The sequence below is a fragment of the Tarenaya hassleriana genome, unplaced genomic scaffold (genome assembly GCF_000463585.1).
Source record: "Tarenaya hassleriana unplaced genomic scaffold, ASM46358v1 Cleome1, whole genome shotgun sequence".
In the NCBI taxonomy this organism is placed as follows: Eukaryota; Viridiplantae; Streptophyta; class Magnoliopsida; order Brassicales; family Cleomaceae; genus Tarenaya; species Tarenaya hassleriana.
In genome coordinates, this window is record NW_010960187.1 from 9,994,707 (window position 1) to 10,057,959 (window position 63,253).

Genomic DNA, 63,253 nt, shown 5'->3' on the forward strand with positions numbered 1-63,253 from the left:
CTTCCAATGCAAATGGGCTTTGTCCAACCTGGAGAAAAAAGAAAACTTATGATGAGATTGACTACAAGCAATAAAATTTTAATGCTACTAGCCTCATTGGCTATAACTACCTGGAACGAGTCGGGGAACATTTTTGCAGATGATTGGTTCTCTAAATACGGTCCCTGCAAACAAGGCAGGCTTGATGTAAGGTAACAGAGAAGGTTATCAGACAGGCTTTAAATTTTTAAATGCGTACTTCTTACCGTTAAGTATGTTCCTAATGGTCCCATTTGGACTTTTCCACATCTGCTTCAAGCCAAATTCCTTGACACGACCTTCATCTGTTGGCAAAAGAAAGTTTTTTTAGTACGGAAGAAATCAGAATAACAAACTCAAAGACATCGCAACAGGAATTGCCAAAAAATCAGTTGCTGGTGTATATATCCAGACAAACCTGGAGTGATAGTAGCACACTTAATTGCCACATTGTACCTGAACCGAATTGCAAAACTGAATGAATACAATACCCACACAAACAGTACAGCACAACTTCTGGACAAACACATCTAGAGAAGCTGATCTCCTCTTCCTCAGATAGATAATAAAAAAAATTTGCAATAAGATTTAGTTCAGTTACAACCAATGTATGCAGCTTCAAGTGCTTCCAACGCAGCAGTTAACAAAGCATGAAAAAAATAATGTAACAGAGAGAGCAAAGACAGAGCACTGATGCTAAAAGAAAGTAGAAACAGACAGTTGCGTGATTATATCAGAGGGAAAACCATAGAAGGATCAAACTTATACTTCAGGGTGGCTTCAGCACTTTCAACAGTGACTTTGTCATCTGTGGCGTCACGGTGAGGAAGACCCAGGTCAAAGTACTTGATGTCCAACTCCACGAAGGGCAAAATAAGCTGAAAACCCATTAAAGAATACACAAAAAATTACAGGCGAATCCATCTTGAACAGATGGGAGACTAATATACAAGGCACCAAAAACTGATTGATCGAATTGTATGCAGATCATTACCTTATCCTTGATGGACTTCCAGATAACACGAGTCATTTCATCACCTGCGCCATAGATCCAAGGAAGCACGGAAATGAGTAGAAAGAAACCAAGTTGGTATTACTATTAATCATATCTACAAGGAACAAAAACATGCATCCATAGCATTAACAACACTGATAAAGCAGCATCATTTCCAGATCCGCGATCCAGAAGAACTCAACATAGATTTGTCAAAACAGAGAAACCTTATCAGTCAACCCATAATCGAGCAATTATTTTACTGAATCCTCAACCATTTCTGATGATCAATAACAAAATCTCAGTCCAGAGCTAGATTACACGCAAAAACCCAAGTCCTACGCAAAAACCATCATGTTGCGCACCAAAAATGAACCAGAAATGGAAGAAAAACCAGATTACACATTCCCAAATGTAAGTCCCATCGAATCAGATTCAAAGGACGACGAGACTACGTTAAAAACTAGACAGAAAACGAAAAACCATCATCTCCAATGGATTGAAAAGCCCAAAAACGAAGAAATCCGAAGACAGAGAGAGGAAAGAGAAAGATCTCACCGTCCATCTCGACGATGGGATTGGCCACCTTGATCTTCTCAAACGCCATAGTGTTTCCCCTCCGGTTTCTGAGCGAGAACGGATTCAATCGATCGGATCGGATTCCTTCCCCAACCGCCAGCGATCGAAGCGCGAGAAGAATTTCCGGCGGAGAGAGAGAGATTCTCGTGAATGCAGAGAAGCTAAAAAAGAACAAATCGCTTAGCAGTAGGTGAAAAGCAGCAGCAGACGGGATTGACTTGTGATATTTGAAACTTTTTAAAATCTTCATTTTGACCCCTATATTCTTATTTATTTCCATTATTTGCTCTACATTATTCCCTGGTGGAATTTATTGGCGACTCTCTCTCTTTTTTTTTCATTGATAAAAAATCATTTTAGCATAATTATACATTAATAAAATCAACATAAAAAAATTCAGAATTTATTTAATTTAAATGTATTTATTTAAGCATTTTTTACCCTACATACTAACATAAAGCTCGCCACTTAAGTTTTATAATTTAAGATTGAGTAAATACATCAATATTGTAATATCTCGTGACATATAGAACTATATAGATTAATTTTAATTCTAATTTAATAAGATTTTGATAAGTTATTGCTAATTAAAATTACATAACTTCTTATAACTAATTTTACTGTAAAAATGAATAATGTAGTTTTGTTACTTTTGTATATAAAAAAAACAGAGCTTTGCTTCAAACAGAAAAAAAAACGTTTTTTGGGAGATTGGTAAAAGTCAACACGTCACGCTCACTTTGGAAACTCCGATGGTCCACGTAGATCGGTCTAATTCTCAAACCGAATTCCCCCCGCAAGAAATGGCGCACACCAACCAACTCAGCATATCTTTGTCTTTTATAGGGCTGGACATAATATCCAAAAAAATCGAATCGATCCGTATCCGAATCGAAAATTTGGATATCCGAAATTTGCAGATCGGATACAGATATTTATTTTGAAATATTTGTCAGATACGGATATCAAATTCGAATTATATGATATATTCGATTCGATCTGTACTAATTAATAATATTATTAAATATAAAAATAATTTGTTACAGAGATATAAAATGCTTTATATTTACATGTTTTGTAGGGATATTTAAAAAATATTTGACATATATTGAGATTTAAAATGTTTAATCTTTTGAATATTAATATTTATTATGTTTAATTTTTTGAATTTTGAACTTTCAATATATTTGTATATGATAGATTATGATTATATTTGTATTTGAATTGATTTAAAATATTTAAATTATGAATAATATTTAAATTAAATATTTTGTATAATTTATTTAAATTTGAATTAAATTTTTATAATTTTTTATGTCGGATACGGATATTTCAAATATCCACGATATTTACAGATATCTGAATTACAGATCGAATACGGATAATAAAATCGAGTATTTGTGCGGATCGGATACGGATACGGATATCTCAAAAATTACGGATATCCGATCCGTGCCCACCCTAGTCTTTTCCACTCAATTTCAAAAGTAATATTTTGTTTTTAGATTTTGTATTTCCATATATAAAACCACGATTTGAAAACTAATTGATCATATATTCTTAAAAAAACCAAAATTGTATTAAAATTTTAAGAAAAATTAAACCAAACCAAAACCAATAAAATTCAGAACGAACTAAGATGGAATAAATATGTTTCTAAATTAATCAAATGCATAACCTAAAAAATGAAGGCCTAATACCAAAGATATAGAAAGAAATATTTATGGGAGCAGCGGAGAGAGAACTATTGGATGATGGGAGCATAGGATTAGGAACTGGACTTTGCTTCTTTTTGTTAAAACCTGTCTTCCAACTTCTTTGGAACTGAGCATTTGGATATCAAATCCTCGAGAATCTTTGGCTTCTGTACGTAAGTGAATCATACATGTACGTATGTGTGTATATATATGTACCGTTTTGTGTTATTGTTGGGTTTTACATTATGGATCGTTAATAAGGGCATTATCTGAATCTTGGCTCTGTGTCGGCCTATGATCACAAAGGCCCATATGGTTTTTGTCTTTGGGTTCGATTTCGAAATTAAAGACATTGTTTTCTTTTTATTTTAATATATAAAATAATCCATTATTCGTGAAAGGTTCTTATAACGTGATACCTAATAAAGCATCATTTTATTTAGAAAAAAAAAACTTCATCCAGATCTTTATTTCAAGTTATATAGTTAGCAGTTTGCATGTGAGTCCACTTAACTATCTGCTGAAATTAATGTTTTGATTGGATAATAATTTATTTTACATAAATTTTAGGATTCAGATGCAATTTTTGTAACGAATTCTCTCTCCAAGGGCGACCGCGATTGCGAAATCGCCAAACCCTAGCACAACTCCGCCCCTGACCGGTCGCCATCGGCCGGACTCCCGAAAACCCCCGCCGGCCACTACCGGCTGGGCAAAAACTCTCTCTCTTCATTCTCTCACCATGGCTCCTAAGCCGAGAGCTCTCGTACGTCGGCCCATGTCCGACCGGACTCCCGAAAACCCCCCCCGGCCACTACCGGCTGGGCAAAAACTCTCTCTCTTCATTCTCTCACCATGGCTCCTAAGCCGAGAGCTCTCGTACGTCGGCCCATGTCCGATGTTTGTATTAAGTTGGAACCCATACCACTGCCCCAAAAAGCCACATGGGTCTCTACGAGGAATCTTCCACACTCTCTACAATTACGACTGCTTAAACCGAATAGCCACCTCTATTGGCAGGCCGATGTATCTTGATCGAACCACTGCGGCTAAAGAAAACCTGTCTCTGGCAAGAATCTATGTTGAGGTCAATCTTCTCCTCCTTCCACCATTGCAATCAAGCAGCTAGATGGTGAGGAACAATATGTGAAGGTCCATTATGAATTGGTTTCCCCCACGATGCGATACCTGCAGCGAGGTTGGGCATTATTCTCACCATTGCCCTAAGAATCCCGGAATAAAGAGGCCTGAAAAACCCTCTCGGAGAAGAGGTCGATCTCCGCTGGCTGAGGATACACACGATCACTTCCCTCGCAAGGGCAACCCAGCTCTAACACCACTTCACCCCCACCCCTAACACCTCAGCCTGATATAAATCCCCCCTTCTCTATTGTCGCCCCCTAACCCCAATCCTAGCGTACCTGACCAAACTCAACAACCCAATGAACCACCGCAATCATCGGTTGTCCCCTCGAAAGCTGCTACCTCAGGCCAGCTTTCACTTGGATGATGATGGTTTTTCCCTTGTCAAAACTAGAGGCAAGGGTCGGGGCAGTAATCACCGAGTTCCCATGGGCCGTTCAGTTGGAATGTTAGAGGATTGAATATGATACAACTATAGTTTAAATGAATTCGATTAAAAAAAATTAAATATAATTTTTAAATTAAATTAATTGGTTTCCAATCAGTCTATAAAAAGTGATCTAATTTTTTTCAAAATAATGGATTTTAAAAAATAAAAATATTTTTTAATAAAATCGAAAATGAACATATATAATTTTTGTAAAATAAAAATTAAATAAACCAACTTTATAAATATATATATATATATATATATATATATATATATATAAACCCTGAACTTTGAACTTGAGTGCTATGGTCACAAGATAGGAGACTGCTCATGGAAACTTTATTGCTTTTTGGCAGTTTCACGAGATCGTTTACTCATTAGTCACGTGTCTGTCTCCATATCATTTCACGGTTTAATAAACAATTGGTTAGTTTTCGTTACTAAAATAAAATCCATTATAATTATAATATAATACTAATTCTAAATAATACAACTTAGTATAATAGAAAGACATTATTCCTAAAATATTATCATTAATATTGTTATGATTTATCATATATATTATCTCTAGAATATTCTATTGTATTTTATTATATATTAAGATATATTCTTGCGATCATTATAATAGTAAAATATTTTGTCTATTAAGTGGTGTGGGTGCGTTTTTATTTTACTTTCAAAATATTAAAATAAAAAAATTAAGTAAATATATGCATTTTTTTTAAAACTGGTGGCATTTAGCAGATTTACTTAGTTGGTGCTTTTACAAACTGCACAATGTTAACCAATTAACTAATCAAATAGGTTATGTTTATAATTGGCTAATTATTCGAAACGCAAATGTTTTACTTTGATTTGATCTTTTAACCACGGCTATGTTACAGAATGTTATTCTTAAGTTAGTAAAAATTTTAATTGAATCATTTCAAATAAGGTACCATTTTGTTGGAATATTTACACATGAATTCTGATAGTAATTATATAAATATTTTATAGATTTATTTAAAAAAAAATGATAATTTTTCATGTATTTTTGTTAAGTGGTATAATCATTTTCTCAAAGTTGTAATTTGAGAAAAAGATGGCGCACATGTATTTCCGCAATTGTGGTCCTTTATATTTTTGCTGCATTTTATGGGAAAATTTCCTTTAAAATGAATAACCAAATGGCTATTTTTATGAGGAAATTGCGCTGAAAGCGAAAGTGGAGAACCAAATGGCTATTTATGGGATCACGTTCGTAGATCACACTATAATGGCATTATATATATATATTATTTAAAGATGTCGTTGAGATAGACAAAATATCCAAAATACCCTTTTTATACTAAAACTGCTTTTACACATACTTTTTTCCAGTTGTGATCTTGTGACCACAATAATTGTATGGTCACATAATGGTCACATTAGTCACGTTAAATTTTTGATAATTTTACCAAATATGTAAGGTGTGACCATGGTGATTTGATGTAATCACCATAAATTTAACGTTATGACTAATGTGACTATCATGTGACCATATCTGAATTCTAGTTACAAGGTCACGACTGGAAAAAGATATGTGGAGAAGTAGTTTTAGCAAAAGGAGAGTATTTTGGATAATAACTCGTTTAGATATCATGCAATATGTATAATTTCAAATTGTTCTTAGAATTCGATTGCAATAATAGTATAATACCTTGCACCCAATTTTCAGAACAAATTCTAGATTTTGTGAAATTAATGGTCTTCCTTTCAAAAATAATGTATATAATGTGAATACTAAATAAATATGGAATACTAACATATATGTAATATATATATATATATATATATATATATATGTATATATAAATGGGGTGCACGTGGACGTGGGTGTAGGGGAATGATGGGTTACGACATAAATTCACAAGACACCAAACCACTAACTGTTGATTCACAAAATGACGACACCACACTCGTAATAGTAATAACGTGCTTCCTTCACGGGTCCTCTCCCATCTTCTTTTCTTTATTATTATTGTTTATCAATATTATATTATATTCCGAATTTACTTGCACATTCACACTTGAGAGATTGGTCTTACCATTAAATAGTTTTTTTTATATAAAAATAGGTTGAAACTCGGATTTATTGACAAAAAAATTATAATTGATGAAATTGTTCATTCACGAGTAATTTTGTGGATTAATATGGGTAATTAACGGTGCTAAGAACAATTACATAAAAACGGCACTAGGAATGAATTAGTGCAAATACAGTGATGGTTCGATTATAATAATGTATAAATTTATTAGCTAATAATAATGAAAAAAAATCCATCTGATTCCAAAATTTTTAAAAGTCAGAATAAAAACAAAAGGTACATTCCAATGGAATTTTAGTGCATTAAAAATAATTCGCATGGCAATCCCACATCTCTCTCTCTCTCTGCTCAAGTTATCTTGAAATCCAAAATATAACTTGAGGGTGAAAACAAAGAAAACCCCATCTAAATTCAAAGGGTTTTAGATTGGATTTGTCTTTTTATCCATAGCCAAATAACCACATACACACACACACATATATGTGATGGCGATGATGATGATGATGATGATGATGTGTTCATATTCATCATCATGGAGAGTGGTGATATGGGCTATGATGCTGTGGGGTGGGAGCATGGTGACAAGGGAAGCAAGTGGAGCTTCGAGCAATGTAAAGGTTGGAAGCATATCAAAGGTGGAAGAGGCGGATAATTTCCACATATATTACGGTCAAACCTTCAAAGTCATCAAGAACGCCATTGATGGCAAAAGCTACCTTCTCATCCAGGTTCTCTCTCTCTCTCTCTCTCTCTCTCTCTCTCTCTCTCTCTCTCTCTCTCTCTCTCTCCTTTCATCTCCGTTTCAGATTTTTTTTTTTTTTTTTTGATAAAAAGTCATAGAATATGTTGTTTGACATTTGTGTAGAACACTTCAAGAATGGCGGTCCGGACAAAGTATTGCACTGCGAGGATCAAATCTTTTGTCATTCCATTGATCGATTACTCTGTCGACACTCTGTCTTCTCAAGGTACCTTCTTCTGATGATGATGGTGATGGTGATGGTGATGATGATGATGGTGATATCTGTTTCTATGTTTTGCAGGAGCCTTCCCTGTGTCCTTTTTTGAGGTAATAATACTTTGCTCTGTGTTTTTTTTTCTGTCCGATGAGATGTATCATGTAATCACTTGATATTTAGGACCGGAGTTAGATTTGCTTTTTAAAAAAAAAAATTAATCAAATTTACATAATTTCGAAATTTGATTAAAGTATTTACTCAAAAAACTGAATTTGTAGTTGCAGGAGTGGATGGTTATAGACAAAATTTCTCATACGTATGATAATTTACGCATTTTCTATTTCACATGTAAAAAAATAAAAATAAAATTTATATCACGTAATTATCTAAGGCGTGTGACATTATTGAATAGCTGCTGGGAATACTGGGGAGCATGAGAGGGATAACATCGAAGGAAGTGGCCTCTGAATGCGTGGTGAGGATGTGGGAGGAAGGACACGTGTCGGTCGTGGAGCGGGATCAGATCTCTCAGTTCGCAGCCCACTTCGTAAGCGACACTGAGCAGCCTCAGTCCTGCAACTTCGCTAACTTCGTTCCTCTCAGCGAGGCTTCCCCCCTTCAGGTCCTCCCTTTTTTTCCCCATTTTTTGTTGGTAACAACTGAATCCTCGGCCTCAGAAAGAGGGTTTCGGTCTTCGTTTCTGGCAGCGGGCGGAGTGGATCAAGTTTCTTGGAGCTTTTTCCAATCTCGAAACCCGGGCTAACCAAGTCTACGACGCGGTGAGCGTTTTGAGTTTAGGGTTTAGGGTTTGGCATTTGGGGTTCTGAGGGTTAGCTCTTAATGCAGGTTAAGGCAAGCTACACTTGCTTGTCTCAAATGGCATCGAACAAGACGAAAACTTTCAAACCCATCGTTGCGTGGATGCAATACGATGACAACGTGCGTAAAAACGCCTCGGACCATAGCCATCGTTTTCGGAAATGTTTCTTGGGTTTTAGACACGTTTTAACATTATCTTTCTTTCTCGATCAAAGACAGTTTTGTTTAAATGTTTTCTCTCCTTGTAGGGAGTCTGGTCTTTTACGAAGGAACCGTATAAGTTGAAGGTACATCATTTCTCTAGTTCTTCATTTGGACATTCTGAAAACGTGTCCCGAACTCAATCGAACGTAAAAAATGTGCAATTTGGACAGTACGTGGAAGACGCGGGTGGAGAAAACATCGATAACTCGATCAATAAAATGTCTTACAATGTCTCGGACAGTGATGATTTGGAGTCGTTACACGCGATCTTATGCGTAAGATCATCTTTTTCATTCACATTCATTAAGCTATTTTTGATTCAATTCTTGTGACATTTGTCTGATGAGAGCTTTCTTCGAACTTTATATGACAGACTGTGGATGTAGTGATTGATGAAACGATAACGTCTGATCCTCAGAATTACACAGAGACGGCGTTTCTTCGGAACATTAACATCGAGGACTGTTCTTGTTTCTCGTTTCTTTCAAATCAAAGCATCTGGAGATACGATAAACGTGTCGGAAATGGAACCGTTCTTGGTAACTCATAAGTCTGAAAAACCTTACATCTTTTCATCGATCATTCAATAAGTTTTATGAATGTGAAACTAACGTTTCGAGGATGCGTAGATTGGTACGATGGGGCGATCTCACAGCCAAATCGGGTACTGGGCGACATCGTGGAAGCTCTTTTTCCAACAGGAAACTACACAACCTCCTACTTTAGAAACATTGCCAAGGTGAACATAAATCTACATCCAAAGAATGTGGTTGTGGAGTAAAATCTTTCCATTAGGACTATGATATATGGGTTTTGGCACGGGTATTGTATTCGATATTCCGAGTACCTGACTCTGAATCCATCTTTCTCGTGATCCGTCGTTGGACACGAACCATTCAGATACCTGAACACTGGATACCTGTGGGATGTCCCAAAAATTCGGGTATCCGCAGATTATCCAGTAGTCGAGGACGTGAAACCGAAGGCGAGATTGAGATAGATACCGATGGGGAGAGAGAGAGAAACTAGGGGTTGAGGCTAGGAAGGGATAGAGGTGAGGGGGTAAGCGGACGATGAGTACCCGCGGGTATAGGCAGTCGGATACCCGGATCCGAAAATCGGGTTTCCATCCCGAATTCGTCCTGTCACTAGATGAGTGTCCGATTTTCGAGTCCTCGCTCGCACAGATCTAATTGGGTACCCGATTTTCGAGTCCTAGTAATATATATCGGCTTTGATCGTAAAAACGCTAATGTATTGATCGGATTCTGACGTCACGAACTCGGTGGCAGGGAGAAGGAGTCGTAAGAAATGGTTCATCGATCATGGAATATTTCCTTGGAAAGTAATGCAGGTCAAGGTTCTCAGTTGTTCAAAAGGGCAAGATACTGAAAAAAAAATATGTGACAATAAGATTATTGAACGTGCACTCAGGTCGTTCACTAAAGCCAGCTCGTAAATGGAAAGTATATATATATATATATGTATATCCTCCTACTTTTGAATTGAGAAGAGATTTATTGGAGCACCTATGGTTCAGGCGTATATCAACGTCTTTTGCTAGTGTTTGTGGATGAACCAACTCTCCATACATTGAATTACCATTATTGTTTGTTATTGTTATTACGGATTCGAGTTTTCGCAACATTTAAGTGCTGAATTCATTGGTAAAACATTTTACTGTTCGGCCGTAACTTATATTATCAAATAGATGGGGCAGTGTAATAAACTAACATTGTCATTATTTTGTTTCGGTGCGAGAAATATAGTAACGATCCTTTTATGCTGGATATTGAATTCGAGTTCAATATTAATACTTTAATAATAAATTATAACAGATAATGTCAAAACAATATCAAGAATATTTATAGAAATTGAATCTAAATAGACAATTGAAGATTGTCTTTGACACTTAAGCAAACGGTCTCGGCGTTTGCGTTTGCGTTTGCGTTTGCGGTTCGAAGTTAAAATATTTATGATTTAGCGTATACATATATTATTTTTTATAATAAAAGGATAGCTTAAATGGTTATTGATTTATAATTTATCCTCACGTGAAAATAAATATATATGATCCAATGGTTGAAAGTAATCTTTAACGTCTTGAATTCGATTTCACGGGAGAGATGTAATTTTTGGATCAAAATGGTCTATATATAAAGGCTGGTCCTACACTTAGGGTGAATGTAATCGGGGCGAAAGCTCGGAGAAGGTCTGTGGAAAAAAAAAATATATGTATTCCTACGTTAACCAAAAAAAAATATGTATTCATATTTAATAATTGAAAGCAGTGTTTGGGCTTTAAAATTGTTATTGGGCCTACAAATGTAATCTAAACCATATAATATTGTAATGCCTCTTTACCTCTTTGGTTCTCTTGTTCCAGTTTTAGGGTTTTTGCTGTTTTTGTCTCGCTTTCTCTACCTCTGCAGAAGAACGTCAAACCCTAACCATGGCGGCGCAACCAGCGGTGGAATCCGTCCAATGCTTCGGACGGAAGAAGACGGCGGTGGCAGTGACATACTGCAAGCGTGGCTCCGGCCTTATCAAGATCAATGGTTGTCCGATCGAGCTTATCCAACCGGAGATTCTCCGTTTCAAGGTCTTCGAGCCGATCCTCCTCCTTGGACGACACCGTTTCGCCGGAGTCGACATGAGGATCCGCGTCAAAGGTGGTGGTCACACCTCGCAGATCTACGCGATCAGACAGAGCATCGCCAAGGCTTTGGTGGCGTTTTACCAGAAATATGTGGATGAGCAGTCGAAGAAGGAGATTAAGGACATCCTCGTGAGGTACGACAGGACATTGCTTGTTGCTGATCCTAGGCGGTGTGAGCCCAAGAAGTTCGGTGGTCGTGGTGCTCGTGCCAGATTCCAGAAGAGTTACCGTTGAAAACAAAAAAGGTTCTGTGTTTTATTTTGGATATTTGGTACTTATTTTCTATGCTTACCAGTATGTTTTAAGATCTTGTCTACTTAAAGTTCGAGACTTGGATGGTTGCTTTTGGGTTATCTAAGACTTTTTTTTTCTTTGGATGCTATAATCTTAGCTTGAGTTTCGAATTTGTGGTTCCAGTGATAATTATGGTTCTTGGCTGTTCTAGTTTCTGAGTTTCTTTAGGACTATGTTCGATTTCCTTCACACTGTTCCAAAAGTCGAATTGGGGTTCGAGGATTTTGAACGTTGGATGCCATGGCTTTGGGTTCAGATGTTAGATGCTGACATATTGTGTTGGGTTTGGCTATTTTCTGATCCATAAATTAGCTAAGGAGTGAAAAAGGTTGGAACTTTTGTGTGAGATTAGATTTGGGAAGTTTGTATGTTTTCTGTTCCAAATTGGAAAAGCTTTATAGGTTTTTGTCTGTCTATGTAAACCTGCTGGGTGAAATCTATTAGGTTACTATGTTTCAGCCCTTCTTCAATTAGGGAGAGGTGGTGGGATGGTTGTTGGCATTATAGTTCCGGGGAAGCCTAGTTTTCTCCTGTACGAGGTTAGACTTTTCCTTTCGTGTCGATCCCTTGTGTTATGTCGGCGATATCGGATCTTATGTTTAGTGTGTCTCCATAAATTAGCAAGGAGTAGAGAAAAAACACGAGAGAAATCGGATTGTAGAAATTGTGTTTGTTCATTGTTGCAATGAGTTTGTCATTTGCTTGTCTTCGTTTTATTGTTCTTGTCGATAGTTGAGGCTGCTTGATGCCAACCAGGGGTTGATATGGGTTAGGTACCCGAGTTTTCCAGTGTATCCGACTTGGGCCTTGCTCCCAGTGGATTTTATTGGTCGGACTATCTGACTTCGATTTTGTAAGGGTCGGGTATCTGAGCTTTAGATATGTGAGATGTGTGGAAAGCTTGGGTGCCCACATGATACCTGCTGCCGAGGCTAAATGCGAGAGGAGATGGTGAGGCGAGAGAAGAGAGAGTCAAGGTAGAGGAGGCTCGCTTTCGCCCGACTTCGCTTCTCTCTCGTGTCTTGTCCTCTTGTTCCCTCGTGTCCCCGTGCCTTGTCGTAGGCTCACGTTCTGTTCTCTTTTCTCTTCGGGTTTGTGTTATTCGATACAGTTAATTACCGGTTGAAACCCGTATCCGAATTTGGAGGTCGGATTCTTGCTGTCAATGAATTTATATTCGTCTTTTTTTTTGTTAGTATCCAAAGTTTTAGATGTCTGGCTCGTGGGTTATGGACCGGTACTCGCAATCTCGGGTTCATCACGGCACGCGACCCCTGCTGCCAGCCAATGTTTATAATCTTGGGTTCATCACGTGACCCCTACTGCCAATGTTTGGTCATTTGCTTATTGATACAAATTGTTTGATTTGGGCATAATATCGAAAAAAACCGAATCATTCGTATTCAAACCAAAAATTTGGATATCCGGAGTTTACGGATCGGATATGGATATTAGTTTTAAAATATTTGTCGGATACAGATCGGATATGAATATTAAAATAGAATTATCCGACATATTCGATCGGATCCGTACTTTTTAATAATATTAATAATATGAGTAATTTGGTAATTATTTTATATTTAGGGATAACTTTGTAAAAACCAAAAGATATCATAGGATTTTTTGTTTCTCTCTTTTGTCCGTGAGCATTCTTTCTCATCCTCCTCTTCTCTCTCCCTCACACACCCAGTCCGTCATTGATTCTTCAAGTCTCTACGCAAAGCTATTTCTCCTCCTCTCTCTCTCTCTCTTCTCTCTCATAGTTTGCCATTTTTGTTGATTCTTCAAGTCTATCAAAAGCTCGTTCTCCTCCTCCTCTCTCTCTCTCTCCCCCCTCTTTCTATCATAGTCTGTCATTCTTTTTTATTCCTTAGACCTCTACCAAAAATCCCTCTCCTTTTGGTTTATATTATATTTTGATTTTTTTTCCATAGTAACTCAATATATAGGGAGATTTATGATCTTAATCTTTTGAATTTACATTTTGAATATGTTTGTAAATTTTAAATATGGTCGTGTGTGATCAATTGTATTTGAATATTTTAAACTTTGAATATTATTTGTATCTGATAAATTATATATTGTATTTATATTTACGTAGTTTTTATAATTTTATTTATCATATTTGTTATTTTTTGTATCGGATACGAATATTTGTAAATATCCGTGATTTTTACGGATATTCGAAATTACGGATATCCGAAAATTATGGATCGGATACGGATAATAAAATTTAATATTTGTACGGATCGAATACGGATATCGGAAAAATTCCGGATATCCAATCCGTGTCCACCCCTAACTTTAGTTCGCCTAATATAGGTACCAAAAAAAAGTCTAAAAGAGTACACATATTATTACATAAACTCAGAGTCTGCTTCGTTTGCTTTGCAATGCGAAGCAGAACAGCATCGTCTTAAATTTTAAAAACCAAAAAGGGGCAAAACATGAAACTTGTTCACATTCTTGAGATCTGAAGAGGGAAAGAAGTGGTTTCGAGGATGTCGTTTGGAATAAGAGAGAGCAGTCGGCGTTTTTCGCAAGAACCGAGTTTTTCGAGCAGATACCTTTGGCAGGTTCGAGCAGCGTCGACGCCTGCCAAGAAAGCTCCGTGCACCGATCCCTGGTGTTCCAAATTGACGGCCTCTCCCCCAAAGAATAGGTTCCCCACTGGCTCTCCGAGCCTCTCGTACAGATCCTCTGCCATTCCTACTACGTCGTATGCGTAGCAACCTAACGTATTCGGGTCTGTTCCCCACCTCGTCACTACGTACTGCACCTGTTTTTGCGTCCGAACCAAGAGCAGAAATGTGTTATTTTCGGAAAATCTCGAGGTAAATGATTGGGGCAAAAAAAAATCGAAATTTGGGTTCCAAACGACATGAAATCGGGGTATAAGGTGGGGAAAACCCAAAAAAAGGGCATTATCCATTGATACCCAAATAAACAGTAAAATGACATTTTTATCTCTAGATTTTATAGAAATTTAAATTCGAATATAGCCGAAAATTATCTAAGATATTCAACTTTCGAATATCCAATCCAAACGGATCCGATATTCGGTAAGATCTTATGAGACCTGAAAAGTTCAGGTTCGGATTTGGATAACTCGAAAATTTCGAATATTTGACTCATATTCACCCCAGAATGATGGAAATGCATGCTTACCGGGACAGGTGCATTGGGGAACATTTTCTTGAGTTGTAACATTACAAAATTTGCGGTAGACTCGTCTGACAGCTTCTCCAGATCCTTAGCCAAGCTTCCTGCAGCCATATATACGAGAACCTGATGGCCAGTTGCCTTGTGAAGGTTCAGGAAGTAGCCGCACGCCTTGGAAGTTGGGGCGACCATTCCCAAGAACTCGACGTTGGGCCAAAACACAGTGTCGAATCGCAAGGCGATCTTGTTTTCGCATCCAACACCGAGATCCGATATCGCAGAAGCTTTCCGATGCGGGAGCTCGGGTTCGAACTGAATCAAATTCGCCTTGAGAACACCGATAGGAACCGTGATAATAGCAGAATCGACGACGAATTCGGTTCCACCTTCCACTGTGACTGTCACCTTGTTAGATGTTCTTGATACTTTAGTAACCCTGTGAAAAACAACCGACAAATATTACTGAACTTAGTTGAAATGATCAGAGCGGGTCAAAACAAAATCCAATATAAACTGAACGAAAAGAGCATTTTGTAAGCAAACGATCCAGAAATGGTTCATCGATCATGGAATATTTCCTTGGAAAGTAATGCAGGTCAAGGTTCTCAGTTGTTCAAAAGGGCAAGATACTGAAAAAAAAATATGTGACAATAAGATTATTGAACGTGCACTCAGGTCGTTCACTAAAGCCAGCTCGTAAATGGAAAGTATATATATATATATATGTATATCCTCCTACTTTTGAATTGAGAAGAGATTTATTGGAGCACCTATGGTTCAGGCGTATATCAACGTCTTTTGCTAGTGTTCTGATCACCGGTTCATAACCCTGCACCATTAGGCCATGACCACCTGAAAGGCATTCGTCCTGCATTTCAAAGAATCATTTGAGCTTTTCTCGCTCTCTAACGCATGAAACAATACGGTACACTCCATTTTCTTTGCATAATTGTTTTCTAAAAACCAAGAATCATTCCAATAATAAGGAATATCAAACTAATTTCTCACACAGGGTTCTCTCAACGGTTGACAGTTAGAATACGAGGATTCAAGAATCTAGCAACATAAAATATAACTGAAACGAGCAGAACCCGTGAAGATTATGTAAGAGGAGATTTACTTGCCTGATCCCAGCATCTTAATGATATCAAATCTGAATCAACAGCAAACCATGCTTCCATCCTACATATGTACCACTGCAAGACTTCGTATGCGATCCCTTCTTGCCTTCAAAGATTAGGAGAAGGTACATATAAGATATTAACAGGTAATGAAACTACCGATGTTAATTCATTCATCAGCTCCTGCAGTTAAATATACCTTAGCTCTGGATGTCTATCCAACGCGATTGTTATTGCTTGACGAACTGACATGTCATCGGCACTTTCATCCCTTATTTCTTCCGTCTGGAGGAACAGACAAGAGATAAGCAGATGCCATAACGCCAGCCAATGTAATTAGTTATTTTCGATCAAGACACACACTGCAAAAGACCACCTTTTTGAGAATTCTCTTGAACAAGTCTCCAACTTCTGTGACCAATTGCGGCGAGACTTTATGCCCATGTGTGTCGTAAAGCGCATAACTGAAAAACCAGCACCATGATGTCGGTAATAAAAAACAGGCATTCTGTGAACTACAATTCTTGAAATTGGCAAATAAGAAATAACAGAGAAGTTTAGTCAGGAAAGCCTTACCTTTCTAAATCGTGATCATACAAGACAGAGTCATCACCACTAGTGCGATATAATGTAAGCCCTAAACGGCGAATTATTGGAGCCAGAGGATTCTCGTTACAGACTCCATGTAACCTGGACAACATCAGCACATATCAACTTTACTCCTGTGAGTAGAATTCGCTATTTTCAAGGACAAAACAATTTTAAAAAATAAAGTATTTTGCAATTCACACGCAACACATATATTGAATATCTTGTTCTTTCTTTCCTTGGAATATAGGAGACGGGTACATCCAACCTAACAGTATATATTGAATACTCAAGATCTCTCTAACAAAAGAATCATTTACAAGAAGAAGAGAAAAAACCAAGAACTAAACAACCAAACAAACTCACCATGAAGCTCCCAAATCGACTGGACAGCCAAATGAATAATCCGTATGGATGCGACCACCAATCCTATCCCGTGATTCAAGAACAGTCACCTACACAGACAACCATTCTTTTAGAAATTGTCAAATATGGAATGTAACTCTACAGTTCACATGCTTTGATCCCAAAAGCTAACATATCATCACCTTAAAAGATGCATCCGAGAGAGTCCGAGCAGCAGCAAGACCTGATATCCCACTGCCGATCACGATAACTGAAGGCTGAATATTGTTCTGCCTCTGAACGAGAGGGGTAATTGTACCTGGTAGATGATCACAATTACAAGTAGTTTTTTTTTTTCCTTCAAAACAATGAAACACAACTGAAAACATGATAAATTCTACAATTTTCTCCTTTCAAACTTCATTCAACAACATTTTACATATAAACCAGAGCATTCCTTTCTACAAATTTTGACCAAATCCTTTTGAATCCCATTCAAATGGAACTGTCTTAAGCAGCAGTTGTATCCTTAATTCATTGAAACTTACCCCACAGCTATAGCAAATATGTAGGAACCGACACATCATAATACATTATCAAGATACATAGAGAGAGGTACATGTATAATATCTAGCATTACGTTGGAACATTGTACCAGCAGGAAAACCCCCATATTATCCAAGATGGATTTGTTCAAATCTTCGAAGCACAATTCAAACGTTGTCAGAACAGGAATCGATGACATCAAAAGATTGATTAGGTCGCAATTACCGTCACGAAGATCATCAGAAAGAGGAACCTTCGTATCCATTCAAGCAATTCAACGACAGAACACGCCGGCGAAGAATCTATCTGAGAAGAGGAGCGGAGAAAAAACAAAAAATACGCCCGCACACGAAACTGGGAATGAATCTGAGCGAATCGACCGAAGGAATGATGAAGAATGAAGAAGAATAGACCGGCGGCGAATCAACGGAGATTGGAGGAGCAGCGAAGCTTAACGAACCAACTCATCGTTGAAACTCACGACGGAATTCATCAATGGCAACGATTCGAGGAAGAATCTGGCACGGAGACGACGATTTGTACGATAAGCAGAGCAATTCGACTCGATCCCGGAGATCTCACAGCTGCGTGATCGGAGCATTTTTTTTTTCTTTTTGTTGTCTTCTTCTTCTTCTACATGTAACGTAGAGGAAGGCTTTTTGGCAACCAACCCGCGTCAATCTGCGTGGGCGATACCCCTTTTATATTGCGAGTTATCGCCGACTAAGATCTTTTGCAGGATATATAAAATGACAGTTTTACCCCTCCGCGATAATTTCTGTGTTCTAACGGGAAGACTTCAAAAAAGGACTTTCGTCTTGTAAATTTGACCTTTTTTGCTTTTTACTCTTTTTTTGATAATCCAATTTAATAAATTATGGGATATTTTTTCCAAAAGAAAATAGTTTGAATTGATTTCTTCCAAATAAAAATAGAAAACATGAATATGATTAAGCAAGAGGTAAGTGTGTTTCTTTTGAAATATTATATTGAGCAATCTACAGATATTTAGGGGGGAGAGAATACAAAATGCCAAATAAAAATATAAAATTGGGGTGAATGATTGGAATGAAATATTAAAATATATAATGAGGGAAGTGGATACACATCAGCCTAATCTAATTTCACATGCAATTGGCTAATAAATATGCCTGAGAGATGTTGTTACAAATTTGAATGGCCACCTCACACTCTCTGTATTTTCCCACTTTGATGGCTATTTTTTTTAATTAATGAATCTCGTTTTCTGTAATTTAAATTTATACTGTTAGCCGTGAGGTATCTTTATTCAAATTAAAATTCATTGAAAAACTTATTAAGTGATTATAGAATTATATTTCTCTTAATATCAGGAGACTTAAATTATAATTTGGTGATTGTTTCTTCATAGTGTAGAGATGAAGAATGTGAATTGGGAGAATTCTCATCCCATTTGGTAAGATGATAACCCCTTCCTACACAAAAGTGAGGGATTCGATTTCTTCTGGTTTTAAGTTTTTTCTGAGTCGGTCAATTTCGACTGATTTACCTGTTCGGTGTGGTTTGTCGGTTGTTGCGTTGAGCCGTTAGATTTACCGTCCACGATACCGTGTCGTTCGCCCGATCTTCTAGGTTGTGAGGCGTTGCGAAGTCTGATCTAAAGGGTCGAGGGCGGTTCCCATTATTATAAAAAAATGTGAACCGGGAATTTGCTCAATGCACAATTTTGTATCGTTTGGAAATCATGATCGTTTTTAAAATAGTATATAATTATGGATGCAATAAAAAATGGCGATTTTTTTTTTGGGTATTTCTTTGTACGACCCCGTTTTGCTTGTAAAGATTAATTTATTTTTTTCTTCTTTTACAATGAAATAAAAAAGTCTCGAAATTCACGATTGCAGAAAGCAAATTCAAACAAATACATAAAAGAGAAATGGGTGTTTGTGGGATCAAATTGTACAAAGAGAAGCTGTGTTTTGGTCTCTAAATTATATATATATATATATATATATATATATATATTATTGTATGGTGGGTGTGGAGAGGAAGAGAGAGTGGCAAGTGGGTGGGGTATTTTGTAATGAACCCATTGTCAGACCAATTGAATCACATCGACACTGCTTGGAATTGTCACTTTGCTGACAATGGGAATACCCAAAAGGGGGAGAATATTCCCAAACGGCATTATTTTTAGTATTGGGATATTTTTCCACTAACAAAATTAATAGAAAAATATGTTAGATTTGTTATTTATGATGTGAATTTATATATAAAGTACTAAATATAATTGATTAACCAAGTATACAATGTATTATTATATATGTATGTCTCATCATAATATGTAATCACACATTATTTAATGTGTATTCAATGTAGATATATAAGTATTAAGTTAATAAAATATAGTTAAAATTCGAAACGAATCAATTTTACAAAAAGGATGAGGAACGGCTCTAAAATTTAATGATATTGTTTGTTTGTATATTAAAAGAGATTGAAAAGAGGCATAGGGGCTATGCCGAGCTGGGGATGACAGATGGATGAATGAGACAACCAATTAAATTAAATAAAAAGAGCTTCATGTGTCCACAAGTAAAAGATTTAGTATTTCTACAAGAACAGTGGACGTGCCGGAGTGGTTATCGGGCATGACTAGAAATCATGTGGGCTTTGCCCGCGCAGGTTCGAATCCTGCCGTTCACGCAGGTTTTATTTTAAAGAACCCAAATCTTGTTTTTCTTTTTTTGGGGAAATGGGTATTAACGTACTCAAATCTCAGCATTTTAAAAAGCTATCAAACATTTTGAAAATAATGAAACAGCATAATTACAAAGATTTTTGTTTCCTTCATATACCATAGGACTACCTAAAAAATCGTGATGGGTTGTGAGCTTTTGTTGGGAACTTTTGGTTGGGCTTATTATGGAAATTGTGACGGGACCCAAGAATCATAATATTCGTATCTTCAATGACTTTGACTACTCATCCGACATGATGATCGCTACCTCCCCCACAATAGTGGGTTTGAATTGAACCTTGGTAAATGTTATGACATTGACATCTGTTAACGTGTGAGATTTTTAGGGTCGATGAATCCAAATCATTCTCATAACCAAAACTCCGGATACATTCGTAATATTCTAAATATTTAGATATCCGCACTCACTCGACAAAAGGCAAAGTTGGAGAAAGAGAAAGATGATAAGAAGAGCGGACAAGGGCGCAGCGAGGTGAAGACGAGAGACCAAGGAACAGAGGAGGGCAAGGGGATGAAAGACATAGAGGCCTTGGCCTAAGAGATGTACCTGAGGGGCGAGGCGAGGCGAGGATGAGACAAGGCCATGTGTCGGATGTGAAACGAGGCGTCGGAACGAAGGTGAAGCGAGACGTCAAAACGATGAAACCAAAGATAAGAATACTCGTTGGCCGAAACTACCGAATCTAATGGTCGAACTTTTGCCATCGCTGAACCCGAACTCTTTCTCTCGGTAGACAAGTTCGGTACCCGATTCGCGGGTCAAATAGAATATCAGACAACCATTTTTTTTTTCAATCCTACTCTTTGAGAAAGGAAACTAAATTTTTGGAGAAATGAAAAGTTTTTTTGGTTTGAATTGGATAAATCGAACCTAATCAAACCCACTCTTGTTTCAGCTCAAAACTGAAGCGAGTTATGCAATAGGCCTAAGCAAGAACTCGTATCAATTTATTGGAAAGAATTCCTAGGCTCGACCCACTAACTAGGACAAAACTCGAAAACATGAACGAAAAGAATAGCGTGTATAGACAAAAACACAGGCGATTACCGGGGAACACCAAGGTTTTGTACCTACCATTATGCCAACCTAAGCCGATCAGACGACCTAAGCAAGCCTAAGCATATGCTGTTATATGACCATCTTGTATTTTGATCAGACGAGTCGCAAGCAAGCAAACAAACCAACCCATTATTCAATGGATCAAGAAAGGATCCACTCATAAAGATGGCTTAGCGGCGGAGTAAGCTGACGCCGAACGATATGGTGCAGACCATAAGTCCGAGCAGGGCCAAGAAACCGTATCTCCTGTAGCAACAGAGAGGGCCAAGTTTATCAGAGGATGGAATGCTCGTCATTTTTTTAAATTGCGTATTTTTTTTTTAAAAAAAAATTTTAGTTTCCTCGTTTATTTCTTATTTGGTTTGGTTTCGTTTTGTACGATTTTAGAGAAATCATAACCATTTTATTTTGATATCAAATTCGGTTCGATTACGGTCACATACTATTCTGTTTGGACCGATTCACTTATTCGGTTATTAACCAAATTGGTCACTCCTAAATCAAACCATACAAGGAACAAAAGCCAAAGCCGAGGAAGAAGAGCATAACAACGGACGAATTTGACAGGTATTTGATGAAAATGAGATTGTAAAGATATTTCAAATCACCAACTCCATTCAAGTCTTCGCCACCAAAAAATCAAAGAGATCGAGAGAAACGGGAAGAATTAGCTCGCCTCAGATCCAATCGAACAAAAAAAATACAAAAAGAAAATAATATTAATCGGTTATTTCGGACATTGGTTTAGTTGGTTATCTGGGTTATAACTGATTCGGTTGTCTCTGCTAATGGTTTAGCAGACAACTCTGCGATCCTACATACCATATACATGTTTTGCTTTTTCATAGAGTAGGATATAGGTTTGTTACGGGTTTTTGATTCCTTTTCGATTCTTTTCTTCTTTCTTTGAATTGTATATATATGTGTAAGAGGTTGAGGTGAAATATACAGAAGAGAAAATTTCTATTTGCTGCTCCATACTCTGAAACACCAAAATGGTATCAGAGCTCTGAAGAAATTTCTTCTTCTTCCGTCCTTTTTCTACCTTTGCTCTCGTCTTTTCTTTCGCCTTTCTCCTCACCATGGCAGACGATTCACCAGCTCAATCTTCTGCAACAGCTTCTCTTCCTATAAACCCAGAAATCTCTGTTGCTCCAAACCCAGATCCCTATTCGAATCCCCTCTTTCTTCACCCAGCTGATTCTTTCAGCCTCACTTTGGTCTCGGAAAAACTAGTGGGTGAGGCCAACTATAATCTCTGGGCTCGCTCAGTTGTGAAAGCTCTCACCACGAAGAACAAACTAGGGTTTATTCATGGCGTGATCCCAAAGCCGGCTGACACTCATCCTGATTTTGGTGCCTGGGAAAGATGTAATGCCCTTGTTTCCACCTGGCTATCCAACTCGGTCTCTCCTGAGATCGGTAGTTTGGTGATGTACATTGATGATGCCCAAACTATCTGGGATAACTTGGAGACCAGATTCAAACAGAGCAATGTCTCCAAGATCTTCAACGTGGAGCAAAAGATTGATTCTCTTCGTCAAGGTGTGTTAGATCTGAATACCTTCTATACTAAACTGCACTCGCTATGGGAAGAGCTCAAAAACTACGAGCCTTACCCACTCTGTTCTTGCGGTGGATGCTCTTGCCATGCCAACACCAAGCTCATTGAGATCATCGAGCGCCGGAATGTTGTTAAGTTTTTAATGAAACTTAATGACTCATACACTCAAACCCGACGCCATATCCTCATGCTTGATCCATTGCCAAACCTTACAAAGGTCTATAACCTTATCTCCCAAGAAGAACACCATCGCCACTCCAATCTTCTCACCCCTGATTCTGCTGTTTTTCAAACCATCACTAACCCTATTCCTAAAATCAAACCATCTTACCCCTCTTCTTACCCCTCTTCCCCAAACACTCGCCCTCGCCCGCACTGCACCCACTGTGGTCTTTTGGGCCACACTATCCACCGTTGTTACAAGCTTCATGGGTATCCTACGACCCATCGAAGTCTTGCACCATCTACGAAACCACCACTTTTGCCCAAGCCAAAGTTTCATCCTACTTCCCAACCCCACTCTACCGTGAACTTGGTTACCACAACCTCTCCCATGGCACAGGCTCAGGTATTGTTCGAACAGTTTCAGTCGAACCTCAAGAATCTTGGCATGACTTCTATGGATTCAGGACCCTCAACCCCACCACCACCGGAAACTTCTTCCCTTTCTCCAGGTAATACCTCCAAACCCTCTCTTCTTTTTTCTGTTTTACAACCTACCAACCCCCTTCCCTCTCATTCTTGGATCCTTGATACCGGGGCTAGTAGTCATATATGCTGTGATTTTCGTCTATTTACAGATCTTCGAAATATCTCTCTTGTTACTGTAACTCTCCCTCATGGTGTGACTTTTAATGTTCATCACTGTGGGACTGTTACATTGACTCCATCTCTTACCCTATACTCTGTTTTATTTGTCCCATATTTCTGTTTTAATCTCTTGAGTGTAAGTTCTTTAACTCGAGATACAACACTCATGGTTTCTTTTTCTCATGACTCTTACCTAATCCAGGACCCTACTCGGGGCTTGACGATTGGGAAGGGTAGCTCTATCAACAACCTTTACGTTCTGGAAGTGCAGGATACTCCTTCTGCACCTTCGTCTCTCTCTGGTCCTTTTTGTTCAGCTTTATCTACATCTACAGATGCACTATGGCATCAACGTTTGGGGCACCCATCCTCTTATAGAATCACTGCGCCAGATCAATTTTCTCAGCCAAAGTTTACTCCAGCATCTAGTTCTTATCTGTCTTGCTCTATTTATCCATTAGCTAAGCAGACTCGTTTATCTTTTCCTGCTGGAGGGCATCGATCTGTTTCGCCTTTTGATTTGGTTCATATTGATGTATGGGGCCCGTTTCATATACAAACTTTTGATGGCTTTCGTTATTTTCTCACTTTGGTTGATGACTATTCTCGTTTAACTTGGTTGTTTATGTTACGCACCAAATCTGAAGTCCAAGATCGATTTCCTGAGTTTCTAACATACATTGAAACTCAGTTTCACACGTCTGTTAAAGCCATCCGATCCGACAACGCTCCCGAACTACTTTTCACCAATTTAATCCGCAACAAAGGCATCCACCATTACTTCTCGTGTTCCTATTCCCCACAACAAAACTCTGTTGTTGAACGTAAGCATAGACACATTTTAAATGTTGCTCGTTATCTCCTCTTTCAGTCCAATTTACCTCTCCCTTATTGGGGTGAATGTGTCAAAACTGCTGTCTACCTCATTAACAGAACTCCATCTCGTTTACTCAGTCATAAAACACCATATGAACTCTTTACTCAGAAACAACCCACCTATGCTCATCTTCGAACTTTCGGATGTCTTTGTTATGTGACCACGCCTCCAAAACATCGCCACAAATTTTCCCCACGATCATCCCCTTGTGTCTTCATTGGATATCCTTCTGGTTTTAAAGGTTATCGAGTTCTCAACATCGAAACCAATGCCATATCTGTATCTCGGGACGTTGTCTTCCACGAAACTACATTTCCTTTTACCACTTCCTATGTTCCTTCAGAGTCTTTACATTTCTTTCCTTCTGATCAGGCTTCATCTTATTTCCACTATGATTCTTCTCCACAGAATCTTTCTGATCCAGCCACTGCTTCTCCATTCTCTTCTGTACTTCCCTCTTCACCTATTCATCCCTCTCCTTCTTCTTCACAGCCTTCTTCTGAGAATCTTGAAAATCCTGTAAATATTCGAAAATCACAGTGTGTTTCTCGTGCCCCAGCTTATTTAGCAGATTACCATTGTTATTTCTTAACCCATGATTCACCACCTCCAGCCCAGCAAATTACTGACCACCCTTTGTCCAAATGTATCTCTTATTCCAAACTTCATCAGCCCTTTCGAACATTTGCCCTGTCTATTTTAACATCACCTGAACCCAGAACTTTTTTCCAAGCAATTAAATCTGAATCCTGGAAACATGCCATGATAACTGAGCTCGATGCTCTGTCTCAGACTAATACCTGGACTCTATGTGCTCTACCTCCTGATATCCGACCTGTTGGCTGCAAGTGGGTCTTTAAGACCAAGTTTCGGGCTGATGGTTCTGTGGAACGACACAAAGCTCGGCTCGTAGCTAAAGGCTACACTCAACTCGAAGGGATTGATTATATTGATACCTTTAGCCCATGTGGCTAAACTTACATCTGTCAGATTATTGCTTGCCCTTGCTGCATCACAGAATTGGCTTCTAGATCAGATGGACGTATCTAATGCATTCCTCAATGGTGATCTTTCTGAAGATATCTATATGCTCCCGCCTCCTAGCTATGCAGAACTTAAGGGGGAGAAACTTCAGCCTTCGACAGTTTGCAAGTTAAACAAGTCCATTTATGGGCTTAAACAAGCTTCTCGACAATGGCACTTGAAGCTTTCTTCGGTTCTTCTCAAGGCTGGTTTTCTGTCATCCAAGTCTGACACATCCCTCTTCATCAAACATTCAGGGTCTGGTTTGCTTGCAGTATTGGTATATGTGGATGACTTATTGTTGGCTGGTAATGATGCTTCCTTACTCACCTCAACCAAGTCTCTATTACAAGCTAATTTTCAGGTCAAAGATTTGGGTCCACTTCGCTACTTTCTCGGTATTGAGGTGGCTCGTTCTTCTTCTGGTTTGCATCTTTGCCAGCGCAAATACACTCTTGAGCTATTGGAGGAATATGGATATCTTGGTGCTCGTCCTGTTTCCACACCTCTGGATACTAGGGACAAGTTAAGTCAAGAATCTGGCGAATTGCTCTCTGATTGTACATTTTACAGACAACTCATTGGCAAGCTGGTTTATCTCTTTGTCACCAGACCCGATATCTCCTATGCTGTCACTAAGCTTAGCCAATACATGGCAAAACCAAGATCTGATCATCTTCAAGCTGCTTTCAGGGTTCTTCGATATTTGAAGGGTGCACCATCGCAGGGCCTTACTTACTCTGTTTCGAGTGCTCCGTCACTTTCTGCCTACTCCGACGCTGATTGGGCAGCTTGCCCAGACTCTCGCTGTTCGATTACTGGTTACATCATTTTCTGGGTCAATCCTTGATTTCTTGGAAAGCCAAGAAACAAGCTACAGTTTCTCGGAGTAGTGCTGAAGCAGAGTATCGAGCCCTTGCTCAAGCTACTTGCGAAGTCATCTGGATTTCTAATCTACTGAAAGATCTTCGAATACCAGTCCCGAAGCCCATTCAGATCTTCAGTGATAGTCAATCTGCAATCCAGCTTTCGACAAATCCAGTACATCATGAACGTACAAAGCACGTGAAAATCGATTGCCATTTTATCCGCGACCACGTCACATCTGGTTTCATCAGACCTATCCATGTCTCTTCTAGAGAGCAGCTTGCAGACATGCTAACTAAGCCAATACCCTCTGATTTACTGCATTATCATCTCTCCAAGATGGGAATACAAAACTTGTATTCTCCATCTTGAGGGGGAGTATTAATCGGTTATTTCAGACATTGGTTTAGTTGGTTAACTGGGTTATAACTGATTCGGTTGTCTCTGTTAATGGTTTAGCAGACAACTCTGCGATCCTACATACCATATACATGTTTTGCTTTTTCATAGAGTAGGATATAGGTTTGTTACGGGTTTTTGATTCCTTTTCGATTCTTTTCTTCTTTCTTTGAATTGTATATATACGTGTAAGAGGTTGAGGTAAAATATACAGAAGAGAAAATTTCTATTTGCTGCTCCATACTCTGAAACACCAAAAAATAAGAAGAGAAAATCAACAGGAAAAATATAATTCATGTCGATTACTTTTGTACGATCGAACAATCACCATCAATTCCGTAAAATCGATCCATCAATGGAAGAGAAATCCAGGAAATAATTTCGAAACTCTCTCGATTCTCGATCATAGGAAAGAGGTGCGCGCGAATATCAAAAGGAGATAACAAGTATCAAGAGATTGAGATTGATGAACAAAACGGCTTGACTTCATACTGTTCTTGACAGAGTTTATATACAGCACAATTGGTTCTAACCTAGAGAAAGAATATGGAAATACGATCAGAGTATGCTGATACGTAGTGCAAACTATGCAGAGTTTCCTTTTTGGTTTGATTTACATATATATGTCCCTTTAGGAGAAGAACAAGGAGAGAAGCAAAGAGAATAGACCTCTTGCGAGCTCTGTCGCTTTGATCGCCATGAAATGGGAGAAGTGCCAAGGTGAATGATATAGCCGGATGTGGAGCGTCGGGAGCGTGGACAACCAGCCCAATCAGAATCACACCAGCCGTACAGACGTAAATCAGAATCAGATCGGAGTAAAATCCCCTGCCCCAGACAACTTTTCAGGTAACGAACCACGCGAAGGGCAGCGTTCCAATGATCGGTTGTCGGTGGCTGCATAAACTGTGATAGAAGATGAACTACATAAGTGATATCTGGTCGTGTAGCAAGTAGGTACAGAAGCTTTCCCACGAGGCGACGGTAAGGCTTGGGGTTAGATAGAGGCTCACTTGTCGAGATAGCAAGCCGGTGGTTCTGTTCGAGAGGGAACGAAGTGGGTTTCGCTCCAAGCAATCCGGTTTCTGCAATAAGGTCCAGCGTATATTTGCATTGGCAAAGTGATATGCCTGAGGAATTCTGCGCTACTTCGAGGCCAAGGAAGTATTTAGGACTGCCAAGATCTTTCATATGGAAACAAAGGCTAAGCTAATGCTTAAATGCAGACACAGCAGTATCCGAATTTCCCGTAATCAAGAGGTCGTCGACATAGACGAGGACATGAATACGAATGTCAGATGTATGGAGGACAAACAGAGAATGGTCGGATTGTGTTTGGACGAAACCATACCGAGTAAGGGATGCGTGCAATTTGGCAAACCAGCACCTGAGCGCTTGTCTCAAACCATAAAGAGACTTGCGAAGTCGGCAAACGTGATTTGGATTCGGCAGAGAAAAACCCGTTGGCGGCTTCATGTAGACTTCTTCAGAGAGATTGCCATGGAGGAAAGCATTGTGTACATCCATTATGTACCGTCCACTGTCGGGCTGCAGCCACCGCAAGAAAGGTTCGAACCGTGACTATTTTGGCGACAGGGGCGAATGTGTCATCATAATCGACACCCTCCGTTTGTCGATTACCGAGGATAACCAGACGGGCTTTGTGACGCTCGACAGTTCCATCCGATTTGTATTTTATGCGGAACACCCACTTGCATTCAATAGCAGTCTTGTGTGGAGGAAGAAGTTCGAGATCCCATGTTTGGTTCTGTTCGAGAGCAACAATTTCATCTTTCATGGCCTTTTTCCACTGAGGATCTTGAAAAGCTTCTGAATAAGATCGAGGTTCTGTTGCGGCAGTGACTGTTGCAAGAAAAACTCGATGATTTGGTAGAACACGATCATAGGAAATATAATTCTGTAGTGGAAATTTTGCTCCTAGGTTAACGGTGACAGCATGTGTCACAAAGTCCTGGAGAAGGACATTCTTAAAACGTTGGCGGTGTCCTCGTCCTAGGACAGGTACATCAGATGCAGAAGAAACAGAGGCTGAACCTGGAACAGCCGGCGAAACTCGAGGTCCAGAGGCAGAAGATGAAGAGTGATCCAGCAAATCCCGAGAAACAGAGGTCAGATCACTGCATTTTCAGAGAACGGAAATTGCGTTTCAGAGAAAATCACATCTCGCGAAACAGAAAATTTCTTGGACTCGAGATTGTAGATGCGCCAGCCCTTTTGACCATATGGGTAGCCAACAAATATACAGCGAAAACTCTTTGGAGCGAACTTGTCGTTGTCTCGATTCTGATTATGAGTATAACATAAACTGCCGAAAACCCGGAGATGATCATATTTCGGGGCATGGCCATGGAGAAGCTCGTATGGCGTACGACCATCAAGGACAATTGAACACTGAGGAAAACTGAGCCAGACTGAACCGAAATCACTGTCCGGCCATCAGGTAAAATAACAGAGCAAGGAGGTATCAAACAAACGTCAACCAACGAAGACAGATTTCCGGTCATATGCTGCGAGCATCCAGTATCAAGAATCCAGAGGGCTGGAGAGTTCTTACCAGAAAGTGTATCAGGATTATCGATTCTGGAAGTGTTGAGCATAGTCATCAACGTGTGCCATTGCTCCTGAGTAATGCCAGTGATCATATTCTTGTCAGATTCAGCAACAGGGAGAACAGAGGGTGAAGGTACAACCTGGGCAGCATTCGCCCGATTTGTGAAAACTTTACTTTAAGATTGAAGTTGAAGATGAATCTGTTGGAAAGATAAATATTCGAGGACAAATCTAGGAAAAACTTGTTCACAAGACAAGCTTACAGTTTCATTTTATTTCTTACCACGCAGCTTCATGTTTATCGTCAGTGTGATAAACATTCTTCGTATCTTCATCTTGACACACCATATTGTAAGCTTCTTCAAGGCTTAGAAGAAATTGACGAGACAAAAGATTGGATTTCACAACCCCATACCTCGATTCATCCAATCCAAGAAGAAACTCGTACAAGCGATCTTCATTTCGTTCCTTTTTGAGAGTCGCAGTGATGTCACAGATGCAGTTATTGCATTTGCATTGTTTCAAGGAACGAAAATTAGCCAAATCATCCCAAAGCTTTGTCAGATTTCCAAAGTACGCAGCCATTGTCATGACCTGTTGACGACAATTGGCAAGGTCGGATCGAATTTTGAGCAGATGAGTGGAATTCGTCTGACCAAACCGGCGCTTGAGATAGTTCCATAGAACTTGAGCATATTCGCGATGAGCGACATCAGAACGGAGATGCGATTCGAGAGTGTTCTTGAGCCATGATGTGATGATGGCATTATTTGTGTCTCAGTCTTCAAAATCCGGTGAAGTCTGGTCTGGTTTCGGGATGGTACCATCAATAAATCCAAACTTTTTGCGTGATTTCAACGCTTGGCGAATGTTGATGGACCATCCGTCGTAATTATCTCCTCGAAGCAGTGGTTGAGAAAGCACAAGACCGAGATTGTCGCTTGGTGTGAGATCATAAGGAGAGATCGTTCGTCGGGGGAAAACAGCATTATCAGATGTTGTCGCAGCCATTGTCGGTGTCGGGTTCGGTGTTGGGATCGGAATTCTGGGTTCAGAAAGATCGGGGTTCGAATCGGGTGCAGTGGAAGACATAGAATCAGGTCGTTATAGGGGGTGTAAAATGGGCGGGTCGGGCCGGGTTCAATTCGGGCCTACAATTTTTCGGATCGGGCCGGCCCGCCCATTTATTTTTCGGGTCTAGAATCGATGGTCCGGAGCCCAGTCCTATAGAGTTTCGGGCAGGTTCGGGCCGGGCTTTGGGCTTTTTATTAAATAAAATATTTTTTTGCGATAATAATAATAATAATAATAATAATAATAATAATAATAATAATAATAATATTAATAATAATAATAATAATGTGAAACATTCAACAAAAATATTTTTAAAAGAGATAACAACAAAGTCATTTAGTTCACAAATAAAAATAAAATTGAAAAAATTATCCAATTGTTCAATTCTCCAACACCACATCCTGCAATTACAAACTTTTAAACGTGATAAAAAAAATAACAAACATAATATAAAAAAAAATCTATGATGTAATTAATTTGAAACCTAAAGAAAAAAAAAATTAATATGTTTATATACAAACAAAGGTTTAAAAATATATATATTTGAAAACTTCTACCCTTTCAAAAATATAAAATGATGTAATATGGTTAAGAAATTCAAAACTCCCGTCACTTTAAAAAGTTTAATTAGAACCAAGATATAAAACTTTGGTTTAGAAAAGAGGGTTAGAAAAAACAAAAAAAAATAACGGGCCTCAAGCCCGACCCGACCGCCCGCAGCCCATTTAGCCCGAGGTCCGAAAGCCCGAAGTTTAATGAGCCTACATTTTCTAGACCCATATCCTTACAATTTTCGGGCGGGTTCGGGCCGGGTTTCGAGTTCTGGGCTTAATTGACATCCCTACTCCGTGATACTGATCGTCGTTGACTAGGGGTGGGCATTCGGTTCGGGTATTTCGGTTATTAACCGAACCGACCGATATATACCCGAACCGAACCGAACCGAATAAAATTAAATAACCGTTTGGTTATGCTTTTTTAAAATCCGAAATAACCGAATCCGAACCGAACCGAACCGATTAAAAATTATTAACCGTTTGGTTATAAATTTTTATAAACCGAATTAACCGAACCCGAACCGTTTATATATCTTCATTTATATATATTTATATACATATATGAATGTTTATATTCTTGATTTGATCATTGTTTTATTATATTTTAAACACATTTTATCATTGTTATTATTATTTTTAAAGTTTGTGTGATATAAACATTAGAAAAAAAACGATCTTTATTTATTTAATAGTTTTATATCAAAATATAAATTTAGATATTATTATTTTATATGTTAAAATAATTATGATAATATTTTATAATATATTATATTTGAATATTTCTAATTATAAATAAATTGATTTTTTAAATATTATAACCGAACCGAACCGAAATATTTATTTGGTTATAGTTTGGTTATAGTTTTAAATAGACAAAACCGAACCGAAACCGAACCGAACCGAACCGAATAAAATTAATTAACCGTTTGGTTATGAGTTTTAATAACCCGAAATAACCGAACCCGAAATAACCGTAACCGATTAACCCGTAACCGACCGTTCGCCCACCCCTATCGTTGACGAAGAGTCGAAGACATCGATTCAGAAACCAAATGCAAAAGGAGCTCGACTCGCATGTTTCCTAGGGTATTATTTCGGTTTCGGTTTTGGTTTCGCGAAACCGGAAATCCGTCCGCGCTGAAATCGAATGTTGGAGTATCGGAAACCCGGAAAATTTTTAATTTTTCTTTTATAATTAAAAATTCACCATGTTTTTATCCAACTATATCTTTCAGATAATCGGATAATCGGAGAAGTATGAGTGAATTTCTCATTCCATGATTGGATTTGAATTCGGATATTAGCATGTTTTGTGTGTTCTTTTGTGTCGTCCAAATTTGGTTAAATTTTTTATTTTTTTAATTTTCACGACATTAAGTGTATTTTGATAATTTTAAATGAAATTAAAGGTGTTATTGTAATTATATTAAAATAATAAAGGGTACAAACTTTATTTTATTAATATCCTTTTACATAGCCCGTAATGTTTTGGAAAAATCTGAACTCAGGATCCAAGTTTTGGCCTTATTACACCCGTTTTCTGTCTCGTTTGTAACGAGTACCTGGAAACCCGCGGACCTCGGGTAAAAACCTCTAAGCCCTACCGTCCGGTTGACGAGGTACGCAGCAGATACTTGAATCCTTCTCGCGACCACCATGAGTTCTTTGATCGAAAAAAGTCCGAGAAGGGCAAGACCGAGGTCAAGTAGGCTGAAAATCCCGGATACCCGCAATAGCAATTTGATAGACCTTAGAGATCTATCAATACATTTGGCCTACACTTACTGGTTTTGCGATCCGTCTAGTCCCGACTCTCCTCTCCCTTGCCGTAGAACGCTGCGAGAGAATCCGTTAAGCTAAGCATTCTTGATAAGCTACATTACCCGAAACTCTTTATCGATCCAGAAAACGGAAAGCAGACCTCGTTTTTTCGCTACAATGATACAGACGTTTCAATCGTTTTCCCTTCTTGCTCGATAGGAAGAGCTCGGGCTCATTATATGGTCATCGATTCCCTTATAGATACCGTTTGTACCGAGGTTTTTCCATCGCGTACTAATTGAATCAAGCTCTAGTCTTCAATCTGGTTTTCCTCATGGTTCAGACATGTCATCTTAGCCTTGCAGAAAATATAGGGATGAAAAAAATCACATGTAACATATGAAACGGACATAGAAGAAAATGAACAACACGTTTATTTAATGTGTTTGTACATACTAAGAGTAACAACATAGGAACAATAGACTAAGCAACTTAGAATATGGCAGAAAACACACCACGAAACGATCGAAGCACAGAATCCTAACAGCAAGCGCCGACCAAAAGAGAGATCTTTAAGAAGAGTTTAGGAAATCATCGACCCTCACGTTGTCCGAGCTCGACAAGAACTTCATGCAAATCGGCGGCTTGACACCGGCCAAGGCGAGAATCGAGTTGGGCAATGTCCAAATTCCATCTCCGCAAATCAAACCGGAAGCTACGGCCGGGCTGAAAGCGTCTGCGTTAGGTTTATTCACCTTCCTCCATATGAACAAGATGAGGCTTCCGACACACATGTCGACGGCGAAATACCCTCCGAGGTAGAAAGGAATCGCCATCGCCATCGGGAGAGGGATAAACCTCGACCACTTGGGTCCGACCGCGTCTCTTAAACCGTTCACAGCGAATGATCCCCCGAAGAAAATGTAGCATAGCATGAGGCAGTGTTTAGGCAAGGTTGAGAAGCCTTCGACTCCGAGAATGGACATGTTTCTGTACACGAGGGCGAATGGAGCGGGGTACGCCGACCCAGATTGTCCAAACCCGTCAAACGCCGTGTAGAATAGCCAGAAAACGCTTGGTGAAATCAAGCAGCCCATCGCGGTTCCTATGACTTGGCTGATAAACATAGATCTTGGAGAAGCCAATGTCAGGTAACCTGTCTTGAAATCCTGCATCAGGTCAGAAGCTGTGGAGACAATGTTCATTATGACACCACAAGCAGCAAGTCCGGCTATAATTCCTCCATTGGAGGCTCCAGCCCAGGCACCGATTGCGAAAATCGCAATCTTTCCATAGTTAGATGCTAATGACCAATCGGTAAGTCCACATCCAAAGGCATTGCAAAAGGCGAGGATGGGGGCGATGAGGTACATTACAAGGATGTAGTACCATCTTAGCTGCGGGAAGATGAAGGGAACGGCGATTATGGAAATCGCTGAGAAGATAACGTAACCACCAACTGCAAACCATGCAGGGATCCCGTCCTTGAGGAAGAGCTCGGTTCTTCGTTTGTCATCGAAAGAAACGGATGGGAAAGAGGGAGACCGGTCATCGACTGGAAGAACAAAAGAGTGTTGAAAAGAACCTTGATGAAACTGTAGATGCCATCACCGAGGATCATAGCTATGGCTATAAACACCTGCATAGATCCATAATAAGATTAAGATAGCAACTTAAAGTTCCGAAAAAGCCGGGGGGGTTTTCACGAGAGTCTGCATAGAGAAGCTTTACCCTGTAACCTTGAAGTCCATGGAGACTGCTTGCAGGGATCTCAGAAGAATACCATTTCCCTTTCTGGGCTCCTATCAGAGGCCACATAACGCCCCACGAGAGGATCGCTCCAAGGAGAACAGATATGTTGATCAAATACGAGCAAATCATCCCGACACCGACATAAGTAGAAGAGAAGAGTGTTGAAAAGAACCTTGATGAAACTGTAGATGCCATCACCGAGGATCATAGCTATGGCTATAAACACCTGCATAGATCCATAATAAGATTAAGATAGCAACTTAAAGTTCCGAAAAAGCCGGGGGGGTTTTCACGAGAGTCTGCATAGAGAAGCTTTACCCTGTAACCTTGAAGTCCATGGAGACTGCTTGCAGGGATCTCAGAAGAATACCATTTCCCTTTCTGGGCTCCTATCAGAGGCCACATAACGCCCCACGAGAGGATCGCTCCAAGGAGAACAGATATGTTGATCAAATACGAGCAAATCATCCCGACACCGACATAAGTAGAAGAGAAATCAAAGAAGAACCTGTTTTTTTAAAAAACAAAACAAAAAGACAACAACAATCTGTAAGGAAACTGAACAATGCAAGCAAAAAAGGTGTGAATCTTTATAGTTAAACTTACTTGCTTGCATAAGCTTTGAGACCAAATGTAGGGAAGGCGGTGAAACCACAGTCATCACCGCCAGTGAAAAACCACTGAAAGAAACCCCACAAGAAACTGAAAGAGAAGAACTTCCCCAAAGTTCTCACTTGCTTCCTGCGAATATTTATTCCACAACACAGACATAATCTCTAAAAAACGCATAACCAGAAAAACAACACAGGAAGAAGAACATAACGTGATGGGTTAAAGGGCTTACTTAGCTAGCTTTGCACCTTGAGGGGTATGGAAGCTGTTGATGAGATGGGCAGTGGCAGTACCGCTTGGATATGTCAGTTTGAAGTCAACGATCATGATCTGAAGAAACCATAAACAAGAAGAAACGGGTTTCATCTTGTGTTTTGTAATGATTGAAGTGGAGAGAAGAGAACGAAGAAAAGGATGTACCTTTCGCAGAGGCACCACAGAGAAAAGGCCGATGAAGCTAACGACGAAAAGAAACCCAATCATCCATCCCAATTGTGGGTTCTTTATGGTCATCGGAGGGCTGGGTTCTGGCGATATCTGTTTGGCCACCACATCACTCATTCCAAACAGGTAGCTTCCAAACCCTCCTGTTCATCCATTTTCTCGTCAGCACTCTCTTCATATGTACATATGTGTGTATATAGATATGTATATATATATATATATTCGATAGATGCATAAGAGAAGGTGATTTCAGGATTAAGTTTCGGCAGTAGATCTCGCCAGCTCTACCTAGTCTTCCAGTTTTCGTTTTCACTCACGTGACCAGCAAGTCAACTCGTATCAAGACTAATTTACATCAGCCGTCAATTTCTAAGATTCATGTTTCGGTTTAATGTAGCAGTACATGTAAATCCAAACTAATTTTGATTAAAAAAACGAATAAATATAATTTTTTTTAAATCATTTTTTTAAAAGTAATGGATATTTTTATCAATAAAATTTGAATTTAATGGAAAAAGAATCCATTCTGAAATACAATTTACCTGAATGAATAGGGTTTTTCTAAAAATCGAAAAATAATTAAACTGAAATTCGTCTATTCTAGTGTTTTTTTGGAATATGAAAATCCAGTTTCCATGGGTGCATGCAATTGCATAGTCAAAGGGTAACAGTTGAATAATTTTCAATTGGCCAGTGCAAATCCAGATTCCATCGTCCCCACAACACAGTATCCATGAATTGAAGAACAGACTCACATTCCGTGATTTTGCTTTCTAAAATCGAAATTCAAACGTACCGCTAAAGGCGATGCCGGAGGAAGCGACGACGCAAGTCTGAATGACAGTGTTCTCCTGCCTGGTGAAGGGCTGCTTCAGGTACCCAGCCTTGTGGAGAAGCTTCGTCCATGTCTTGACGAAGAAGAAACCCAGGAGACCGGCGGAGATGTTGAGCGACGGGATGATTCCGGTGGTCAGATTCAGCTTCATCACCACGAAAGTGAACATGATCGAGAGGACGAAACTCACGACCAGTGCTCGTATAGTCAACTGGTTTTGCCACGGCGGAGGAACAGCGCCGCTCTCCTCGAATATCCTCTCGACGGAGGTCTCCTCCGCCACCGTATCGTTGAAATCGTCGTCCTTCTTGCTCCGATCGTCCTCCATCGCCATCGCCGCCGCGTCTCGACTCCGACCTGACTGACCTCCGAAACCGATGCTCCCGAGGTCGCTCTCTCTCTTTCGGTTTCTCTCTCTCTCTCTCTCTGCTATGGAATTACGGAGAGAGGGTGTTTAAATAAGGGGAGAGAGAGCGAAAGCTGGCATTTCCGAAAGTTTCTCGTTCACTGTCAATAGTTATTATTTCGTGTGAGTTTCACGCTCCAAATTTGATTCCATTATTTATTCATAAAATAGATTAAAATGTAATATAAATATATATATTTGTAGACAACTAAGCATTTCATCTTACTTTATTTGTGAATAAATTTCCATTAATTTCCCCTTACATACCATTTAAGTGTTTTTCAGCGATTATATTAATTTGTTTAGGCGTTAGTTACCTTTCTCATTATAGTTAAGGTTTCTAAAAAAATTTAATAATTGGGGTTTAACAGTTGGTTTTTGTCCCATGTTCAAACCCAAATATTATTTTTTAAAAAACTTTTAAAAATAAAACAGTTGGCTTTTATCAAATTTTTAGATTTTTTTCTTGTTTTGCTAATCTAAAAGAGAAGGTTTAGGGATTTTATTTTACTTTCTGATTCGGTGAAGAATATTTTCCATTATAAATATTTGCTTGTTCACATCTATTTTATATTTGGCCTATTCAGTGTGGATACATTGGATTTGATAGTTTCACGGAAATATTTAGCATTACTTTCAATATAAATCTTAAATATATTTTCTTCCATTCTCTCTAATTTTTTCCCTTTATTCTCTAAAAAAAATAATGCTTTTATATTCTCTCTCTCTTTTTTACCATCTTTTCAATTGAGGATATTATCGGAGATTTATTGTAATTTCAGATATAGAATTTCAGATATAAAATATCGATATAAAAGACAGAAAGATATCAAATTTAAATGTTTATTATAATCTTATAGAATCATAGTTTTCTCTCTCATATTTAAATCGTCGATTCCATTTTTTTCCCCACTCATCTGTGGAATTATGGAAGGATGATTATGCATTTAATGAATGATTATAATGTGAAGGAGAAATCAAGTGGACAGCTTTAGGACTTATTTACGCAGATCATATATATATATATATATATTGTTTCCTGGTCCTTGAGAAATTTCGGCTAGCCCTAATCCGAATATAAATAAAATGACAAATTTGAATAATTTAATTTTGACTCCAGTATTATTTATATATATATATATATTTATAAATATTCATATGAACTTATTTATGCAGATTTTATATATATATATATATATGGATGGGCTCCTTACAACACACAAGAATAAAGCCCAATTGTTAGCCCTAAACAAAAAGACGCTTCAGTCATAAAATTGGTGCCAGAGGTCCAGAAGCTTGTAATACTTTGTTTGATTCCATCGGAACAATTTCATTTACATAATAACTTTTAATTTATTATATTTAAACAAAAAAATAATTTGTAAATTTATTATAAATTTGAAAAGAAATATTATTTCTAATCAAATTACGAACTTGTAATATAGAAAAAAGATACGAAAATAGTTATTAATTTTGTGATAAGTTGGTTTATATGATATTAAATACTAATACATCTTTATAGTTTTTTAGGAAAAATAAATAATTCTGTTTATATTATCCAATTAGAAGATTTGTTTGACAGCTTTTAAATTAATTCAAACAAATAAAAATATATATGTAATTTTTAAATTTGTTGATTTCGAATTACAAAAAATTAAAAACAACATATGAAATATATATATATATATATATAAGTTAAAATATTTAACACAATGTTTTATACGTAATAAATAATTCACCAATTCTGTACAAACAATTTAAATTGTAGCTCTTTTTTCTCGTCCGAAACTTCTTAGTAGGTTTGTTTTTCCATTGATCGAATCGGAAGAAGACGAAGCAGAGAGCTCATCAATGGCTTCCTCAGCTTTCCTCCGCCTCGCGATCTTCGTAGGGTTTCTGGCGATCTCCGCCGCCGCAGCACGTCCGTGCAAGACTTTCCTCATCTCCTCCTACTCCCTCTCCATAACCCCAGAAAACCCTAACCCTAATTCCGACGGCGAACCCGACTTCTCCTCCCCCAGGTTCGTCACCGTCTTCACCGTCCGCCGTTTCAGTCCCTACCATCGCCGACCCTTCTTCGCCCACCGCCGCCACGACGGCGGAGGATTCCTCCCCTCCGCCTTCGTACGGTCATCGTCGGAATCTCGGCCCGAATTCTCCATCCCTTTCATCTCTGAGAACATCAATTCCTTCAGAGACCGCACCAGGGACATCCTCAGCGTCGTCGTCGCTCTCCTATTCGGCGTCGGTTGCGGCGCTCTCACCGCAGCGACTATGTACCTCGTCTGGGCTCTCGTCGCGAACCGCCATAGCTACAACTTCGAGGGCGAGGATTACGAGACCGATGGCTACGATGATTCGACCCATAAGAAGATGGGTTACGTCAAGATCCCTGACCCTGCTCCTGTGAAGGAGGCTGCTTGAACGAGGTGTTCTTACCCCGAGTGAAAAAGTACAAAACCCTTCATTTCTTCTGTGAATCGAATTTCTGCATATCATGTGATCCTCTCTTTGCTTTTACAGTTTGGTCTGTGCAATGTTGCGACTTAACAGTAAACCAATTCCCCTTGTGGGTTTATCATAATCCAAATATACTGAAATGTTCGTGCTTTATGAAGTGTGGATTTTTATATCGACGTTCTCAACTGTAAGTATGTTCCTTTTATATGTACTGACGCATCTGGTAATGGTAGATTCACTGATGATCGTTTCACCACCGTGACTGGTTGTGTGATCATATGTGAGCCTTTGTGGTTCATCAACAAGGTTAGGCCTTTTGCTCTTAGCTTGAGAATCATTTTGCTCTTTGTCTTATCGAATTTCCGGTCTCACGAATGTATGCCATGTTTCCTTTGCATATTTATGGTTGTATCGATTTTAGAGAGGATGATGGATCTCTAGAGTGTGAACTGTGTGCAATGTGTAAATTCTTGCTTATGATCATTTGGCCTCCTTGATATGGTGTCTAGAACTGAAGCCTTGATATTGTAAAACGAGACTGAATGCAAAGATTAGGTAATTCGATCTTTTGGGAAACCATTCTAGGCCTTTGTATATGTTTTTTGCTTGTTCCATATCTGTATTGTGAACTTGTGGTGTTGGTTCCCTACCAGATGGAAAACATGTACTGAGAATGGGGCAAATCCCTCAACACATTTGTAGGTTTTGCTATTGCTTTTGTCATGTAATGAATTGAATCTTGAGTCTTGAGACAAGTGAAAAGTAAAGCTGAGGAACAAAGCAGCAACCAACTATGAGGAGGCTGTTCAATTTGCTCGATGACAGACAAGTAGGGTACAAAACCATATTGTTTCCCAGTGTTAATAGCATGACAGAAGCAAATACCCCATTGGGTGTTATCTTCTAAGTTCAGATACAGTGTTTTGAAGGATTCGGGTTCTAGACACCATATCTCCCAGTGTCCATACAACACAACTCATTTAGCCCTAAAATGTTTTGAAGGATTCTGAATACAAAAACCATCTTTGCTGTTTCATGTTATGTCCAAATAAGAGAAGATATGGGGCAGATACAGATACACTTCGGAAGATCGGGGTTGGGGTCTACATTAGGGATGGTTCGGGTTCTGCGGGAAGGATCCGACGCCATTTTCGCCCATCTTCTGCACATCTTCCGGCGATAGTATCTTTATGTACCATACATTATTCACAAATGACCTGCACCATAAAAAAAAAAACTCAAAATGCATTGGATGGAGGCCACTTAAAAGACCAGAGAACAGAGCATGTGAAAGAAATCTCAGCACTTTGGCCCATAGTTCAAGAAGATCAAGAAGGCATGTTAATATGCTTCAAGAACTGATCATTTTCAGTGATTGTAAATGCAGATGTATACCTGCAGAGGTTAATAATAAAAAGGACAGAATTATATGACAAGAGATGAAGAGTTGAACTTACTCCCAAGGGTCGTCGCCAAGGAGAAGTATATCATTCTCCTTGTCCACAAATACAAGCTGCCAGCCTGATCTAAGAGGGTCTTCCAACAATCCCTCCACTCCAAACATCTTTCCCAACTCTTCCCGCAGCTCGTGATAGCTGCTGAATCGGGATATGTCCAGTGACCGCCCCACCGATCCAGATTTATACACCTGCACATACAATTAATACTATCACCTTTCATTGCAATATATACCACAGGGAGCCAGGAAGGAGTTTTGTCATAAAATTGTGCTGAAACATGCAACCTTAACAAAGTTCTCGGTCTGGTTCGATGTGTTGATGTCCCCAGCTCCATGCAATAACTCAGGAGCATTTTGCATGCAGCTGTATAAGGAGTTCTGGAATCCGGAATCCGTTACCGACATTGAAGAAGTGTCAGCATCTGCTGACAATGTAGCATAACGGGGAACAGTGGTCGGGAGGAAGAGTCCAGAGTCGGTATCAACGCCGAAGATGGAAGGATTCTGGGAATTCGGGTTGGAATTTCCTGGTTCCAGGGCGGTACTTTTCCCGGTGTATCCTCCTTGTTGAAGCGGCAATGGTTCAGAAAAAGTGGTAGCTGCAGAGTGGGCGTGTTTAGGAGACCATACCTGTGATGGTAATTGCTCAGCCATTAAAGGCTCACCCGTTATCGAGAAATTCAAGAGATTGCTACCATCAGCAGAACTGGAAGGGGCCGCTGAATTCTGCTGTATCCGACTAGCTGTTGTTGCAAAACCCGCTTTCATGAATGAAGCCGAAGGCACGTCTGGTTGCTGCCATTGTTGGAGATGACCGTTTTGAAGTTTGAAAGCGTTCAGATACGAATGGTCGGGTTGCTGAGGCTGCCCGGCGGGTTGGTTACTAACATCTTGACGCGTATTTTGATGGGGAAGATTCTCGGTCAGCGTCGGGGTTTGACCCTCCAGGAGATGACGTGGAAATTGCTGTTGAGATGCTTGCTGCTGTTGCTGAAGTAGCAAATCTGAATTGTGGCCACCTGATTGTTGAAGATACGGGTGGTGAGGCTCTTGCAGCTGGACAAGCTGTTGCCTTGGAGGATATCCACCTCCCATATTCTGAAAACCGGCAGCCAACAAGGCTTGATACTGCTGATTATGATCGGTAGGTCCGAGTAGACTAAGATCCAGCCTCTGTTGCATCCATGGAAACATACCGACAGACGGGAAATTCAGAGGAAGCAAACCCTGCTCTCCAGCTCCACCCCTAAGCCACGATAGACCACTCGTTAGGTCACCTCTGTTATCTGCAATATCAGACCAACTATGTCAATACCTAGCGAATATCAAGTCGGAATGCCTTCACAAAAAATGTAAAATTAGAATCAGAGGATTCAGGTTAGGGCTTCTGGTGTGACATTGTTCTTCTTTAAGTTACTTGGAGATTTCTCATTGATATGGACAAGCATATTCAAGTCATATCATGATTGAGAAGTACACATAATTCATACCAGAAAACAACAAGCCACCGGGTTATGAAGAGAACGTGGAAGGTCCGGTTTCAAGAAATTGCAACACTAGCAAGTATCAAAATGTCACCTCAACCCAATAAAACTTATGTAAATACAAATCTGAGCGACAGTTCCGACACTGGCCATGAATTTTCATTTTCTGATCTCCAGCTTCCAACACATTCATGCTTTTCTAATACCAGGTCAAACTTTTAACTGCTCTAATACCAAATGATCGTCTAACAGAAGTCAAGATAGGGTAAAGGATCATCGAAAATGGTAACAAGAGTCCTCGTGACCAAGCTTTTACTGGAAACAGGTAGGAGAACAACTAAACCGGTGGATACCGTGAAGAGATGATGGTCCAGCATGCCAAGGACGCTTCAGCCTAAGGGGAAACAGTGATGGATACATGGGAAATGTGGTAAGAGGCTCAATCTCCCATAGAGAAACTCTTGGCTGTCTCTCCCCGGCGGTTGATTCATCCCAGCCAACCTACAATAAGAATGTTTGGATTTTCAAAATTTTTCTAATGAATATGTACTTGTAAAGCAAGTCATTAAGCAAAGCAATTCAATAAAGGGGCATTACAAAGTCACATAGGCTAATCCATTCACAGAAAAGGGAGGGACAAATAATCAGATTCCTGCATGCCATGAAGAAATCCATATCAAATTAAGAGGCTAACGGATTACCTTCACAGACCTCCAATGAGAGTTTGGCCAACGAACAGGATCCAAATCACTGATACCAGTTATCGTGCCCATGTACCTGGACAATATGTCATCTTTTTCAGGATATGGCTTGACGTTATATGAGAAACATAAGTCTCAACCAGCTGATAAATATTTCAACATGGCATTTCATAAATGCATGACATTACCTACGAACACTTGACTCTTCTGTTTCAAAGAGCATGCGAAAACGCATCCCAACTGAAATTCGCGTGTGAAAAACGGCTTTAATGTACTTGGAAAGCGATATGACAAACTCACATGGGCTAGCCCTGAACATGAAAAGAATATCAGTAGGAGATTTTGTCAGATAGTGAGAGGAATAAGCAGTTGGAAGGCGACCAACCTCGGATGATAGAAAACCGTAAAACAGCTATTTGTTGAGGCGGCATGTGCAGCAGCAGCAAGAAGTCCAATATGCATGCTATCACTAGATAGAACGGATGACGGTATAATTGTTTGTGGCCGAATGGCACGACGAATGCCCAAAAGGAGTTGATTCTTTTCGTTCCTGACGAAGGAAAGAGAGTTAAGATGGTAGTGAACAACCAGTATACACTACAAAAATATGCAACAATTGAAGAGAAAACCTGATGAAAATAACAGAATCTCCGGCAACTAGTCGCTTGGCACTGACAAAGACGCTCCATCCAGTAGTAAGAAGATGCCGTTTGGGCTGTCCTGCAAAAGAATGAGATACCACACGAACCGAGTAATGGAAATGGAAATGAAAGCACAAAAATGTAAACCATAGTGCCTTTAGCTCGATTGTGCAGAAGTAAAGGTCCCATTTCACGGTGTGAAACCATATGGAACTCAAAAAGCAATTGTAGCTTCTTCATCTAGAATGAATACAAGCGAAAGAAAGAGCAGGTGACAATCACCATTGAACATATGAACTGAGAAGAAATCAGAAAATATAAATCAACCATAAAAGTAGATATATTGAACTATGTCATATTGGTGATTTCCCCCCAGAAACTTTTATTTTCCTCTCTAGGATCAGAAAGCTCTAACCAACCTTAACTATGTCCAAGGCCATGACTTACAATCAGACAATTCCATTTGTTGTTGTTTTTTCAGGATTGAACCCGAGATCGGATTCAATCGAAAAATAAAACAAATTCCAGCTAAATCTCTAATGTCGGCCATGTCTATCAGAAACCTTGGTAGTAATCTACTAAATGATCTGATTCTTACATGACTTACAGTGAAATATTCCATTTCGTTTTCCACATCAACTTTTTTTTGTCTTCACAAAGAAAACAAGTCCATAGCTATTCAGGAGCCATCATATCCAGAGCTTACAAAAGGGCATTATAGAACACTCTACAAAGTCCTAGACATGCATGAAAAGATTATGCAACAACAAATAAAGACATACTTCACAATTAAAACAAAATTATTTTAGTTATTAAACAAATAGGAACATTAAGCAAAGATTTAAGTCCAACCATATAGAAATAGTTCTATGCAGTTAAAGGCCACAGAGGAAATGTGAAACCTACCCCGAAAGATATGCCTAAACTTCCAGTCAACATCGTGGAGATCCTTTGCAATCAATTCTTGGGCGGGCGGCTGCTGTGAGTAATCCTGCATGAGGGAAAGAATAAAAGAAAGAATTCACAGCTAGGCTAGCAACACATCTTAGCATATCAAATTTTAAGTAAGTTAGCTCAAGAAAAAAAAACTTACCAATGGAGGAAAAACTTTCTCAGCAGCACGTCTAGGGACAGAAAATCCTCCATGAGTACTGGTATCACTAGCCGTCAATGTCTTGCAGAAGTAATTGCTAGGTTGCTTACTAGGGATTCCCAGCTCGATCGGTACAAATGTTTCCTTTTGCTCTTCCTTTATCAGAAACAACAAGAAACAATCAATGGCTCCCCTAAATTGCCAACATTTTCTCAGCACCCAAAAAACTTGAAACGTATCATACCGGTGTCAATGGTTGAAGTGTCATTTGAGCATACACTTCGTCCGTCTCAACATCAGCCTGAAGAGCACGAAAACAAACCCATACTTACAAAGTAACATCCCAAAATGATCTCAGTTATTGGGAGAAAGAGACATGGAACTAACTACGCACATGCATAGTAACATTATGGAGCTGGCAAATCAGCTGGGGTGGTAGGCTTGGGTAATTGGGTATGTGACCATCAACTTCCTTATTAGTTGTAGCAGCAACCTACAAGTACACTTTGATATAAATGGAAATTCCCCATATAAACAGAAAAAAAGCTCCACACTTTAAGAGTTATTGCAAGTTCACGAGAAGACCCAACATCACCATTGACAATCAAACAATGGAGCCAGACAGAGAACGAGAAATTCACAAAAGAAATGCTCTGGAAATCGAAAAACCTGTTCGCTGTGACCCTGTGGGAAGTAGACAACACGGCTTCCAGAAGATGGAAGAGAAACCAGTGGTCCAGCACATGCATGCCATAGCTCAGAGTTCAGACACTTCTTCTCCCCTGTTGGGGAAAACACACAGAACTAAGAGATTGCAGACACTACATCGCTAAAAAGATCACCAATTTGAATCCGAATCAGAGACCACTGATTAAGTAAATCGAAAGACAATGATAAAACTGGAGGCTAAAGACAAGACCCATGAGAGGAAAATGGACAAACCTTCATGACCCTGTTGACCCAACCCAGATGTTGAAAGCTTCATGTCAGAGAATGAAACCCCAAATTTTCCTTTCCGGAAACCAAAAAATACTGAGCTGAAATCAGCAAAACCCTAATTTCCGTACAATCACTTCCTCACTTCCAGCAACTACAGAAGCTATACACCTTCAGCTCCAACACCACAAGCTTGTTGTTCACCATCTCTTTCTTATACCTTCCTAAAATTCACACCATTTTCCCACCGTAAAATCAGAGGAAGCCTTCTAGAAAATCCTCGAGAAAAACCCAGAAAACAAGAAACCGACAAAAACCCATTTCTCAGAACCCCAATCCAGCTGTCCACGCCATCAAAGCACGAACAACAAAAGCCCTACACGCACGCATTGGACCTTGAGCTGCAAGAACTTCCTCAGCAACCCACCAAAGCAGAATCCCCAGAAGCGAAACTTTTCTCACGAGATCTTAGTGGAGAGGAGGAAGAAAGAAGATAAGGGGAAAAAAACCAGTCTCAGTTCGCTTTCCGTGGCATTAAAATAGCCCGGCGCAGTTCCATCGCTGTCTAGGAGACACACTTCAAACAGCAGAGAGAAAGTTGGAAAGAGAGAGAGATATGTCAGAGAGCGAGTGAGTGATTTCGCTCTTATAAATGATCCGACCCGATCCGAGTTGACCCGATCCGACCCGGTGGGAACCTAAGCACAGTGGAGAGCGAGAAGAAAGAGGAAGAAGAGAGAGTGAGGGGTCCTACACGAGAATTATGAGAGGTGGTGTCAGTAGCGGAGTGAGCTTGTTTTGACCGTTGGATTACGTTTGCACAATCTTGACCGTTAATAATTATTTATTAGTTCGTATTAATTTTAATATCTCGTGTCCTTGGATTCATTGAAAAAAGGACAGTCAAATATATATTTTGGGTCATAAAAAAGAGGAATTAGCCATAAAATAATTTTCAATGGATCGGTGGAACCAAATAATTTCATCTAGGGATTTTAAAAAGAGAGAAAACCCCATAATTATGAATAAAAAAACTCGTATTTCTCTTTCACATATCTTCAAAATAACAACAGAAGAGAAAAATCGGATGAGATAAATCGGTAAATTAATAGTTATAAATTAACATCAATTATTGGAAATGGGCGCAAATTCAATATTTATTTATTTATTTGGATACGTGAGATCTAAACCAAATTTCACATGTTCGGAATTACAATGTGTGTGTGTTGGCATTCAAAGGGTTCAAAATACACAGCAAGTCCACAAACATACAAATCAAATATGGGAAATATAGAAGACAATGTGTGTGTATATATTAGGGGTGTCAAAATGGTCGGGTCGGCCCGAGTCCGACAAAAACCCGAAGAATTACGGGCCGGCCCGGCTCGAAACACACGTGGACTTAAAATTTTGGACCCGAGGTCTGGTCCAATGGACTTTTTTCGGGTTCAGACCGGGTTTCAGACCCTTGAGTGCGATTCGACTTTTTTCTTTCCTCCTCAGTGCGATTCGGCTCATTAACATTATTACTAAGTCTACATATTAACATTAGTCAGCTAAACATTATTGCTAACTCTACGCATTAATCTATTTGGGTTAATGGGTTTTAACCCATCCATTTAGTTTTTATCATGTTATTAATGGGTTGGGTCAACCCAACCCATTAATTTATATAATCCAAATGGGTTCCAACCAAATGGGTTGGATTACCCATTGTGACAACCCTAGTCAAAACGTCCATCCCTCCCTAATAATAAAAAAGGGAGATGGCATGACGTCCGCCATATAACATGGAAGCGGAGGAGGGGTCTTTGGAATTTCGCATGTATTTAATAGGGGTGTCAAAATGGCCGGACCGGACCGACCCGGCCCGAAACACATACGGGCTTAAAATCTTGGGTCCGAAGCCCGGCCCAATGGGCTTTTTTCGGGTTCGGATCAGGCTTTGGACTTTTTTTAAAAAAAATAATAACAAAATAAAAATAAAAATTATTAATAAAAATTATCAAAATAGAAAAAAAATTAATATACACTAAAGATAATAAAAAATAAAATTTTGATAAAAACATTTATTAATATATATATGAATTTAAAAGAAATTAAAACTCGGATTTTTTAATTTTTATATAATAATAAAATTTATTTAAATATTAGTGAATTAATATGTATATATTAATGCATGTATGTATATATATTTATCTATATCTATATATATATTTATATTATATAATATATAATATATTTAATTTTTCGGGTTGATGGGCCGGGTCGTGTTAGTCCGGCCCGAGCCCGCATTTTTTGGGTCGGTCGGCCCGGCCCGATGAACGACCGGGTTTTAATTTCTTAGGTCCAAACCCGTAAATTTTACGGGCGGACTCGGGTCGGGTAGCGGACCTCGGGCTTTTTTGACACCCCTAGTATATATTGGCCAATTATTTATTATACAAATCAAATAAAAATTTGACATCTATATTTTTTTGTTTAAAAACTCGAAAGATTATCAAACCTCCAATCCAATTAAATTTTTTAATACATATAAAACACCCTTTTGTACCGTAATTAAAATGTGTATTTTCTCTCCATCTACGAAATCGAATCGGCCATACTTTAAACGTCTAGTGATTGCTTTGCGACTCGACCATCTCAAACACCTACACTTGTTGCATCATGCCTCCATCTTAGTGTTGAAATTATGAAATTCTTTTCCAAATCATTGGTTCAAATTGTAGTTGATAAATTTGAGATTTTCTTTGTAATTGTAATCATCAAATTTTAGCTTTTGAATATATGCTTGTTGAGTTTTTCACATATATTTCTATCCTTTTTTCTCTTTTAATTATTCTTTTGAGAAGATGCAATTGGCTTCCAGAAATAATTTTCTGGTGCCATTAATTTTCTGCCACTATGATAAATATTATTTGAACTAATACTTTTTTACTTCTTTTTTATTATATTTATCATATTATAAAAAAAACAAATAAGTGTAAACCATCTTATTTTAAATGGGCTGGGCTTGATTATCGGGCTACGGCCATAATGATTTTGGACCAAAACATTATAGTATAAGGTTGTAGGCCCAAACTTAAAACAAACTCATATGAAGCCCAAGCAGTGATTATCCAACGAATCCATCATCCGTCGAATTATTCATATAAAAAATTTTAATTGCATTTGAAGGACATTAGAGTATTCAATTAACGACAATTGTCTAACATTGTATGTCCAATATGATACCTTTTTTTTAATATTATATATTCTATGGAATGAAATTAACACCAAACTTGTTAAAAAAAACATATATTGTAAAAACCATATATTATAATAGATATGGATCATCAACTTCTTTTATAGTCAAAATCTATTAATAATTATTTGATTACAAGCCCAATCACAATCATAATCAATCTCGATAGTTATTTTCATTTTTATCTAAGATAAATATATTATATTCCATAAATATTTGATTTTCAAAATTCTGAAATTTACAATAATATATATACATAGGTGTTGAACCAAATAACAAATTAATATGTGAATGTATTCCAACATTGTAACAAGTGTGAGAGATTTTTCTATCCTTGACAAAATCACCAAACATGAATATAGCCGTTGGAGATTTTAAAAACCTAAAGATTATTTAAAAAAATATTAAAGAAAATCATTTTGCTTTGGAAAAAAGAGCAAATAAAAGGGGGCAGACATCAATTGGAAAAACATAAACATCTGATTCTTCCCATAAATTACGACATGACACGAAGACAACTATCAATTGTTCCTATTTTTTTTTTTAATCGGAGGAATTGCATTACCGGTGATACGGAAATTTTTGACAGAACAGTTTAACGGTGATGGGGAAAACAGATAATTTTTAAAATTTAGGGGGGGAAACGATAACTGCAAAACTTACGGGGCAAATAAGCTCAGCTACAAAAAGGACTATATTGTAATATTTTTAAATTCTTGGCCAAATGTGCAATAAATAATTTACCAAACCAATACTAAAAACCACCTGGAGTCTATTTCACTTTGCCCGTCTGAGAACTTTCTCCGTTTTCCGTCAGAGAAAAGGTTTAGGGCTTAAGATACTCGGAATTCTCACCTAAAGCAACGATTTTTCTCTGCGCCAAAGTTGAATACTGCGAAGAGGTAAGCTCTCTCTCACTGCTCCTTTGACGCGCTTCAGATTCCCAAAAGCCCTAAATCACATCCCAAGATACAATCTTCTTTCATGTTCCTTTTCGCATTTCACTACGGTTTCCTTGTCAAACTTGTTGAAAACATTCTGGGTTCATTCAACTTCTGTAGAAGATTCTATTGAGAGGGTGAACCAAGAAGAATCTGTTTTGTAGGGGCGTTTTTGGGTTTTCCTCGTTTTACATATCCGAAATGCCCACCAGGCGTTCGATGAAATTCCTCTTTGAAGCAAAGAGTTCTGTACCATGTTGTTGTTATTCCGTGTAATTTCTGAATTATCTTTCAGGTGATAAATCGTTGGACCATTTTTGCAGCAAATCTTCGTTAATATGTCGACAGTCATTGGACTCGAGTCTTTTGTCGATCGTAAGTTGTCCTTCTACGCAATCTTTAAGTGATGCATTTTGAATTGGCATCTTGGTACCCTGTTCCACACTTTTGACTAATATTTATATTTTTGGGTAATTGCAGAAACCATTTCGGTAATCACAAATGATGGACGCAACATTGTGGTACGTTGTTTTTCGAGTTTTTAGTCTGAATAACCAGGCTAGGAATACATACATTGATGCAAAGGTTTTCCCATCCCATGTTTGGGTGTTCCAGGGAGTTCTCAAAGGCTTTGATCAGGCTACGAATATAATCCTAGATGAATCTCATGAACGTGTCTTTTCCACCAAGGTATGTCATTTATTTGTTCCAAGCATTTCTTCCAAAGTTTGTGGGTATATGGATAGGTTCTAAGTTTAGTGGCTGAATATGCTTTTGTTTACGAAACTCGGGCGTGCATCATTTCTTTCTGGGCAGATTTTCCGGAGTAACTTCGTAAAACACTTGACTAGTTTTGAACCGGCATGACCTTCCTTAGATTCAACTCCTACTTGACAGTCATATGCATTAGTGGCTTTGATTCACCAGCTAATTTGGTCCATGGAGTAATAGAGTGGTGGTATACAGAGAAATAAGTGACTTCTGAATGGATGAATGTACAATGGCCACTACAGATATGCAGATGGAAGGTTTTTTGTTTTATTTTCTTTCTGTTGGGCGAGATTAGGGATTCGAATTTAAAACAGAACTGCAACAACTTATTTTGCACAGATATAGTGCTATTAAATCTTCATAACTTAATAAAATCGAGAAAATGTGAGTGTACGGCACAGATGCATTTGCATCAAATGACCTTTCTGATTGAACATTGTGGGATATATATATATATATAATTGAGGCAAATCCTGGAAGGAGAAGCTGATATGTTTGTGAAAACTTTACTTTAAGATTGAAGTTGAAGATGAATCTGTTGGAAAGATAAATATTCGAGGACAAATCTAGGAAAAACTTGTTCACAAGACAAGCTTACAGTTTCATTTTATTTCTTACCAAAGTCACCCCATCTAGTTTCTGTTCAGGGAGTGCTATCTAAAAGAATTGTACATATCTTTAGTTTCCAGGTTAAAATGTGTTCTGACATACTACATTGCATTTAGGATACTTTCCATAAGTAAGCCACTTCGAGTACCTTCTGATTGAGCCTAAGAGACTCGTTTCTTCCCAACTCTTCTTTGTTTTTCACTTTCTCACCTAATGTTTTGAGCTTTTTCTTTGAAATCTTCCGGGTATAGATCCTCATGTGGCAGTTTTATCTGCTCGGTTTTTTTCCCAGGAAGGAGTGCAGCAACTGGTGTTGGGCTTGTACATCATCAGAGGCGACAACATGTAATGTCATGCTTTCCTTCTGATCTTTACATCATATGATCTAATGACCCTTCACCTACAAATCACAATGATCTCATGGTACATTGATATATGAAATCTAGAATTATGCGAACTCTCCATGAATTCATGATCCTTTTTCTTCCGTGGATGTTTCAACAGAAGCATTATCGGGGAACTGGATGAAGAGATCGATGCAAGTCTGGATTTCTCGAAAATAAGAGCTCATCCGCTGAAGCCTGTTGTCCATTGATCGGTAACAAGTTCATGTAGTTATGAGAGTATGCTATATTACATATGGGAAGGTTGAGTGAACAGAACAGTGTAAACAACTTAGGAGGGAATTTGTTTCCTTGTTTGAAGTTTCTCTTTTCATTTCGATTTTTTTTTCCAAATATTTTAGATATTCGTGTCCTCTTCTCACTTGCAATGTCCGAAGATGTCATCACATATTCTGCAAGTTTGCATTTGCGTATCGTTACACTGTTTGTGTGAAGATTTTGGTTTTCAATTGGATTTTTTTTTTTTTAATTTAGGAAACCATATCCATTGGTTTCGGTTTTTATTTCTTCCTTTGTTTTGATTCTTGTTCTGTTTGTGTTAGATTTATGTTAAAAAATCCTCTTTTTGTTCCTTTTTTTTTATATATTAGTTTTAAGATTAGATTTAATTTGGATATGGTAAAATAGTCGATGTAGATTTAAGTTGGATATAGTTAATAATATAGAGAACATACTCTATGGATCAAAATATGATTTGTATGACCATGTCTTATATTAATATAGCCACCAAAGAGGACAAAGGGATATCATATGAAAATTAATACACAAGATGTCACCTAATACCCATATGCTGCTTTTTTTTTTGTCGGTCCACTTCATTTATTACATCACACTGCATAAAAGTTTGTTATATAGAAATTTAATACACAAATGTCACCTTATAACCATGAATATTAATACATATAATTTCACCAAACTGTATAGTATGAACTATATGAATCTTTAGTATGAACAGAAGATGGATTGTCAGAAACTGATGATCCAAAGTACGACTATTCAGCCTAGATGCCGGCACATCTTTTCCCGAGGACTCAAATATTCAGACAACGGTCCATATCAAACGATCAATAAAAAAAATATTCGGGATATAGGTTATAGAATAATGTTTACAGGATTTTATAACTGACCCCAAAACAAATTATATATATATATATATATATAAATAAAATTGGAAAAAGGGGGAAGAACTAATGATGAAATGCATGAGATCAATTCCCTACAAAAAAGTCTTGAGGGATTAGGTCAACAAACTTTGATAGTCACACAAAAACATTTAAGACTATGTAGCAGTGTGTTTTTTTATACACGGTTCATGAATATTGACTACTTTTATTTCAGAATACTTTATATTTGTTAAATTGATGGACCGTTATAGAAACATTATTGTAATAATAATTCGAAGTTTTTTTTTTCCTGTTATTACGTGAATATTTTTTGGGCAATGTTTTTACGTGGAAAAAAAAGAGTGTATGATAAATATATATGGAGAACAAAACTGATTTTCAGACAGAGTTGCCATTTTAGTATATCGTTAATTGCAATAAGAACATACCGAAGTCTTCGGGTTTATAAGCTAATACTGTGTCTCATTTGGAACATAAATATAACATTTGTTTATATGGAAAAATTTTAAAAATAATAAACACTTGTTTGGCTCCTAAAACAATCATATATGAGCAGTCTTTGACTCTCTTTTTTTTTTTCATATTTTGGTTTCTAGAAGAGATTTTTCATATTTTATTTTTAGGAATAAAAAATATTATAGGAATACTATTAGTTTTATCCTTTCACGCCAAAGCAAGACTTTTAGAAAACAATGAAATAAGTTGCTTCACGATTTTAAGTTTCTCAACAAGTATATATAATCGTAATTATCTCAATTATCTTATAAAATATATATTAAATTTCTGGATGTATCTATCATCATATTGTAACTAGACTAGTTAAAATTGCTTATATAAAGTAATATAATTTGTAGATGTTATATATATATATAGGACGTGTGTGTACTATAAAATTAAGATATTGAAGATTTTGAATGGGCAATTATTATAATTTGTAAAATGAAGCCTGTATTTTCGCTTAATTACAGATTTGTTAGGTAATTTCCGTATATTTTTTGGTGCACTATTTAGGTGGGATTAGAAAAAAGCTACGCGTTTGTGTATCTGTTGACCGACTACACGGTCCCGAAATTCATAGTGTACGTTTTGGTCAAGACTCAAGAAGAAAAAGAAACACTAAACATTTATTAATCGTTTATTAATCATTTATCCAAATTTTTACATGTTTTTTAATATAAAAAAGTAAATAAATAAATTACACGAAAGAGAACTAAATCAATCCTTGTGAATACGGGACAAGGACGTTGAAAACCCCTTCTTGATTTTCTTCCTTTATATTCCCCCAAAAAACATAAACTCTAGAGAAAAAAGGTTACCGAAAAATCCTTACTTTACATAAAAAAAAAAATCCTCAAATTCGATCAAAGACTTCAACTTTCACAAAAAGGGTTTCCAAAGATCCTCACTTTTCGATCCTCCGACATGTCCGATCACCAGAAAATCCACCCGGTGAGTGACCAGGAAGCTCCGCCGCAGCCCACGGCTCCTCTTGTGCCACGTGGCGCGTCCAGATCGGATCGCGGCGACCCCGGCAAAGAATCTCCGCCGCGAAGGACCGTACCTTACCAGCCGTTGCCACCGCCGAAGAAGAGGAAGAGAAGCTGCTGTTGCCGGTGCGTGTGTTACACGCTCTGTGTCCTCTTGCTTCTCGTTGTTCTTCTCGGTGCCACGGTCGGGATCCTCTACCTTGTGTTTAAACCGAAGATACCGGATTATTCCATCGACCGGTTAGAGCTCACCCGGTTTTCGCTCAACCAAAACTCGAGTTTATCCGCCACCTTTAACGTCACGATCACGGCCAAGAATCCGAACGAGAAGATCGGTATTTACTATGAAGATGGAAGCAAGATCAGTGTGTGGTACACTCGAACCAAACTCAGCGAAGGTACATCAGAATTCGGTTTTCCCCTGTTTGGTTCTTGGTTCAGTTTCATTCTTTTTGGCCGTCCCGGTTAAGTATAAACCGAAACATACTATGTGATCTTTTGCAGGTTCGTTGCCGAAATTTTACCAGGGTCATGAAAATACGACGGTTTTATACGTAGAAATGACCGGGCAGACGGAGGATGCGGCCGGTTTAATGGCAACATTGCAACAGCAGCAGCTTCAAACCGGGAATATACCATTGCGGGTTAGAGTTAACCAACCGGTTAGGATTAAACTTGGGAAATTGAAACTGATGGAGGTGAAATTTCGGGTTAGGTGTGGGGTTTCTGTTGATAACTTGGCTCCTAATAATGTTATTAGGATTCAAAGAAGTAGCTGTAAAATTAGGCTTAGGTTATAATTCCTTTGTTAATTAGATAATAAACATTTTTATTTTTATTTTCCATATATATATATATATATATATATACACACACACACACGCGGGGGAAAGGTTCTGTTGTCGTATTTACTTTTGGTTATTGTCTTTTATCGGGTTTTGTTGGAAATAAGACAGTCTTTTGTACCACATGATAGTACTCGGTTTTTTTTTATTATCATTTTAATATCCAGATTTTATATTAATTGTATTTTAGTATCTAAATTTTACAAAATTATCAAAATCACGAAATTAATTATAATTAAAAAGATAAAAAGATAAAAAAATATATCCTTTTTACAAATTTTTGCAGAATATGGGTATAAAATTGTGTAATAATGGGTGAAAAAATAACAAAAAGTTGGGTACTAAAATGATCGTTTAAAAGTTTAAATATAAATAAATACGCACACAGTAGACTACATGAATAAATAGAAGCTCGGCCTCGTTAAAATGTGCTTTCGGTTAGCGGTCCTAAGAATATTAAAATTTTCAACATTTTAAATGTGTATTAAAACACACATGTTGCTAGGGTAAACATATATAAATATATACCTAACTAGCATAGTTACTTCCAAATTTATGATTTTGCTACAACTAATAATGAGTTTAAAATCCATTATAAAAATCGTTCACGTTTAACTTTTGGATCGTTACGATATTATGCACCAACTAAACCAACATTTTATTGTATATACCCAGTGACGGATCTACATTGAATGATATGGGTATGGGGTGCATGCTACCATTCAATTAATAAAAAAAAATATTTTCTATATAAATGGTATAAAATTTTAAATAAAACTATGAAATATCCCCACAAATTTAAGGATGTTTATCATAAAAAAAATTTACTCCCAATAATATATGTTTCTGGATCCGCCACTGCAAGATCCCAAGTCTGGAATGATAAAATTGGAGTCCGTTGTCATACCGGACCGGTCTGATATTTGGTTTAGCGGTTCATAGAGTTGGATCGGCGGTACACAAATTATAGACGTGTTTCCTCCACGATCAAAAGACACCTTCCTGTCATTAAAAAAGAAAAAAGAAGAAGCTTTGTGCAGTGTGCACCGAAGAGAAACCCTAATTTCTGCAGTTCCCGAATTCGATTCAGAGAAGGCTCTCGAAACGAGCTCAGACATCTCAATTTTTCTCATCTTCTTCGTTTCTCTTACGCAGTAAGATCTGCGTGGAAGGCGTTTCCTAAAGTTTTATCAAACTTGTATGTTCCTCGTCCCTATCTTCCTTCCATCTCTACGACACTTCAGAGCTTTTTTCCCCCGAAGTTTTGACCGGAAGTGATTTTTTGTGTCAATTTTAGTGGGTTTGTTTCTTTGTTCGGTGGGCTGCAGCTAGTTTCGCCATGTCTTGGTGCACGATAGAGTCGGATCCTGGTACGTGTTTTGTCTCCGTGAATCGGTGTATTTCTTTTGTGAGGGCTTATATAATGGGATAATGGAACTGGTTTGATGTCGAATTTGTCTCTCTCCGCGTTAAGCGGTATAGTATTGTGCTGGAATTTGATGTTTTAAATGTTAAATGTCAGTTTCTGTGCTATACCCTTTTACTTGTTTTATGAAAATTATTGGAATTGATGATCAAGGTTACGTTTTTCGGGATTGTTGAGATTGTGTGAAAATTCGGACGAAATCAATGTGAAGGCATTCGCTATATATTCAACCTGTGAAATCATCTCAGCCTTTTTGTATACGGGAGTATGATTTCGCCAGGATTGTAGGTTTTCTACCATTAAGAGATTAGTGTTGGGCAATTGTTGAAGTAAGAATAACAAAGTAAAAGTATTTTTGATATAATACCTATATAGACACATACACATACACATACACATACACATACACGTAAACACACATTTACATATTCACATTCACATATATATATATATATATATATACACAACACACACAACATATACATATTCACATATACACATTTATATACACATCAACACACATATAAACACATTCATACACAAGCATAGTCGGGGGGGGAAGAACAGGGTGCTGGGTAATCATGCTACAAAGATTTGTAGTTCAAACGCATCGGTATTTGATTGGAGTTTCTGGGTATATTAACTGTCACTTGCTGCGAGCCTCTGCAATTACGTACATGTCAAGCTGTTCCAGTTTTTCAATTGTTATTTTCGCTTATGGTTACTTCTGTACATGTGTAGGCGTATTTACGGAGCTTATTCAGCAAATGCAAGTCAAGGGAGTGCAGGTACTACTCTTACATTTTATGCAGTTTGGTTTTCTTGTTTTTTTTTTTCAGGTTACAGGGAGGTCATCTCCTTGTTGTTTAGTAAATGGCTGAACTTTACAGTGTATCTCTATCGACCAATTAAATCTAGGGTATAGATGCATATGTGAATTGGAGATGTTAATATTAAACCCTTGGTTTTAGCAATCGGTTGAAATATTTCATCACAGTCGTTCGAATTTGGACTTGCCATGATGCTTTTGGGTAAATATCGTTTTCTTTTAACCCAATTGTTTTTTCCATCATTAATTCGAGGTCTATATGGGTTTACCAATGGATTTGGAATGAAATTTGAAATGATCAGAAGAAGTTTTTAATTGATTTATTTTGTGAACTCATTCGTTGTATTTGAAGTAATGAATTCACAGTGGGAGAGATTGGTTTGTGAGTATACACTGGGTATTTGAGAGAGATTGGTTTGCAGGCTGTTCTTCCCGAGAGTTTTGCGGTGGTTATGGCACCAAAGCCATTTCCTTATCTTTCGTTTTCTCAGCGGGTGGACTTTTTATTTATGCAAAAACATGTAGCTGGGTTTTAGTGAAGATCTCTAGTGTCAGCTTTCTGCATTTGTCTTCAGTTTTTCTGTCTTCTTGGACATTCACTGAAACAACATTTTTCTGTCAATTTTTGTAGGTTGAAGAACTGTATTCCCTAGATCTTGATTCTCTCAATAATCTTAGGTAAGTAAGTTACGTACATAGTTGCACCCTGCTTTCGAAGTTCTCCCTCAAATACTGGAAATTCTCTGTACTTATTTGTATGTGCATCTCACGGCTAAATATCTGATTTTGAACTATATGTTATTGCCTATTGGTATATAGACCCGTATATGGGTTGATTTTTCTTTTCAAATGGCGCGCTGGAGAGAAAGATGACCGTCCAACAATCGAGGATACAGTTCCTAACTTATTTTTTGCGAGCCAGGTTGGTTTTTACTGCATGGATGGTTTACGATTGGTGGGATTTGTCGTTTCCGTCGTTGTCACAAATTTTGTTTGTTCACTGTTTTATAGGTCATTAATAATGCATGTGCAACCCAAGCAATACTGTCCATCCTTTTGAACTCACCCGAGGTGGAGATCGGTCCTGAGTTATCGAAACTGAAAGAATTCACCAAGAATTTTCCACCTGAGCTAAAGGGTTTGGCTATCAATAACAGCGAAGCCATAAGGACAGCTCACAACAGTTTCGCGAGGCCTGAGCCTTTCGTACCGGAGGAGCAAAAGGCCGCTACGAAAGATGACGACGTGTACCATTTCATTAGCTATGTACCTGTTGATGGCATACTGTATGAGCTCGATGGACTCAAAGAGGGACCTATCAGTCTTGGCCCATGCCCCGGTGGCCAAGACGGAATCGAATGGCTCCAAATGGTTCAGCCCGTGATCCAAGAACGGATCGAGAGGTATTCCCAGAGCGAGATCAGGTTCAACCTTCTTGCTGTCATCAAGAACAGGAAAGATATCTACACCACTGAACTGAAGGAGCTTCAAAGGCAGAGAGAACACATCTTGCAGCAGTTTTCTGATTCGGACAAAACCAGCTCGGAAGCTCTGAACCTGTCTCTTGGAGAGGTGAACAACGGGATCGAGGCAGCAACCGAGAAGATCATAATGGAGGAAGAGAAGTTCAAGAAATGGAGAACGGATAATATCAGGAGGAAGCATAATTACATACCGTTTCTATTCAACTTCCTGAAACTCTTAGCGGAGAAGAAGCAGTTGAAACCGCTGATCGAAAAGGCGAAACAGCAGAAGAAGATGGGAAGTGGAAGTGGAGGCTCAAGGTGATGTTTTTGGATGTTTTGTTCTTTTTTCTTGCACAAGCAGGCTGCTGAACTTGAAAAGATTTTTTTGGTAAAACGGCTCTGAAAGTGCAAAAGGGCAAAAGTTCTTCACATTCTATTTTGTGAACCTTTTGCCATCTTTTTTTTTTTTGTATTTTAATTCTTAAAACATTAAAAAAGATGATTCATTGGGAGAGATTTCTATCGTATGATCGAATTTGCCCGAAATCAACACTGGAATTTATGCAAATGTGTTTACAACCCTGAAGAGTTAGTTCATCTGAAAATCCAAATATACGAAAGAACTAAATATAGAGAAGAGAGATTGATCGATACCAGAGCCCATCGATTCTCTCTGTCATCGCTTAGATCTGCTGGAGACGGTGAAGATCTTCAGCTTTGAGTTCAACACCAATTCGAACAGCTGAATCCGCCGCCTTCGGCCAGCACTTATTCAGCCTCGCCGCAGGCGGCGACGGATCCCTCCTTGTCGCGAAGATCTTCAGCTTTTGTCTCAAATCTTCCTCGTTTCGCGCGCTCACGCACACATAAGAAAAACAACAACGAGAGAGGCAGACGCAGCGAAGGCCAGAGCCGCTCGAAATCTCCCCAACTCTGTCTCAGGCAGCCATTGTAGAGATAGATAGAGGAAGGAGAAGAGCGAAACGAAGAAACCGAAGAGCTCGAGGAATTTAGCAGAGACGCTCAACCGTACGGACCCCATCGGAGCAGCGTCGCCGGTTAAAGTGGTGGGCAGAGCCTGAGTGGGGCCAAATATGATTTAGCCGTGTTCGTCTAATCGAACCGAACCAACCGGTTTGATTTGGTTGAATTGACAAGTCTACTTGGATAATAACCGAAAAACCAATCCGAATTGAATAACGCGTGTCTCGGTTTACATTTGTGTTCATATATTTTTTATTTTTTATAAATTATACTTGTTCAATTTGTATTTTACTTGGTATTCTGTTTTTATTATAAATATCTATATCTAATTTTTTCATTAATTTAATATTCAATCAACTTATTAATTTATTTTGAAAAATTGATAATTGAGCATAGACATCTAATAAGAAAAGAAATTTAATCTATTACAACGCATATTTAATTTTGCTTTTCGGCCTTCATACTTGCTATGATTACATTAAATTTATTTTGTTGTAAAAAGGATCAATGATACATCGCCCTCCTTAGACCCTAAAGCTGCATAGGGATGGATATAGATGTAGCTGCAGTCAGTGACATTGATCGGAGCATTTTTGGACCAGACGTTTTAATTTCATTAAAATCACTATATATATATATATTATAGTTATAGTTATGATAACCATCTATTTATTTTCTATATGTGGTAATGAATTAATATAAAATAAAACACCATCTCATAAAACAAGTACAAACGGCAAGAAAACCATGCATGGATAATGATACCAACCTTTATTTATTTTTTTCATTAACGAAATTAGGGTTTGGTCCATTAAAAAAAATATATACTATAGATGGCACAGGAATCAGTCATATATCCGAAGATTTTTAAATTCGATCTCGTATCTTTGAGTTTTGGATATTTGATTATTATATTCTCGAAAAAGAAAACAAAAGAGCTCACGGTATCTAAATTCGAATTCGTAAAAAAATCATTAAAGATAATTTTGTATTTTTTATTATTTCCCCCTCTTTAAACAGATATTCAATGCATAAAAAATATCACAATTTCGTGTAAGTTCGTGCAAATGGGCATATCACAGCATACATACATACATACATACATACATACATACATACATACATACATACATACATACATACATACATACATACATACATACATACATACATACATACATACATACATACATACATACATACATACATACATACATACATACATACATACATACATACATATATGTGTGTGTGTGTGAATATATGGTTATAAAGATCTGTATAGACAGAGAGAACGAAATAAATAAAAAATGAATGTGTGCATGCATATGTCGTCAGGGGTACAATGCAAACGACGACGTGAGAGAGACTTAAACACTGGCGATACATTTAAGAGGAACCATCATTAAAAAAAGTCCGTCATCATTGTCATGCTCTTTTTTTTTAAAAAAAAGTTTATAAAATTATATATACATATTAACATATTATATATATATATATATATGTATATGTAGTAAAATCAGATTACAAGAGTATATTTTGACTGCGTGGTAAATTTCTGTGTGATGTGATATGAGCAAAAAGCAAAGCAGGTGCTGCTGCTGATGTCCTTTTTCATTATAGATCTTTTCATTTCTAATTTATTTTTTGTATTACAAATTAATTGGACTGTGATTCTCAAATGTAACAAGGTAATAACTTTTTCTTTACCCTCCTTTGATCATATACTTGTGAATTTGTCTTTATTATGCCTTAATTAATTGATCAGTATGTATATTATTGCAACTATATATATATATACGGTATCACTCGCAATTTGAAATGTATAGACGGAGCATTATCAAAAATACTCTTATTTTGTTATTCTTACTTCAACACATACCCTTTTTCAGTTGTGACCATGTGAGTAATGTGATCCAAAATATAGTGTGGTCACATGTCATTCTCATTGTTTATAACATTAAATTTATGATGTTTTAATCAAATAATTAGTAAGATATGCAAGATATGAATATAATGAATTAGTAAGATCACCATAAATTTAACGTTATAATCAATAAAATCAAAATATGACCACACTATATTTTGGGTCATATTGGTCACATGGTTAAACTGGAGAAGGGTATGTGTTGAAGTAAGAATAACAAAGTAAAAGTATTTTTGATATAATACCTATATAGACACATACACATACACATACACATACACATACACGTAAACACACATTTACATATTCACATTCACATATATATATATATATATATATACACAACACACACAACATATACATATTCACATATACACATTTATATACACATCAACACACATATAAACACATTCATACACAAGCATAGTCACATTCACATACATACATACATGCATACATACACACAAAATATACACACACATATACACAAAATATAAATATAATTCATATATACATATATATACATATTCACACTCGTACATATATATCTATACGAGATACAAACACTTACCTTGATAATTTTTAAAGAAAATAACAATTGAAGGCTATTGGAGAAGATTTTAATTTTTGTTTTGGAAATTTTAAAGTCTGAAGGAGAAAGACGAAGTCGCGACTTTTATTTAGTGTTGCGATGGAAATTTCCGTCGTAATCTGTCGCAAAGAAATAAAAATCGCGAAAATTTAAAAATTTTATTGAAAAGAACGGAAATAAATGAAATTAGAATTTGCAACAGATATTCTAAAAAATAAATAAAATAAATAAAAAATAATTAAAATTTTCGAAAATAAATAAAATAAATTTAAAATAATATTTGCGACAAAAAATTTCTGTCGCAAATTTTGATGCGTATTAAACTTTTTATCGCAAATAATGTTTGTTGTTGCGACGACAACGTCTCCTCGCAGTCTGTCACAAATGTTTGACGGATTTTGCGACTATTTGCGACGTGAAATTTTTTTCAACATTCCGTCGGGATACTGTTGTATTCCGTCGTAATTTATTTGCGACAGAATAATCTGTCACAAGTTCCGTCGCAAAATGAAGATTTTCTTGTAGTGATATAACATAATTTTGTATCTATAAATATTCAACTAAATATTTCAAAATTTTACATCAATATAAAATATAAACGTTTTCTCGTGTATATATATATATCAATATCATTAATATAACATTTTCATATTTTTATAATCTTTACTTGGATTACGATGTTCACTCAAAACCTATCAAACATTTACATTGACCGGCAGATTAGTAGTATAATCTTTATATATATATCTATCTATATATAATATATCCATGATTGCAACTCAAACTCTTTTTGTATCAATATATAATATAATATATATATATATATATATATATATATATATTGATATTAGAGG

The 63,253-nt window shown here is 37.8% G+C and overlaps 10 protein-coding genes and 1 non-coding gene across 15 annotated transcripts in view; 7 read left to right on the plus strand and 4 right to left on the minus strand.

Annotated features, from left to right (window-relative positions):
- LOC104822121 (cytosolic isocitrate dehydrogenase [NADP]) overlaps window positions 1–1,787 on the minus strand; it is a 4,216-nt gene extending 2,429 nt beyond the window's left edge. Inside the window, exons 1-7 of the mRNA XM_010553242.1 lie at window positions 1,571–1,787; window positions 1,013–1,056; window positions 787–896; window positions 437–474; window positions 246–323; window positions 111–164; window positions 1–28 (exon numbers count right to left, since the gene is read on the minus strand). The exon at window positions 1–28 is cut by the window's left edge and continues 74 nt beyond it. Coding sequence (XP_010551544.1) covers window positions 1–28; window positions 111–164; window positions 246–323; window positions 437–474; window positions 787–896; window positions 1,013–1,056; window positions 1,571–1,619 — 401 coding nt within the window. The 5' untranslated portion in view covers window positions 1,620–1,787. The remainder of the gene's footprint in view (window positions 29–110; window positions 165–245; window positions 324–436; window positions 475–786; window positions 897–1,012; window positions 1,057–1,570) is intronic.
- A 5,467-nt stretch (window positions 1,788–7,254) lies between these two features.
- Window positions 7,255–10,258, plus strand: LOC104825578. The gene is made up of 11 exons (XM_010557938.2): window positions 7,255–7,655; window positions 7,793–7,895; window positions 7,971–7,996; window positions 8,299–8,508; window positions 8,594–8,665; window positions 8,733–8,825; window positions 8,954–8,992; window positions 9,080–9,184; window positions 9,283–9,448; window positions 9,539–9,648; window positions 10,202–10,258. The coding sequence occupies exons 1-11, from the start codon at window positions 7,413–7,415 to the stop codon at window positions 10,256–10,258; spliced, it is 1,224 nt and encodes a 407-aa protein (XP_010556240.1). The 5' UTR covers window positions 7,255–7,412.
- A 1,019-nt stretch (window positions 10,259–11,277) lies between these two features.
- LOC104822130 (40S ribosomal protein S16-1-like) lies at window positions 11,278–12,012 on the plus strand. The gene has a single exon (XM_010553252.2). The coding sequence runs from the start codon at window positions 11,362–11,364 to the stop codon at window positions 11,800–11,802; it is 441 nt and encodes a 146-aa protein (XP_010551554.1). The 5' UTR covers window positions 11,278–11,361; the 3' UTR covers window positions 11,803–12,012.
- Window positions 12,013–14,170: 2,158 nt separating this feature from the next.
- LOC104822137 (probable polyamine oxidase 4) lies at window positions 14,171–18,286 on the minus strand. Its single transcript, XM_010553264.1, has 10 exons — window positions 17,850–18,286; window positions 17,282–17,397; window positions 17,100–17,188; window positions 16,722–16,835; window positions 16,522–16,609; window positions 16,345–16,430; window positions 16,149–16,251; window positions 15,795–15,892; window positions 15,031–15,460; window positions 14,171–14,641 (listed from the first exon to the last, which is right to left on the minus strand). Exons 1-10 carry the CDS (start codon window positions 17,887–17,889, stop codon window positions 14,321–14,323), a joined length of 1,485 nt encoding a protein of 494 aa, XP_010551566.1. The 5' UTR covers window positions 17,890–18,286; the 3' UTR covers window positions 14,171–14,320.
- A 1,941-nt stretch (window positions 18,287–20,227) lies between these two features.
- On the plus strand, window positions 20,228–20,309 carry TRNAS-AGA. Its single transcript has one exon. It is a non-coding gene; the product is annotated as a tRNA-Ser (tRNA).
- A 13,011-nt stretch (window positions 20,310–33,320) lies between these two features.
- On the minus strand, window positions 33,321–37,021 carry LOC104822147 (probable metal-nicotianamine transporter YSL7). Of its 2 annotated transcripts, none has more exons than XM_010553285.2 (7): window positions 36,532–37,021; window positions 35,712–35,878; window positions 35,524–35,621; window positions 35,286–35,420; window positions 34,998–35,187; window positions 34,785–34,905; window positions 33,321–34,500 (listed from the first exon to the last, which is right to left on the minus strand). In XM_010553285.2, exons 1-7 carry the CDS (start codon window positions 36,902–36,904, stop codon window positions 33,500–33,502), a joined length of 2,085 nt encoding a protein of 694 aa, XP_010551587.1. In that variant the 5' UTR covers window positions 36,905–37,021; the 3' UTR covers window positions 33,321–33,499. The 2 variants fall into 2 exon arrangements, with proteins under 2 accessions (XP_010551587.1, XP_010551578.1); XM_010553276.2 differs by having other exon boundaries at window positions 33,321–34,512; window positions 34,821–34,905; window positions 36,532–37,020.
- A 1,707-nt stretch (window positions 37,022–38,728) lies between these two features.
- Window positions 38,729–39,612, plus strand: LOC104822158. The gene has a single exon (XM_010553298.2). The coding sequence runs from the start codon at window positions 38,828–38,830 to the stop codon at window positions 39,398–39,400; it is 573 nt and encodes a 190-aa protein (XP_010551600.1). The 5' UTR covers window positions 38,729–38,827; the 3' UTR covers window positions 39,401–39,612.
- Window positions 39,613–40,218: 606 nt separating this feature from the next.
- Window positions 40,219–46,459, minus strand: LOC104822167 (auxin response factor 8-like). Of its 3 annotated transcripts, none has more exons than XM_010553309.2 (15): window positions 45,757–46,459; window positions 45,484–45,596; window positions 45,209–45,307; window positions 45,059–45,115; window positions 44,815–44,970; window positions 44,628–44,712; window positions 43,710–43,800; window positions 43,466–43,630; window positions 43,269–43,391; window positions 43,081–43,156; window positions 42,733–42,880; window positions 41,178–42,181; window positions 40,894–41,084; window positions 40,399–40,653; window positions 40,219–40,358 (listed from the first exon to the last, which is right to left on the minus strand). In XM_010553309.2, the coding sequence occupies exons 1-14, from the start codon at window positions 45,797–45,799 to the stop codon at window positions 40,545–40,547; spliced, it is 2,460 nt and encodes an 819-aa protein (XP_010551611.1). In that variant the 5' UTR covers window positions 45,800–46,459; the 3' UTR covers window positions 40,219–40,358; window positions 40,399–40,544. The 3 variants fall into 3 exon arrangements, with proteins under 3 accessions (XP_010551611.1, XP_010551627.1, XP_010551620.1); XM_010553325.2 differs by having other exon boundaries at window positions 41,181–42,181; window positions 45,757–46,457; XM_010553318.2 differs by lacking the exon at window positions 40,219–40,358 and having other exon boundaries at window positions 40,398–40,653.
- A 3,315-nt stretch (window positions 46,460–49,774) lies between these two features.
- LOC104822183 (sm-like protein LSM8) lies at window positions 49,775–52,134 on the plus strand. Of its 2 annotated transcripts, none has more exons than XM_010553334.2 (6): window positions 49,775–49,896; window positions 50,231–50,310; window positions 50,416–50,456; window positions 50,551–50,625; window positions 51,608–51,660; window positions 51,820–52,134. In XM_010553334.2, the coding sequence occupies exons 2-6, from the start codon at window positions 50,274–50,276 to the stop codon at window positions 51,908–51,910; spliced, it is 297 nt and encodes a 98-aa protein (XP_010551636.1). In that variant the 5' UTR covers window positions 49,775–49,896; window positions 50,231–50,273; the 3' UTR covers window positions 51,911–52,134. The 2 variants fall into 2 exon arrangements, with proteins under 2 accessions (XP_010551636.1, XP_010551641.1); XM_010553339.2 differs by having other exon boundaries at window positions 50,259–50,310.
- Window positions 52,135–54,135: 2,001 nt separating this feature from the next.
- On the plus strand, window positions 54,136–55,296 carry LOC104822196 (protein YLS9-like). Its single transcript, XM_010553343.2, has 2 exons — window positions 54,136–54,728; window positions 54,835–55,296. Exons 1-2 carry the CDS (start codon window positions 54,266–54,268, stop codon window positions 55,128–55,130), a joined length of 759 nt encoding a protein of 252 aa, XP_010551645.1. The 5' UTR covers window positions 54,136–54,265; the 3' UTR covers window positions 55,131–55,296.
- Window positions 55,297–56,170: 874 nt separating this feature from the next.
- Window positions 56,171–59,446, plus strand: LOC104822202 (ubiquitin carboxyl-terminal hydrolase 2). Its single transcript, XM_010553347.2, has 6 exons — window positions 56,171–56,373; window positions 56,473–56,545; window positions 57,343–57,389; window positions 58,062–58,108; window positions 58,250–58,352; window positions 58,442–59,446. Exons 2-6 carry the CDS (start codon window positions 56,515–56,517, stop codon window positions 59,216–59,218), a joined length of 1,005 nt encoding a protein of 334 aa, XP_010551649.1. The 5' UTR covers window positions 56,171–56,373; window positions 56,473–56,514; the 3' UTR covers window positions 59,219–59,446.
- The last annotated feature ends 3,807 nt before the right edge of the window (window positions 59,447–63,253 follow it).

Bases quoted from the DNA above. Each gene is read 5' to 3' on its own strand.
- LOC104822196 (XM_010553343.2), top strand. From the start codon at position 54,266: ATGTCCGATCACCAGAAAATCCACCCGGTGAGTGACCAGGAAGCTCCG. The intron at 54,729-54,834 runs GTACATCAGAAT...GATCTTTTGCAG, and splicing joins TCGAACCAAACTCAGCGAAG to GTTCGTTGCCGAAATTTTAC.
- LOC104822167 (XM_010553309.2), bottom strand. From the start codon at position 45,799: ATGAAGCTTTCAACATCTGGGTTGGGTCAACAGGGTCATGAAG. The intron at 45,116-45,208 runs GTGCGTAGTTAG...CGTGCTCTTCAG, and splicing joins TCCATAATGTTACTATGCAT to GCTGATGTTGAGACGGACGA. The intron at 43,157-43,268 runs GTAATGTCATGC...CATATTGTCCAG, and splicing joins GAAGAGTCAAGTGTTCGTAG to GTACATGGGCACGATAACTG.
- LOC104822183 (XM_010553334.2), top strand. From the start codon at position 50,274: ATGTCGACAGTCATTGGACTCGAGTCTTTTGTCGATC. The intron at 50,457-50,550 runs GTACGTTGTTTT...TGGGTGTTCCAG, and splicing joins ATGATGGACGCAACATTGTG to GGAGTTCTCAAAGGCTTTGA. The intron at 51,661-51,819 runs GTAATGTCATGC...ATGTTTCAACAG, and splicing joins ATCATCAGAGGCGACAACAT to AAGCATTATCGGGGAACTGG.
- LOC104825578 (XM_010557938.2), top strand. From the start codon at position 7,413: ATGGCGATGATGATGATGATGATGATGATGTGTTCATATTCATCATCA. The intron at 7,896-7,970 runs GTACCTTCTTCT...TATGTTTTGCAG, and splicing joins CGACACTCTGTCTTCTCAAG to GAGCCTTCCCTGTGTCCTTT. The intron at 9,449-9,538 runs GTAACTCATAAG...GAGGATGCGTAG, and splicing joins CGGAAATGGAACCGTTCTTG to ATTGGTACGATGGGGCGATC.
- LOC104822158 (XM_010553298.2), top strand. From the start codon at position 38,828: ATGGCTTCCTCAGCTTTCCTCCGCCTCGCGATCTTCGTAGGGTTTCTG.
- LOC104822147 (XM_010553285.2), bottom strand. From the start codon at position 36,904: ATGGCGATGGAGGACGATCGGAGCAAGAAGGACGACGATTTCAACGAT. The intron at 35,879-36,531 runs GTACGTTTGAAT...ATGGATGAACAG, and splicing joins CTCCGGCATCGCCTTTAGCG to GAGGGTTTGGAAGCTACCTG. The intron at 34,501-34,784 runs ATATCTGTTCTC...GTTCTTTTCAAC, and splicing joins TTTGCTCGTATTTGATCAAC to ACTCTTTTGTTCTTCCAGTC.
- LOC104822137 (XM_010553264.1), bottom strand. From the start codon at position 17,889: ATGGATACGAAGGTTCCTCTTTCTGATGATCTTCGTGACG. The intron at 16,836-17,099 runs GTGAGTTTGTTT...GATGTTGTCCAG, and splicing joins GTCGATTTGGGAGCTTCATG to GTTACATGGAGTCTGTAACG. The intron at 16,610-16,721 runs GTAAGGCTTTCC...CTGGTTTTTCAG, and splicing joins TATGATCACGATTTAGAAAG to TTATGCGCTTTACGACACAC.
- LOC104822202 (XM_010553347.2), top strand. From the start codon at position 56,515: ATGTCTTGGTGCACGATAGAGTCGGATCCTG. The intron at 56,546-57,342 runs GTACGTGTTTTG...GTACATGTGTAG, and splicing joins CACGATAGAGTCGGATCCTG to GCGTATTTACGGAGCTTATT. The intron at 58,353-58,441 runs GTTGGTTTTTAC...ACTGTTTTATAG, and splicing joins ACTTATTTTTTGCGAGCCAG to GTCATTAATAATGCATGTGC.
- LOC104822130 (XM_010553252.2), top strand. From the start codon at position 11,362: ATGGCGGCGCAACCAGCGGTGGAATCCGTCCAATGCTTCGGACGGAAG.